Source organism: Pantherophis guttatus, chromosome 1 (assembly GCF_059756535.1).
Source record: "Pantherophis guttatus breed Tessera chromosome 1, ASM5975653v1, whole genome shotgun sequence".
Taxonomy (NCBI): domain Eukaryota; kingdom Metazoa; phylum Chordata; class Lepidosauria; order Squamata; family Colubridae; genus Pantherophis; species Pantherophis guttatus.
The window spans coordinates 241,269,787-241,341,875 of NC_142063.1; the positions used below are offsets into that span (position 1 = coordinate 241,269,787).

Sequence of the window (72,089 nt, forward strand, 5' to 3'; positions counted from 1 at the left end):
TTCTCTTTCGCTAAAAGTAAAATGTTCATTGTCTTTTAATCAAAGCAATTTTGAAACATGGCAGAAAGGTTCTCCAAGAAGCTCCTTCACCATCTTTTAAATGCTTCTTGGTTAACTTGGTTTTTGCTTTATTATTTATATATAACTGTCAGGCGTATTGTGTAAGTGTTCATTCATTGTAACTGCTGATGTGCTTTCCCAAGATATCGCTGAAAATATGTCTTTTCCCTTCAGTTCCTTCTATTATTTTTCATTCCAGAGGAAATCATGAAGGAGAAAAACAGGAACACCATAAGCCCTCCATCTGAGAGCATCAAGCCTCAGCAACTGATCTATGACTGAGGAAGTTCCAAAGAGTTTAAGGGAAGGACTTTTGTGATGGAAATAAAGTGCTGGGAAAACTCTCCCATTCTAAATAACACTTTCTTTGAATGATAGGAATCATAGAATTATATAGGGTATTGAGCTGTCAACTACTCTATACTATACCTGAATAAGTTTGTGTGCAGGGGGGAAATGCTCCCAGTTCGGACTGGATCAGCGATGGTGGTGGGTGGTTCGGAGAACCGGTAGCAAAAATCCCTGCGCCTCCCCCCCCCCACCATGCCCAGCTGAGCTGCACGATCATCAGAGGCTTTTTTTTTTTACTTTTAAAAGCATTTTTTCTACAACCTCTTCCGACGAAAAAATGCTTTTAAAAGTAAAAAAAAAAGCCTCTGATGATCGCACGGCTCAGCATGTTTTCAGAAAAAAGTCTCTTGGCTGAAGATGTGGTAAAAAAAATGCTTTGAAAAGTCTCTGACGATCCCTGCTTAGTTGCCTGATCATCAGAGAGGCATTTTTTAAAAAGCCTCTCTGACGATCCCAGCTGTGTTGCCTGATCAGCAGAGGCTTTTCAAAGCATTAGAAAAAATGCTTTGAAAAGTTAAAAAAAAAAAAGTTGGCCATGCCCACCCAATCACATTACCCCCCCCTCACCAAGCCACGCCCACAGAACCGGTAGTAACAAATTTTACATTTCACCCGTTTGTGTGTATTCTAAACTTTTGCTATTTGATAAAAGAAATAATAAAGAACACTGGTGTTAAATTCCCTTGGAATGAGAAAAATGGTAACAAAACTCTTTGTGTGAAACTTTCCAGGAACGGTTCACTTCCTTTTTATTTTTTTCACTGCATGAAGATCGCATGTAATTTCCCCTTTATGGGAAAACTTCCTCAATAGTGATGCGTTCAAGATGTTTTCATTAAAAAGTCTATTTTTAAAAGCTTCACTTTATGGTTTTTGATGGAAGAAAACTCTTGTAATTCAGTAAGAATTAGTGTTGAAATTTAATGTTGTCAAGCATTAAATGGCAATAAGTTACTTAAGCATATTTTGTTTTTCATTGTCTTCCAAGTTAACCACATTCCAATGTAACCACATTCTCTAGCAGATCAGATACAGTCACTTTTAAAATATCTGCCAAGCATCCTGCTTTCAATATTCTGAAGCATTATCCATAAGATACAACAAATATTTTACCCCTAGAATACCTTCAAAGTAGCCTTTTAAAGAATTTTACAGTGGTTTTATTGTGGTATTGCTGCCTAAACAAACAAAGATGTAAACATGTGTTATGCTTGTTTAACATTTCCTCAAGATAATGGAATAAGATAGCTATGGAAGCTATGTTACAAGATGGCTACATCTATAGTATAGGTGAGAAAATAACTTAAATCATGTTTGATCTGATAAGCGAAATGGCTCAACATTATGGAAAAAATAAACTATATAAGAACGGGGTCCATCTTGGGTTTTTTAATTATACTATAACATATTATCTATGGTGTGGTCTTCTCATATCTAAGAGATTACTAAGAACAGCAAGAAATTTTTCTAAGCTCCACCAATGTTCTCTTCATCGTGACATTATTACCCTTCTCTCACATCTCTTCCACACTATTTTCAGACATGACAAGGATCACATATCTTAAAGAGTTAGAAACTGTCAGTTCTAAATCTTATTTTCACATTACCAGTAAGGTTTTAAAGTTATTTGAGGGGAGCAAAAGTTGACTTAACATTGGCTTCCCTACAGATGTAAGCCATTAAAATCTCTTTTAAAAGTGACATATCAGAGTCTCTACCCTTTCTCTCCCTTGCAATATAGTGGGGAAAATAATCTGTATATTTTTCTTGTACATTCTCTTCCCCATCACTTCAAGGACAGGATACTAAACATCTTTTCATGAATATAGCAAATTTCCCCCTCCTCCAAAGCAACATATTCATAAACAATGTAAATGTTGAATACTTAAAATTCAAGTTCATTTTTTTCAATTGATTTGAGCAAAGCAATATTGTTTAAATTGTTCTTTTATACAAATTGTTTGTAAAGGTTTTCATTGTGAAGAAACAATGATATAAAATAACTACAAAAATGCAACTTTGATGAAGTAGCAATTACTATACATTTTTTTTCTATTACAGGTTTTGAATACAGGGAGAATTATGTGCAGAACGTATTCTTCAGGGTTTTTTGAGAAGTTGCCTCCTTGAGTCCTTCATCAAAACACTTCCTCTCATAAAGTAATGTCTTCTAGACTTTGAACAAGAAATGAAAGTAGCAACAAATCATTTGGATGTTGTGACAAGCAACTTAATTTTAGGCCAATCCTTTTTATTTCTAGTATGATAAGGCTAAGGAAATGGTGTCCAGAGTGGAGGGATGCCAAGAGTCACTAGTGGTGACCACTACTGCATTAATGTTAGGCCCCAAACCAAGAATAACACATGGTAATTTTTCCAATCTGGGTTCTTTTATTGTTTCACATCTAGACATAAAATCTTGCCAAACTGGAGACTTATGCAACCACAATATACTCTGTGAACTATTATTAACTCACTGGCTGAGTTGCCTCTTACTACTCTAGAATGCACGCCTGCCCTACTGGGAATCCACCTCAATACATTCAATCACAATTAGAGCACATAAAAACAAAAAGTTGGATCACATGATTTTCTTTTTGACCATGTGCCAGGCCTAAAACCTAAATCGCTGAATCAGAATAACTTGTCTTGCTTCTGATGAGTCTTTGAGAGCTCTTGTGGCGAAGTGGTTAGAACACGGGCATCAAACTCACAGCATCATGTTGCCGTCACATGACATTTCATGACATTTTCCGCTTTGCGGAGCTGGGCGTGGCCTGCGCGTGATGCATCTGGCCCGTGGACCGCCAGTTTGACACCCCTGGCTTAGAATGCAGTACTGTAGGCTAATTCTGCTGACTGCTGACTGGCAGCAGTTTGATAGTTCAATTCTCATTGGCTCAAGGTTGACTCAGCCTTCCATTCTTCTGAGGTCGGTAAAATGAGGATTCAGATTATTGAGGGCAATATGATGATTCTGTAATCCGCTGAGAGGGCTCTAAATCACTGTGAAGAGATATGTAAGTCTAAGTGCTATTGCTATTGTTTGGAATCAGCAGCTTTTTCTAGGGAAAGTAAATAATCAAATATGTAGAAAGTAAGAAATATGAACTTGGATATATGCAAGATCCATTGCCAGGGGACGACGAGTAAAGCCTAATGTGCATAATAGACAAATACTCAGAAGAAATTCAGACATTTACCTCTGTAACTCACTGCAGAAGAAGGGGAGAGGTATAAAACAATCAATTTGCAACATAAATATATTTCTTTACTTTTTTTCTTGCACTTTTTTTCTTTTATTCCATGAAAAAATATATAAATTAAAAAATAAACTTTGAGGCAAAATTTCCAGAATGTAGAGAAATCTAACCTGTCCATACTCCTGGGTGCAATATCTATAGAGGGCTGTTAACAGTCCATGCAGTAAATGGACATTTTGTTTCCTTCACTTATTACTCTTTTAAAGCCTAACTCTTTCATCGTACCATCTGTAGATATATTTTTTGCTATTCTGGGTTCTTAATAGCCTCCAAATATTATAAACAGATTGTTTTGGTGCCAATTTGTTTATTGGGGAATATCTCTCAGAAGGCCTTGGTCTCTCCAGATTACCAGACACTGATCCCTTAAGGTATTCTTGGGTTTCAATATTAGTAATTTTTTAAAAATTTTGACCTTATCAGATGTGTGGGTTTTTTTTGGCATACATTGCCTGCACATAAAAATGGGCAGAGCTTTGCTTACCTGATTGTGCCTGCCATTTTGGAGCCAATGTTGATCATTTTGGACATCATTAGCCTTGCTCCTCTAAGTCTGGGTGAGAAGGTGGCAGAAAACAATGTTATCTTGAAAGCGCTAATTTGTGCAACACTTGGTTATTCTGGTTAAGTGCAGTACAACTCTTTAGAAATTTGCAGACTTCCTTACTGCAGCCCAGAATCAGTAAGCACTATGTCTACAGGATACAGGTAGTCCTCGACTTACAATCACAATTGAACCCAAAATTTAGGTTGTAAGCGAGTTTTGCCCTATTTTACAACATTTCTTGCTACATCTGTTAAGCGAAACACTGCAATTGATAAGTTAGCAACCCGGTTGTTAAGTGGATCTGGCTTCCCCTTTGACTTTACTTTTCAGGTCACAAAAGGGGATCACATGATCTTGGGACACAGCGACGGTCATAAATATGAACCAGTTGCCAAGCATCTGAATTTTGACCACATGATCATGGGGCTCTATTATAACTGTGAAAAACAGTCATAAGTCACATTTGTCAGTGCCGTTGTAACTTTGAAATGTACTGTTGTAAGTCCAGGACTACCTGTATTTGAAAGGCTACTTTCCACTTTCCAAGGCTTTTCTTCAAAGATTAGGTCCAGCCACTTCAAAATCCAATCACATTCTCACCTCCGTGTCTTTCCATTTCTTTCTAAGAGCTTTGAGTGATATCAGTGCAGAGTATATTAGGATAATGAAAAGCAAATATACAATCTCAACAGAGTTTAATTCATTTCTGGACAAACATTTTGTATCTACCGTTTCCCCAAAAATAAGATCCTTGTATTTTTTTGAAATAGCGCTTGGCCTTATTTTCGGGGAGGTCTTATTCTGGGACGCGTGGAGCAAGATGGGGTTCCTCTTGCCATCTTATCTGATTTCCAGCTCTGTTTCCCTAACCCTAACCAGAGAAAATGGCGGGGACCGGCTGTGCATGTGCATGTGGTTAAATATTTTTGGGGAGGGCTTATTTTCAGGGGGTGCCCTCAAGACCTTTTTATTCCAGCAAGCGGGGCTGGCCTAACCCTTTTTAATTGTTTAATTTTAATTCGAATCTGTTCTTAAAAATAGGGGTGTTTTAATTAGTGGGCCAAATCTATTTAATATGTTTTTTTAACTGTTTTTAAATTTTATATTATATTTGTTTTATTTATGGCTGTTCACCGCCCTGAGTCCTTCGGGAGTAGGGCGGTATATAAATCTAATAAAAGATAAAGAAAGATAAAGATTTAGCACATGCGCTCACAAGCCCAATTAGGCTTATTATCAGGAGATGTCTTATTTTCGGGAAAACACAGTAGTCTAGTTTTTATGAAGCACAGTTAGTCTGGGATGTAAACAAAGGGGCTGTTGTATCCTAAACAAAACCATTTTTTCACAGATATCAGTGACATTTACTTTGCCCTTAAGAATCCTATGTTCTGTTGGTTATAAAAATGGAAGGCACAACTTTTAATCAGTATAGTCTTAATATTATTTTACAGTTACATATATCCATGTGCTTGTTTAAAAATAAAACATGCTCATCATGAGCTACATAGAATACTTCATTTTAAAATATTAATATTTGTAAATATGCATAACCCAAATAAGCAATCTCCTTGTTAATAGATATGTATAAATATAATACGTAATTGTCCTGAATTCATATTTCAAAATATGTTTCAAAATGCAAAACAAAAATAGCACATTTAGTTTTGTCAGCAAAATAGAAAGATTTAAACATTTTAACAATAGTTCAACACATACACACTTTATTTTATCTATGGGAGCACATAGGCTAATAAGCAGATATATGGAAGAATTTTAAATTGAACAGGACAGTGTGAGAATCATTGCCATCATGGAAAATATGTTCCAACAATCTCTTTATATGTTTTAGTGGTCAGTAATACTTGTCCAAACTCAAATAAACACAGTAATGTACCCTTATACCTAATCCTCCAAGGGAAAAAATCCCATTTCACTAACCCCTATTCAATTCACAGAAAAAATAACTAAATGAAACTGGAATGATACTGTGTGGCAGCATCTCTCAAAATAGAATGAAGATCAACACATCTTTTCAGATCTTGAATCTTCTGCAGAATGAGAAAAAAAACTGAAAACAAACACTCAAGTAAAACATGTTTTGTTTTCTGAATGTTTTCTGAGGTTTTTCAAGAAAAACAATCAGGATCAAGTGACAATTTACAGTTCTGTATAAAATATTTTCCCCGTTTTGCATTTTTAAGAAATCTTTACCCCTAAATGCTTTCAGAGTTTTATTTGTGTTCTTCTAATACAGTAAGGGAGCTGAGTGAACAAAAATTAGGAAATTTAAACACTTCTTTATTTGATTAAAACAAAGCATCCAATTTAGGATGGAAAAAGCAATAGTGGGAAAAAGACTAAATTGCTTCACTTGATTTAATTCAAGGGATCAATAACTAAGGCCAGTTGCAAGTATTTTAAATAATCAGAGTTTGCCATGAACCCTAGTTTTACTCTCTTTATAATAGAGTTTTTACCACAAAGATCCTCAATGCACATTATGCCCACATTAAAAAAAAAAAATGAAAACCACTGTAAAGAAATTATTTCTATCAGCCTGCAAAAGGCTATAAAACTATTCCTAAATTTCTCAGGCTACATCAAGCCAGACCCAATTAGAAGTAGGGATGAAGTATTACCATTTTCTAAGAATAGCCATCCTGTCAAAATCATTCCAATAGCAGAATGTAAAACAATGCAAAATGTTACAAAGAACCATAGAAAAATATTCAAAGATATGCAGTCCCTATCACTTTGACCAAAGCTAATAATTCAGCATCAGAAAAATATTGGATAAAAAAATGAGATTCAAATGAGAATAGCAAAAGAGCCATGGCTGATTAACAAGGAAGTACTCTCAAATTTATTAAACAGATTATTTCAAATTTGCTAAAAAGCACCTAAGTAAATTCCAGACGTCTAGAAGAATGTTCCAAGGAAATATTAGTTTAAAATAGACCTATTATATAGAATATATAATAAAATATAACCTTTGGGGTTATATGGGTATTATTATGTGTAAACAATGAGATACCAACATGCCATTAAGCATGGAGATGATAGTGTCATTGTTGGGGAACTAGATATCTTGCTATCACTGAAGAAAGTATAAATTCTGCTTTGTAGCAGAGAATTCTACAATAGTATATCAGATCATCTAACCATCAGCTGAAGCAAAAGTGAATTATATAAATGGTGGTATATAAATTTGATAAATAAACAAAATACAAGAGTAACTTGCCAATGACAGCAAGAGTTTAATTGTTGCAACTAAAGATGGTACATGTAGTTACTCAATCTAAAGTGGAAAAGATTGGATTACTAATCCAATAATTGAAACAAGCACTAAACCTTATTACTATTATTCACTTGGATTCCTTTTCTGTTTGCAGACTCCACCTTATGCTTGGTAAAATTCATTTTAAAGATGTAAAAAAATTCACAAAACCTGAAAAGGGGCAAGTAAAGTAATACTTTGGATTCCCTTTTATTCAGGAAATCCTCCTTATTCAATTTAAAATTTAGTATATTTATAGTACAGAATACTATATTCAGCACAGAAACATCTTTCTTAAGAATTTAGAAGAGAACTCTTTATTCCTTTTTTACTATTGGCTATGAAATAGCATCAGTAGAGAGCAGATACAATGCAAAAAAAAATAGGTATGCTGGTTTAAGCACCAGAGAAATGAAAGGGTACAGCTATCTAGAAATTCTGACACAAAATTTAAAATCAATAGTATCATGATAGTTCATATGAAAACAAATATTTCAAAAATAAGATTGACAATGTAATAGTGATTTTACTTGGCTTGTTTCATGATTAGTTAGAAAAATAGCAGCTTTCTCACTCAAGTTTTTCTATCATCACTGGCCAAAACTTAACTTGAGATAGGAGAGAAAAGAGGTGACAGCAGTGAGGAAGGTTGGCAACACCTAGCAAATGCTTAATTTTCTAGGTCTGATCAGAAACAACCATTGCTGCCAAAAAGCCAGATTCTATTTTTCAAATGTTTCAGCCTGACCTCATTGAGCTGGGGGGAAATGAAAACTACAAGAATGTTTTTGAACTATAGTGGATCCAAAGATGACTGAAATGCTTCTACAAAAGCTGATTTAATAATCTGTATTAGAACAAACAGAAATTACAATTTCCTGCATGTTTTTAAAATAAAAATATTGAATGCATTATAAGAGAGCTCATTTATGCCTCAGTAGTGAAGTATAAAGTTCAGTATTAGCACTACTGATAAAAAGTTAAAACACAACATCTAGTGTTACACAAATGAATAACATGGATCAAGTTGGCTTCCCCTCTTTTCTCCCGAAATCCACAAATAGTCCATGCGAATCTTCCAAACATATGGAGAAATTTGGAGAGCAAGGAAATTCTAGCCCAGCCTGCTAGAAATGTAACTGTCGAGCCCGAACTTGACATATGTGTAGCGATTTTATTTAGCTCTCTATTTCTTTTTGAATGGGTTTCATCACTTGGAAACCTGACAGTAAGTTGTTCAGAAAATGGACACAATTACATATAATTCAAATATCTGTTATTTTAGACAAAGCTCAAATAATTATCATTATATGAATACTGTTAGTATTTGACCGACAGAAATTTTTTAAAAAGATGTGAAGTCTTTTATAATTCGGATATTAAACTGTATGTGTAGAAAGTAGCTCTAAGCAAATTGCTGTATTAGTAAAGTTAATGATTTGAATTTGTTTTCAGACCCCCCTAATCAACTGGATAATCATTTCCACTCCCATAATGATTCGTTTGATTAAAGTTGGTAATTCTTATCACATGGATGCAGTTCTAAATTCTCAATTCTAAACATATTTGCTAAGGTCCCAAAATAATGAGATCCCTTAATGCTACAACTTGTTTTGGAATTCTAACAAGTGAGCAAAGCGAGGCAAATGGAAAACACTCCAAAAGGTAGCATGCTCATCTCCCCCCTTTTTTCATGACTGATAATATGACAGCAGAAAAGAAGGGATCGGAACTCCCCAAATAAAATTGGTGGAGAAATTCTCAGCTCCATCAGAGACTGTCAGGGAACTTTAGTGGGCTGTTCCTTCAGGCTAGTAAAATAGCCCCTTAAAAATAAATATATAAATAAAACATTAAATGGTAAATAAATTCTAAGGTAAACAACTCATTATATTATCCCAAAGGTGCTTTTTTTCAGGGGGCAAAAGTCTACAGAGATTCTCAGTCATCCAGGTTATTTTAGCTATACGATTTGGGATGAACACCCTTTGAATGGTGTGTGAGTAGGAATGGATTTCCAGAGGAAAAATTGCAGACTACAGGAACCAGGAGCACTACTCAAGTGACCCAGAGACACAGATAAACCTCCAAGTGCTTCAATGACCCTCTAAGACCGTGATGGCGAACCTATGGCACAAGTGCCACAGCTGGCACGCAGAGCCCTCTCTGTGGGCACGCAAGCCATCAGCCAGCTCATGTCCACTGTGCATGTGCACGCGCCTCCTGCCTGCCAGCTGATTTTCGGGATATGCAGGGGGGTGCATGTGTGGGGGGCAGGGGAAGCGGCAGGGGGAGTGGCATGCATGTTCCGGGAGAGCAGAAATGGGCCAGTTTCCGGCCTCTGAAAGGGCCTCCGGAGCTCAGGGAGGTTGTTTTTGCCCTCCCAGAGGCTCGAATTAAGCCTCCGAAGCCAGGGGAGGGTGAAAAATGGGCCTCCCGGAAGTTACGGAAGTCCGGAAATGGGCCCATGATGCAGGTTGCTAAAATTTTTGAATCCCACCTCTCACGTGCATGCGTGGGGGGAAGGGAGTCGCATGCGCATGCGCGGGAGGAGTGGGGAGGTCTCTCACATGCATGAGATGTGTGCATTGCATTATGGGTGCCGGCACTCATGCGCACTGTCATGCATATACACGCACGCTTTTGGCACCCAAAGAGAAAAAGGTTAGCCATCACTGCTCTAAGAGATGCAAATGACCAGCTGTCTGCAAAGAATATTAATCCTTCCATTCCCCACTATCCTGTCAGAGCTGAAGAAGCTTCTTGGATGAGAAATGAAACATCTTCAAAAGAAAAAACAAGAAAATGATCTCAGTGACCTCCTGAAAAAGCACCTTTGGGACAACTATGACCTGGATGACTGAGAATCTCTACAAACTCATTATATTGCATTTATTAGAAATGTCAAGGCTCTCAGTCTAAATCGATTGATGAAACTATTTGAATAAAATAGGTTTCATACTTCAAGACATTAAGGTTCTAAGTTCTTCCAATATTTATATCTTAAAAGTGAACATCAGAACTTAAAATGACTTCATTTTCCACTTCTCAAATGTATTATTTTAACAGTAATATCCTAGTAAGATTAAATGCTTAATGAACATTTAAGTGTATATCTTCTAACATTTACAAGATGCTTTCAACAATAATCATTTGACAAGTATTGTATCAGGAATAAATAGTTGGCCATTATTTAAATCTTTCATATTTTACTTTCATATTAAGAATTAACCTTTCCCCCCATGCCTCACAAAAATATATATATTTTCTCTTTGAAAAAAAATCATTACAAATTCCCAGGAAGCAGAATCATCAGATCAGTTCTATATGGCAACATATGAATTGAGTCACTGAGTGAAGCTCTTCTTGATGAGCACATTAGGGAAGCTGGCATTCAGTTCTAGGACAATTCGGTGATCAATTTGTGAACAGAAGGACACATCAAGTAAGGACAATTCTTTACAAGACTCCAGCAATTTCCTTAAAGAAGCCGGGCTTACCATTCTTGTCCCTGGAAAAGAAGAGAACAAGAAGTTAAAGGGGGAAAAAAGGGAGTACTTAAAGAAATAAAAATCATAGAGCTCTTTAAGGAAAGCTTTCATTTTAAAACTTTTCCTACTGCCACCCATAGTCAAAATTGGAGCATTTTTAATCCTTTCAAATATTATTTTTGTTTTATAGTCTGCATTTCTTATAAGTCACTTTGAATGCTTGTATAAATAGAAAGCTGGAATATAAATTAAATAATATTGAGCCAACATGGAATGGAGATGAAAGAATCGGATTTTCATTCAACTCTACAATTTACTGTGGTTTCTTCTACAATGGTTTGGTAAACCATGACATTTAATCCCATGAACTTTTTATTATAAATAAAAGTATCCATTTTATCCTCTTCTCTACTAACTAATCTTTCCCTTTTCCAGGTCAACTAGAGAGTTTGTTCAATGAACCTGTGTAGTATTGGCTCCATCTTATCAATTATGTGGACCAATTAAGATCACAGTCACCCCAGAAAGTGCAACAACAAAAAAAAATCTACTGTCGTAAAATGTGCCTTACTTAGTTAATAATGTAGTATCTGTGCTTGAGGCCAAATGGTGAAAAGCAATGGCCAAGATAGCATAGCTAGATTGCAATCTGTGGCATATTTACAATGCAATTACAAGCCTATCTTACTTAAAATGAGCACAAACTGTAATCTTAGCTAATATACAGTTCAAAATGATGTATTTGACACTGATTTCATTTAAGAATAAACTATATATCACAAACATACTACTGGAGTGCGCAGTCCTTATTAATTTAAGAGTTTTTGAATAAAAACAAATTATATTTGTTGTATAATATGAACACTGATAGACTTTATTGTCTCCCCTGCCTACTGGGGATGATACCCTTGCTAAATAAATAATAAAATAGCAACAGCACTAATAAGATACCAGTTTGGTCTAGGGGTGAAGATACCAGGCTAAAAACCAGGAGACCCTGAGTTCTAGTTCTGCCTTAGGCATGAACGTTGTTTGGGTGACTTTGAGCCAATCCCCCTCTCTCAACCCAACCCATCTCACAGGGTTGTTGTTCCATGGAAAATAGGAGAAGGAAAGAATATTGGGCATGTTTGCCACCTTGACCTATTTATAGAAGTAATAAAGGAAAGATAAAAATAAATAAATAATACTTCGGACTAATGGTGGAAAGAACCTAAACCAGCACAATGAGGAAGGCACAGTCAAAAATGCAAATAGGCTGCCTCCTTCCCAACAACCTGAAAATGATGGCTGCGTACAGAAGGCATTTGAAAACAGGCCAAGCTTCTTGTGTCCCAGTTTTTAACTTAGATGGGTTGAAGAAATCCTCATAATGGAAGCTCTGGAAAACGCAGGTAGGTATGTTATTGCCTCTCTCTAGTGGGGGATGATGTTTTTAATGTGCTTATTTCTGTACAGAAACTGAGTAACTGCATTCTGAAACTGTCAAGTAAACTGATGGTTTTGACAGGCACAAGGGGACAGTTGGAACTGTTGGCATTCTAGGAAAATGTGGGAGGCATTTTTTTTTAATTTTTTTTTTTTAGTTTATAGCATCTAAGAAGCCGTCAAAAGAAGAATGCATTGTTATTCCTCCTTCCGTGCCTGAACGGTTTTACATATTAGGCCTTTTAAATATGTGTGAACTTTGCTAGAATTACTGTTTTTCATTCAATGAATCAAGATAGCAATTTAGGTAGGGTGCATACAGATGGTTAAACCCACCATATTCTCCTAAACTGTACTTTATGCTGCCTGGCTGCAGTCAAAATATCAAGTGGAAGTTTATTTTTCTGGAGCATGTTTTATGCCCTTATTTAAGCATAATCCAAACATATGTTGCAATTTATGTGATCACATAATGGCTCTGCATATGTTGCTCTGCAAGCAAAGAACAGAACTATACCCTTTTCACATATTGCCCATTTTCAAACTTCAGTATTAACAAGCATCTTAGTATTAGCAGCCACAAAGAAAGAGAAGGAGAAGAGCAGAGATGAAAGTAAACTATATCTGATATTTCCAAAATACGTCAAAATACACATAAAAAAGGTAAAGGTTTCCCTTGCCAGTCGTGTCCAACTCTAGGGGGTATTAATCATCTCTGATTCACAGCCGAAGAACCAGTGTTGTCCATGATCATGTGACCAGCATGATTATATGCCAAAGGTGCATGGAACACTGTTACTTTCCCACCGAAGTGGTACCTATTTCTCTTTACATGCTTTCAACTGTTAGGTTGGCAGGAGCTGGGGCAAGTAAAGGAAGCTCACTCCATCACATGGTACTTAGGTCTCAAACTGCCAACCTCCAGTTGGCAAGCCCAGCATCTACTCCTTTATTTGTACCTACTGGCTGAATGGCAGGTATAGCAATAGCACTTAGATTTATATACCGCTTCGGTGCTTTACAGCTTTAAGTGGTTTTACAGAATTAGCATATTGCCTCCAACAATCTGGGTCCTCATTTTACTGAACTCGGAAGGCTGGAAGGCGGAGTCAACTTTGAGCCACTCAGGATTGAATTCCTGGAGTGAGCAGTGAGTTAGCCTGCAGTATAGGTAGTCCTCAACTTACAATCACAATTGAGCCCAAAATTTGTGTTGTTAAGTGACAAATTTGTTAAGTGAGTTTTGCCCCATTTTACGACTTTTTTCACATTTGTTAAGTGAATCACTGCAAGCTCTTAAATTAGTCACCTGGTTGTTAAGTGAATCTAGTTTCCCCATTGACTTTGCTTATGAGAAAATTGCAAAATGGGTGACATAACTCTGGGACAATGCAACTGTCATAAATGTGAACCCATTTGTCAAGCATTCGAATGTAAATCACGTGACCATGGGATGCTGCAATTATCATAAGTGTGATAAATGATCATAAGTCACTTTTTTCAGTGCCATGGTAATTTCGGATGGTCACTGAATGAACTGTTGTAAGTCGAGGACTACATGTACTGCATTCTAACCACTGTGCCACCATAAGTCATGGTATGAGAGCAGGATGAGGAAATCCAGGTTCAAGCCCACTCTCAGCCTCAGAAACTCATTTGGGTCACTTATTCACTCAGACCCAAACTACTGCATGGGAGTGGAGAAGGAAGTCCTACCTATTACTCTGCTTTGAACTCCTGAATGAAAGACATGGTATAAATGTAACAAAGAAATAAATATCTCTAAGTTATTTTTAAACAGACATCTATTGTCATGAGAATTAAACACTTTACTTCAGAACCTTTAACTGGCTATTAAATCCTCACTATTTTGACAACAGGAAAGGGAGACCTAAAAAAGGATAAAACTAGCTTGTTGTCTAAAGAGATGTTTAAAAGGTATTTATTTTTCTCTATGGAAGAGATTTCAATGTTTCACATGGCAGAAATTTAACTTAGCAAGGTAGCATATTTTTGTGCTGGGTGGAGAGAGGATGTGTACTGATCCATTTAACAGCAGCAGATGTACATTTTTCTTGTCTTTGTGTTGTCTATTTATTGTTGTAATAAAACCTTGAGCATTGGAGAACTCTGATATAAATATTTAGAAAGAAACAATAACATATTTTATGTTTAGCTACGGTCATTCCGCGAACACTCTGCAGCAGTAACTTGCAAGATATTTTGTACAATGAATTAACACAAAGCACACAAAGAAATCTATCACTTAAAAAAACTACAACAATAAGTCCAACTAACCACTTCCCCTCCAAAAATGAAGGCCTTGATAAGCATCCTGAAATAGGAAAAAAAAAAGCTGGCTAAAAACTGTCACCTGTACCTCACACTAAGCTTCGTACCCCACCTGTTTTTATTTTTATTTTATTTTTAAAATGAAGCTGAAGATTTCTCATGTTTCAAAGTAAAGTTCTGACTTCTAGCCCCACCCTGCCTGTCAGGACGTCCCAAGCATCCTTAAAAAATCAAATGGGTAGAGAACAGCATCCTAGCACTTTCTTTTGAAATATACGACTCTTTCAGGCAACACCAAGTATAAACTGGGAGATGTTGGAGAGGTTCTGGAAATTTCAGAGAAACACAAGGACAATGCTTTGCCTGTGAAGTGTCTTTTACATATTTTACCTCTTTTTGATAGTGTATGGTGGGTACATGTGTTTTTACAAGGTATGTGTCTTTTACCTGAAGGGTATGGCTCCATTATTTGTGAATACTTGCTTATGATAAAGATTGCATGCAAAATAATATGGAGGTATATTCTCAGCAGATGGATCAAACATAATAAAAGAAAATAGCATTAAACTTCCATTTTTGGTAGATAATGCAGCTTGTATACAGTACAATTAAGCAATTAAATTAAATGTTATTGCATAGACTGTTTTTTTTCTTATACAGGGGTACCTTGGTACTCATCCTTAATTAGTTCCGGGTGGCACAATGAGTACCAAAAACAATGAGTACCAATCAAATTTTTCCCATAAGGAATAATGTAGTGAGTCACAAGGCAGCCAACATAGACAAGTTCTAGTTTGTGTGTGTTGCGTGCCAACAAATGATGAGTACCAGGACAAAATTTTCACATCAAAGGGCTCAGAGGTTAAGTGAGATTAGTACTTGATTGGAAATACTATCAGGGAATTTCAGGACTGTTAAAATAGATTGGAAAAATCTAAACATATCCAGATTAGTGGCAAAATATATAAATAAATACAAAATACGTTAAAATACATAAATACAATTTGAAGTATGTTGAGAAAGTTTTGGGGTCTACTGCAACACAATTGAAAACTTAAATTTATTTATTAATTTTTAAATTAGCATTTAAATATATTTTTTAAAGAAGTAGGTTTGTTTTTGCTCTTCAAAAAACTCTTTTATGATAAGGTCCCCACTTTATAAATATATCCTGTCATGCACTATTACAATTCCAAGAACTTCTCAAAGCTGGCAATAGTACTTGAATGAATTTCAGGAATTCATTAAAAAAATTAATTTTTTTAAAAAGAAAAAGTAGCAGCAAAGAATAAGTAATGAGGCAAATGTTCCCAATTTTGTTAATCAAAGAATTTGGAATTAGACTGATTTATCTCAGTACCAATGATTCGTTAAAGCCATGAATGTATCTAGTATTAATTGTTTTTACACAGCAATCTGCCATCAGGAAATAGGAGATGTCTGAACATAGTATTTCCAACAGAAGAGAATATTTGTAGCTTAGGGTTGGACTCTGGGGTCCCTGGTGCTATCTGAGCTTGGTTGTTGTCTTGCAAGAAAACAACCAAACTCACGAGAACATCAATGGCCCTACATATAGTATTTCAAAATCACACCTTTATCTAACCTATAATTTTCTGATTCGGATAACAATTAATTAATTTACAGAAGAATTAAGTATTCTTGTGGTACTTACCTAAAATATCAAGCTGCCGAAGATTTGTACAATTTGCAGCAAGTTCTTCAATGTCCGAATCACACACAGATCGGTTAGCTGTCAGAAAAAGCTTTTGCAAATTTGGTAGTTTTCGGGCAAGTTTTGCAAAACATCCCGTACTGCTCTGAAGAGTCGGGCACCAGCCAAGATCAAGCTCCTCCAACAGTGAACAGCCAGCAGCCAGCTCTGCTAATCCATTTTCAGAAATGTTTTTACATCGCCATAAATCCAATGTTCGAAGTTTTTTACATTTGGCTCCCATCATACTAGCTATTGTGTCATAGTCCTCAATCTGTCAAATTAAAAATATTTTTAAAACCAAATGGTGTTATCTACTCTCACTGTAGATATCTAATGTTTATACTTTGTCTAGCCTATAGACCCATAAGGAACCTAAGTATCAATTATTTAATTGGCCTTCAAGACCCTGTGGTCAAGAAACCATTTCTGATCAATGCACCAGCTAAATAACAATTTTTGGAACACAATTCCATCTAACATCTAACATACCATGGTATTTTTAAGCCTCTGTGCCTTCAGAAATGGAAAATAAAATAAAATAAACAATTGCTCTATAGTTCGTCTGCTGAAAAAGTTCTGCTTCAAGTCTTGATCCTCATATTTTTAGTGATCACTGGACTTGAAGAACAATTCCAAAATAGGAACATTATCTGTAAAAAAGTTGTTTCTTATATCATCATCAAAAAGCATTTTAAATGAAGTCACAAGCTGGCTAGAGTTAAATTTGCACAGTATAAATGTAATATGATGCAGACTGACTTTACTCTTACTTTGAAACTAAGTAGTCTCATTTTGAACTATGGAAGTTTATAAACTGTCTGATAACAGAACCAGTCTGATTTAAAGTAAAAAAAAAATAAACTAAAATGCAGGATGATTATAGAACAAATTATTGAACACAATCCTTTGCCCCCCAAGGGGGGAAAAATAACATAATTTATTAATTAAATTTATTTGCCACCCATCTCTCAACAAGGCAACTCAGGAAATAGCAGGAAGACATCAATAGAAAATATTAAAAAGTAGTATTTGTAGAAACAAGTTCTATTTCATATCTATATCAAGTTTTGAGACATGCTAGTATTTATGCAATGGAATACTGAAGCGATATGTAGACTACCATATTTATATGCAGAATTCCTGCATGAGAATGGAGCCTTAAAACTGAAAACTCTTCATTTTTCTTACCAGAAGGTTTCACAAACAGACAGTAACTGTACATGATTTAGGGGGATAATGGGGGATGGGGCTGAATTCCTAATTTCAATAATTCATGCGATACAAGTAAAATGATCAGCCCAAGATAACAGATGAAAATAAGAGTAATTTTCAAGCATGTATTTACACCGTTAATCAGGTGTGTTTGTATTTGAGTTGAAGTAATTTTTAAAAAGTGGTTTATTTTTAATTTAATTTTTTTAAATTTATTTGTTTAATATTGGGGGGGGGAAGGGGGAGGAACCAAGCTAGTAAACTTGGGCAGCATCTCCACAAGTCAAAACTTTTAAGAACTTACCCTTACACAGCTTCCCAGGCTGAGGTGCTGAAGTTCTGAACAGAAGTTCAGAATGCTGAGCAGTGCCGTTTGCTGTCATTAGGGAACACATCAGAAGCAAATATAGAAAGCAAACATAAAGAGGAAGGGTCAATTAGACATTAAAGGCTGTCACCACTTTCCCTGAAATCCAGCTCAAAACCTAGGAAACAGACACCACAAATACCATTTAATGAGTCCCCAGATGCTCTAACCATTGATTGACTTATAGTCAAGGTAATCACTACAACCCTTTATATAATAAGTCACTGTGGATGTGGTTTTGCATGCCCTGAAGACACCTTTATTCCCATGACTTATCAGCTCTTTTCCCTCAGGAAAACTCTTAGAAGTCTGGTAAGTTCAAACAACAAGCAAGGCCAAACCAAAAACGCAGAGGGCTGGTGACATCCTGAAAAAGGAAAGCACCTCTTGACATTCAGCGATCAGCTACAGCCTGATGGAACTGCCAATAGACTCACACAGCATCAGGATCGAGTTGGTGACTTTAATGTCACAGGATGGTCTTGCTGACAAGGATGCTGACAATCATTGAGCACCTGTCACAAGCAACATGCAGATGGAAACAAATATAACGTGCACTTTACACTCATGTTGTTGCCATTTTAAGCATGTTCACAGTGAAGTGCCACCTCATTAAAAAAAAATTGAAAAGGACTCTAACAGAATATCAGATGTACTTTGAAAAATGGTTATTCTTTCGAATTTATGGATAACTTTTACACACAGGCACGCATACTGCTCAAACTCAAATTAGTAATTTATTTTTTCCCAAACACTTTTCTTTGTTTCCAATTATTTTTCAGATTTTACAATTCTTAACTGACAAAAACTGACAGGAAAAGAGTAACAGAAAGACAATTATGAATTTCTTATAGTGCAGTAAAAAATTCAAACCTGTAATCTTTCAATGTAATTTCACAAGTTGTATGTATTCATTTAAGTCTTTTCAAAACTCAACCATGCCTTTTCAGAATTTTTACTGAATAAAATATTACATGAAAGACTTCTGTTATAAAAACTGATTTAAGTTTTATAGTGTTCCAGTTTTAAACACTTGAGTCAGTCTACCTGCTGCAATGTAAATACAATATTTAACACGCACAAATATAAATAGGCATCTTTCTCATTAAGTAGACATCTTGTTAAAAGTTTTTAGCCATTTGCTATTTCTAAAGCACATACTATATTTTTGTAGGCAAGTATAATTTTCATAGTCTTTTTAATATTGAGGTCTTTATAAATTATTATTATGTAATTGGATTTACTGTAATACTAAATAAGATGAGTAAATAGATTTAATCTCTAGCAAAGATTTCGACAAAATTATAATGGGAAAAGAAAAAAGAGTACCAAAGGTAAAATCCAACGATTAAAAGGATGAACAATAATGCAGCTTTAATAATGGAAAGTTATCCAGTCTTGCTCTATAGCAGGGGTGTCAAACTCGTGTTGTCATGGCGTCATCACGTGACGTATCGTGACTTTTTTCCCTTCCACTAAACCGGGTGTGGGTATGGCCAGTGCGTGACGCATCCAGACTACAGGCTGGAAGTTTGATACCCCTGCTCTATAATGTTGGGTTATCAGACATTTGCTTTGTATTTATTAAAGAAAAAAATACTAGATTCTGCTAAAGGGTAAATAACATTAGAAAAACTATAAATGTTATACATGTTAATTCTATAATACTATAATCATAAATAAAATGGATGGTAATAGAAGTTTCAGATCCTAATATTAAAATATTTGTAATAAGTACAGAAATGATCAAATGGGATTAAATGTATTTATATACAGTGAATGAATTTCACTGTCAATGAATTTATATACAGTGAAAAGATGGGCCTCTAATCATTCATATTTCTGCTAGTATGAATTAAAGTCCAGGTAAATTATAAAAAGAAAGGACACATTTCATTCAATATCTACAATGTCACCATTCGACTAAACATATACATAAAATACAATTATGAAATTATTGGTTTGTACCTAGTTATAAAACAATCTAATGTTGGATATACGAAACTTTTTTTAAAAAACTACTACCATGGGGAAAAAACAAAAGGATTTTGTACAGCCCCCAAATCCTTTGTGCTGTCCAACCTTCAACAATAGCACAAAGCAGAACTTTTCGGTAGCAGCACCTGCCCTCTGGAATAAGTATTAAGATTAGATTAACCACAACCCTGCTGGCCTTTTGAAGGCTTTTAAAACCTGAGTTTTTTTTTTCCTCAAGTGTGAAGGCCAGGAAAGGGTTGAACCCACAAATTGAATGAATTTGTTGCTGACTGATTTGTCTTCAGAACTTTTTCTTTTACTGTCAAGTGTGTTCTATTTATTATTTTGTTATTACATTGATGTACAGGTAGTCCTTGATTTACAACCAGAATAGATCCCAAAATTTCTGTTGCTAAGTGAGACAGTTGTTAAGTGAATTTTGCCCTATTTTACAACCTTTCTTTCCATAGTTGTTAAGTGAATCCCTGCAGTGGTTATATTTGTAACATGGTTGTTAAGCAAAGTCAACGATAAGATTCACTTATCAGAAGGTCGCAAAATGTGATCATATGACCTTAGGACACTGCAACCATCATAAATATGAGTCAGTTGTCAAGTGTCTGAATTTTGATCCAGAGGTGAAATCCAGCAGGTTCTGACAGGTTCTGGAGAACCGGTAGCGGAAATTTTGAGTAGTTTGGAGAACCAGCAAATACCACCTCTGGCTGGTCTCAGATTGGGGTGGGAATGGAGATTTTGCAATATCCTTCCCCCAGGAATGAGAAGGGAATGGGGATTTTGCAGTATCCTTCCCCTGGAGTGGGGTGGGAATGGAGATTTTGCAGTATCCTTCCCCTTGAGTGGGGTGGAAATGGAGATTTTGCCGTATCCTTCCCCTGCCACGCCCACCAAACCACATCATGCCCACCAAGCCCCGCCCACAGAACCGGTAGTAAAAAAAATTGAATTTCACCACTGTTTTGATCACATGACCATGGGAATGCTGCAATGGTCATAAGTGTGAAAAATGATTATAAGTCACTTTTTCTAGTGCCGTTGTAACTTCAAACGGTCACTAAATGAACTGTTGTAAATCAAGGACTACCTATATTTATAGTCTCAGCTATCCAAAGTGACTTGATGTGAGATGGCAGACTTTATACATATACCATACACATATAATAAATAAAGACTGATAACATCAGCTGTCATCATTCTGAGTCACAAAACATGTAACCCGATTCTAAGCCATGAAACACATGACAACACATTCTGAACCACAAATCATATGGCTTAATGTAGTTTAAAAGTTAAAATGTTCTCCAAAGACCCTCCCTCAAATCCATTTTCCACTCAACTGACATCTCTATCACCTATAGTGGTGCTAGGGCTCCCAAAAATAAGTTTAGCTCTCAAAAATCGAAAACTCACCCCCCCCCCACCCCGACATGTCATTACTAGACAGATGGTTTCTTTTTAAGCCTTTTACTTATCAATGATGGAATGAAATCTTGTATATGTATCCAACATTGATTGGATATTTATCCTAACAGTCCTGGGTAGAACCTGAAACCTTTGCTACACTTAATAGGTCTTCTATTCAATATAAACAATCCCATTTCATTCTATCCACAATTCAATGCTTATCCCAAATGCTAGAGGTATATAATTGATATTTTTCAAAGAGAAACTCTGGCTTCAAAATATATGTGCAAACAAAAATTAAGATATACATCCAATCAAGTATACACACCTACACAGAATTATTACATAGTTCATAAGAAATTGACAGTATGTTGTTATTGTCCATTGTGTACCTTAACTACATTCAAGACAATAAATTCTGAATGCATGTTATGAATGCATATTTAATGAATAAATTAAATGAATAAAGATTAAAGTCATGTATTAGCAAATGGTGAGACCATTAGCACAAAAATATTCTGTGTACAATAATTGCAAGCAAGATTGTAATTGAATAGACTTAAGCCAATAGGCTGATTGAAACAAAATTATAAATTATGTTAAGTACTCTCCAAAGTTAAGAAGCTTTTAACAATTATTTACAATTAGGAGATGAATTGCATATTGTGTTCTGGTTCTGGAAACAGTTCACTACATTTTATAAAAGGATTGTGTAAAAAGAGGACTTTCTATCTTTTAAAAAGTACTCCTAAAGTTGAAAATTGGAACATTTTGGCCATACACATTCAAAAGTGAGAGACAAAGGGCAAAATGAAATATGTGGCAATTAAGCTGCAGTCAGAGGAAGTAATTGAAAATTGAAAATCATGCATGCTATTACATATGTATTTTCTTCTTATATTTCCTTGTATTAAAAAGGAGCATTTTTCCACCGGCAGCAATTAAAAATTCATTCTTGCAGAATGCTGACTGCATATGTATGTATAAATAACTAGCTGTGAAAATTGGTCTACAAACTTTTTGTTCAACAAGTGGTTTCTACCTGTATTACTAGCAGGTTCTATAAGTGATGAAAATGAAGAAATAAGAAAAAACATGTTTTCATGATCTTGGAAATAACAAATTTCTTAAGGTACTGTAATAACTGGTAGAATACTGGCATTTTAGTATGGATATTGGCATACTAAATTACTATGAATTTCTGAAACAGGGCTGATTATTCCTTAAATGAATTTCAGGGCAACACTCAACCTAGCAATCAACATGACAAGCACCAGAAAGCACATCAAATCACACATGCAATAAAAATGTAGAAAATAAATCTTACCCAGTCATATACACTCACGTAAAGATGTTAAGTATACCCCATTGAAATTTATTTTTTCAAAATACCGATATTTGATTTTCATTTCAACAATACTGATAAAGGGGATATAGTACAATGACTATCACACACTACTTACAATTTGCAAGCCATTCTGTAAAATAAATAAATACCAATGCAAATTTCTCATGTGGAAAAATTAAGTATACCCCTATATTTATCACTGCTACATAAAATTAGTGCCTGGTGCCCAGTTTATCTGCAGTTCTGCAGGTTGTCTAAGAACATCTAACCATCATACAAGTTTAGATAGGATGGGCATACTCTTTTTATATATATATATATATAATATATAATTTTGATTTATATGCCGCCCTTCTCCGGAGACTCAGGGCGGCTTACAATGCATTAAGCAATAGCCTTCATACTTTTATATATTTATACAAAGTCAGCTTATTGCCCCCACAAACTGGGTCCTCATTTAACCTACCTTAGAAAGGATGGAAGGCTGAGTCAACCTTGAGCCTGGTAAGATTCGAACCTGCAGTAATTGCAGGTAGCTGTGTTAATAACAGGGTGCTTTAGACCACTGTACTACCAAGGCTCTAAAGTCTCTTAAGTCTCTTTCCTTAAACATTGCCACCATATTGGAGTATGCTTTTTCTGTGGCAGTCCCTGTCTTGTGGAACATTCTTCTCCCTAAAGTTCGGCAGGCCTCTAGCCTCCTAGCCTTCTGTAAAGCACTGAAGACCTTTTCCCCCCAAGCACTGTGACAAATGAGGTGACTATATATCGGAAGCTTGACTTGTGCCAGGTTTTTGTTTTTAATGTTTAATAGTTTTAATATGGTTTTTATGTTATTAAAATCTGATGACTGCTCAGAATTCATTATAAGATGGGTGGCTGTACAAATGTTTTAAATAGTAAATAAACAAACAAACCATTATTAATCATTACTGAGTCTTTCAAACACCACATTCTGAAGTTTCTCTTCCTCTGATATTTACTATATGTTTAAAATAGTTTACTATGTTTTCTCTATAACTTTACAAAGAGTGCTTTAACACGTAAGGGTGAAAGAAAAATGATTTTCATACCTCTATTTTTGTTCGATAAAGAATTAAACGTGTAAGGTTGCACAATTTGGCAATGTGGTTGAAAGCCTGAGGTGGAATTTTATCACAGGAGGAGAGATTTAATTCCTGCAAATTTAAACATGTGTCAGCAATAACTTCCAAACAAGCCTCATTGAGGAAATGGCCACAAGACAATTCCAGGCGTACTAGTTCTGAACCACAAACTTTCAGGAACCTGTAAGAAGCATAGATGAATCAATTCACCAAGAAAAGTAATGCATTTGCTTTTAATTCATTGTAAAAACTGGGTAAATTCCCAGAATTTCCAATGCCATGTCTTAATAGATCAGGAACAAAATGATCCACGCCTAACAAGGAACTATTTTAGCATAGAAACAACTTCATCTGAGATAATTGGAAGGTAATAATAATCAATTCCAGTATCCAAGACAATCCAGTTAGCCAAGGATTCTTTGTGACATTGCAATAGGTCACATTCCAACATGTAAGCTTTTAAATATATTTAAATCCATTTACAAGTGTTACAATTTAGTATCCAAAAATAATGTGATGCACTGGAATGTATTGGGGATAAAAATTCAGTATCCCATTATATCTGCACAAACAAAAACAATATCCCCTCCAAACTCTCCTGTAATTATGAACTACAGCTGTCAGCTGGGTTTCATAATAATTAATATAAGCATTATTTGTATTCATTTACTGCATCTCTGTTCAGTGTTTCCCATGAGAGCTTGAATTCACATACATAAAGGCACCCTGCAATTTTATCCTTATAACATAAATCCTAAGAGACAGATTAGGCTGGGACATAACGATTTAGTTCAAAGTCACTCAGATATTTTGTAATGGAGACTTGAACATGGATCTCGATATATCTGGATCATGATGCTATCTGGCTTCCACACCTTCTCTGTTTTGGAACCTGTATCATATTTCTTGATGTTGCATAGAGGTACAGTTCAACTTCATATTAGAGTTTTTGTATGTCCTACACAACTCATCCCCTGAATTGGAATGCTCAGATATGTTTGTCAGTGTCAAGTGCAAATCAGATGGAAAAAGCCCAAGGAAACAAAAGGAGGTTGATCCTGAGACAAAATTATTTTTTGAGAACAAAAACTACGATCCATGCAAACTAACCTGTTTATATTCAACTGAAACAGTTCAAGCAAAACAAGAAAACAGCAGAGCAAAAAAATAAAATCACTTCACACAGCAGTCAAATTACATAGCTAAGTAGTTAGATTTTTTTAAAAATCAGAATAAATTAATTTGTATTGATTCATTCATTGTTTAAAATGTCACCAGCCGTAAAGAAGTTTTTTTTTTATTTTTAAAGGAGGAATATTGCTTTAATGTAGACATTTCATGTTGCCAAAGCATTTAAACAGAATTAAATGTTCTTCTGTTACAGAAGAAACAACAGCCTCTCACTACTGATATTTCAAGCAGTATCAAAGACATTTACTAGTCTGCTGTTGTCAAAAAGAGAATTATCTCAATTTAATTTATTATATAAAGAACTTGTACGTGATAATATATCTCATCTATTAAAGTGCCTAAAGATTACTGATAGAGCACTATAAAATTATTCAGCTATATCACATTAACATCATTTGATTATACATGATTTATAGTCCCATTTAATATTTCTCAAACTCTCTGTCTAGCTCAAGCAAAGAAGGTTAGTACGTTTAGCAATTTTTATAAGTGAAACATTACAATATTCTTACATAGCCCTACGGAGGTGGACACTATCAATAAGTTAAATTACCTTCAGCCTTGCCTCAGGAAATTGAAATGCCTCAAGCATTCTGTCCTCTCATGGTAATATTTTGTAGCTTGTCAGCTATCCTAGATTACTATTCTAATTTGTTCTATTTCTTATTATTAATACATACTCTACTAATATTTACATTTTCAGAAACAAAAACAACATGACTGCTGTATATATTAGCAGTACATATTAACGCTAAAAGTGTATATTAACACTAAATGATGCTCACAGAAGGATAATTTACTCATTGTCTATAAACTTCAACATATCTTCAACAAGATATATCATAGATTTATGTGCAGTGTAAAAATATTATAACATATAGATTATTATTCTTTGAAAAAATTGTCAATTATTCAGCCTATGAATTATTAATTTTAGGTACAAATTGATTATAGCCATACCATTTACAGAATTTCCATTATCAACAATAGATGAAGTAACTAAAATGGATTGGATTGTTTTTGATTAGTATTTTCTTAAATGTTTGAATGTATAAAGTAGATTGTAATGGAACATGCCAACATGTCAACTGTCATTTATAGTCATGGCCCTTAAAAATTTATATATATTTTACTATATGAATTTTGTGACAGAGCCAACCATTAAAATGGACCCTGGTGGCATAGTGGTTAGAATGCAGTATTGCGGCTAACTCTGCCCACTGCCAGGAGTTCGATCCTGACTGGTTCAAGGTTGATTCCGCCTTCCATCTTTTTTAGGTCAGTAAAATGAGGACCCAGATTGTTGGGCAATATGCTGACTCTGTAAACCTCTTGTAAAGAGGCTGTAAAGAACTGTGAAGTCTAAGTATGTAAGTCTAAGTGCTATTGCTATTAAATGTAAATCTAAAAGATTATTTTGCGGGCAGAAAAATACAGACTAAAAGATATACACTCTCTAATATAGAGAAAGTTTGGAGTTTAAAATCTGCCATTTCAGCAGATTTTTAGCAAGATGTCCTAGAAAACAATAATGTTGAGATACTGGTTTTCATAAAAGACAGCAATGTTGTTAAAGCAAATTTTCTTTGGCCAGTGTTTTGTATTATAGGTGAAACTTAAAAAATTAGAATATCATGCAAAAATTAATTTATTTCAGTAATGCAACTTAAAAGGTGAAGCTAATATATGAGATAGACTCATTACATGCAAAGCGAGATAGTTCAAGCCTTGATTTGTCATAATTTTGATGATTATGGCTTACAGCTCATGAAAACCCCAAATTCACAATCTCAGAAAATTAGAATATTACATGAAATCAATAAAACAAGGATTGTACATAGAACAATATCGGACCTCTGAAAAGTATAAGCATGCATATGTATTCAGTACTTGGTTTGGGCCCCTTTTGCATCAATTACTGCCTCCATGCGGTGTGGCATGGATGCTATCAGCCTGTGGCACTGCTAAGGTGTTATGGAAGACCAGGATGCTTCAATAGCAGCCTTCAGCTCTTCTGCATTGTTTGGTCTCATGTCTCTCATCTTTCTCTTAGAAATGCCCCATAGATTCTCTATGGGGTTCAGGTCAGGCGAGTTTCTGGCCAATCAAGCACAGTAATCCCATGGTCATTGAACCAGGTTTTGGTACTTTTGGCAGTGTGGGCAGGTGCCAAGTCCTGCTGGAAAATGAAGTCAGCATCCCCTTAAAGCTGGTCTGTGGAAGGAAGCATGAATTGCTCCAAAATCTCCTGGTAGATGGCTGCATTGACCCTGGACTTAATGAAGCACAGTGGACCAACACCAGCAGATGACATGGCTCCCCAAATCAACACAGACTGTGGAAACTTCACACTGCACTTCAAGCATCTTGCAGTGTGTGCCTCTCCATTCTTCCTCCAGAGTCTGGGTCCTTGGTTTCCAAATGAGATGCAAAAGTTGCTCTCATCAGAAAAGAGGACTTTGGACCACTGAGCAACAGACCAGTTCTTTTTGTCTTTAGCCCAGGTAAGACGCTTTTGATGTTTTTTGTTGTTCAGGAGTGGCTTGACAAGAGGAATACGACATTTGAAGCCCATGTCCAGGTTCCGTCTGTGTGTGGTGGCTCTTGATGCACTGACTCCAGTCTCAGTCCACTCCTTGTGAAAGTCCCCAACACTTTTGAATGGCCTTTTCCTGACAATCCTCTCCAGGCTGCGGTCATCCCTGCTGCTTGTGCACCTTTTTCTTCCACACTTTTCCCTTCCACATAACTTTCTATTAATGTACTTTGATACAGCACTTTGAGAACATCCAACTTCTTTTGCAATTTTCCTTTTGAGGCTTTCCCTCCTTGCGGAGGGTGTCATGACGGTTTTCTGCACAACTGTCAGGTCAGCAATCTTTCCCATGATTGTGATTCCTACTGAACCAGACTGAGAGACCATTTAAAGGCTCAGGAACCCTTTGCAGGTGTTATGGCTTAATTAGCTGATTAGAGTGGGACACTTTGAGCCTAGAATATTGAACCTTTTCACAATATTCTAATTTTCTGAGATTATGAATTTGGGGTTTTCATGAGCTGTAAGCCATAATCATCAAAATTATGACAAATCAAGGCTTGAACTATCTCACTTTGCATGTAACGAGTCTATCTCATATATTAGTTTCACCTTTTAAATTGCATTACTGAAATAAATGAACTTTTGCATGATATTCTAATTTTTTGAGTTTCACCTGTAGTTTGCACAAGACACACAATACACAAAGAATTTACAAAGGCTGCAATTTTCTACCCCTTATCAAGTTTAGCTCTTTTAAAAATCCAAATAAATAGTTCTCTGACAGAAAAACCTATTTTTGCTGAAAACCTCATCTGTATCCCTACTTTTCCCCTACAGGAGGAGGAATTCACAAATGCCGTTCCAGGAAGCATTTTCTTTCTTGCCATGTTTACATACATCTTTAAATTTCAAAACCAGCCAAATGTTTGGTAGGTGGGGGAAAAAAATGAGTAGGAATACAAAAGACAACAAAAAGAAAATTTGAACTTTTCAACTCCTACTCTTGAAAAAGTGTCAGAACAAAATCAAGTACATGAAAAGAAGTTGCTAAACTTGCCTGCCAGGTTATCTCTCTGCCACTGGATTTTATGTCTTTGATGCTGCCGATGCATGACTAAACATATGCCTCTGACCTTGAAGTATTATGGATTGACTACAGTCATGTTAGTAACTTTTATTCTAACTGCTAGGTGATTGGGATAAAGGGATGTGTCTATTATTCTATTTTATAGAATATGTTATATACCTCTTCAGAATACTGACCTGCTAAAGGCAGAAAATGAAATGGTTCCTCTGTTCCCAGTCCAAGATAAATTAAGCCACTGGACCAGGATACAACGAGACTGCAGATATTCTAAAGCTGTGTCATTAATCCTTGCCCAATATGGTTGCAAACTGAGATGAATATATTGTAGTGGATCACAACAATGTTGATATAGTAGCTTACATGTCTGTGAGAGTCTACATAGATCCGGAACTGTAAGGTGACTCAAAATCAACTGGATGAGCTGAATGGAAAAACAACAATAAAAGTAAATTACTCTATCAAAATCGTATTTTCATGCTAGGTAAATAAATTTTTATTCTAATTAAATTAAATCTCCCCAATTTCATTTCCATTATTTTACTATTTTTTATATGGTGGTATATATATTTCTATTTTGTGCTTGCTTTCAACCTCACCTTTCGATGTAACCTGCATTTAGCCTTAAATTGCATACGGATAGCTACACCCTAAAGAGTTGAACAAGAGTTGAAATCTGATATGATTTCAATCAAATGTACTTAAAATTCTATATGTTTACACTCCAGTCATATACAAGTAGTTCCTGCTTAACAACTGCCCTATTTAGGGGCCGTTCAAAGTTACAACAGCACTGAAAAAGTAATTTTATAACTGATCTTTGAATTTACAACCATCATAGCCTCTCCATATCACATGATTGAAATGTTGGTGTTTCTCAACTGGTGGGGCATTTACAATTGTCACAGCCCCGCAATTTCCATTTGTATGCTTTACAGCTGGTTTCTGGCAAGCAAAGTCAATGGAGAAGCCAGTAGTAAAAACACAAGTCACCCACATGTCTTGCTTAACAACCTGCAGTGACCCACTTAAAAACTGAATGGGAAGTGCCATAAATCCATGCCAATCATGTGTTGTTTTACTTAGCAATCATGTCATTTAATGATAGAGTTGCTGGTCCCAATTCTGGTCACTAAGAGTTATTAAAAATCACAATCTGATAATGCAAATGGGCATAGAATAGATGAAGAGTTTTTTTGGGAAGTGCAGTCGCCTTTGACTTGTTCTTGATTCTTGGTGAGTCCCTGCAGTTTTCTTGGTAAAGTTTTTCAGTAGTGGCTCGCCAGCTGTCTTTATGCCTTCAGGCAGGAATAGAACTCACAATCTCTTGTTTTCTGGTTCGATTCCTTAACCATTGCACAATACTGGCTCTTTTTACATGAAATACTTTTTTAACATATTTTAATATTTAAAATTTCACTTCTAGTTCTGAGTAGAGTTCTTCTGCACATATACTAAAATCAGGATTTTTTTAATGTCATGTTTATTATGACCATTATTGTGCATGGCTCAGCTGAAATACCTTTAAGTCCTTTTACTTTCAATGGGACAGTAACCCTTAGGTTTTCTTCACTCTTTCTGAATTAAATGGGATTTTATTATATCTATTAAAAATAAAATGCATATCATTACCTCATGTATTATATAGGATTTGAATATATAAAATACAAAGATTCATGTTATCAATATGAAGTCCACCCCTACCTGCTATTTTTTTTGTTGCCATATAGCCTAATCAGTAATCTAAGTTGGGTCTGTATTTTAGAGAAAAGCTCATGAGCGCTGTGCTTTTTGGATTCAAATGTATAAATATGCTTCAGATTATACATTAGTGCAAACAATCACAATCGGGACTGGAATTTCTATTGCTAAGCAATGCAATTTTGAAGTGTGATACCGCAGGACACGTTGCTTAACAACAGTAATCCATACAGTCCCCATTGTTGCTGTTAAATAAGGATCACGAATCATTAAGCAAGGACCTCCTCTTCGCAACTTCCTGATGGCTTCCAACAGGCAAAGTCAATGGGGAAGCTGGCAGGAAGTCACTAGTCCTGGGCAGTTTGTAAGCAAGTCAGTAGGTGGTCAAGTAGATGATGCAGCACAACATGAGCACACCTAGGTAGGAGTGGTTGCTGCTGTGTATGGGAGGCCGTGCAAGTGATTGCTGTGGCGCAAATGTGGTCAAGGAAGGGATGGCCACTGCAAGGTGTCGGAGGCTGTGCAGGCAGCTTACACAGCACCAAACAAGCACAACTGGATGGGTACTATGGAGTGGGGGGGGGGGTACACTGAGGATAGACATGTGCTACAGAATAGGAGATACCTAGAAGAAAAAGTAGTGGAAGTGGGATCAACTTAAAGAAGCCACTTGCAACTTTCCTGCTGGCTTCCTTATTGATTTTGCTTCTGGGAAACCATCAGGGAAAGTGGCAAATGGTGATTATATGACTAAGGAACACTGCAACCATTATAATCTGAATCTGAAGAAAACAGAACTATGATGTTTATCATTTGATTAATCAAATTTGGCATTTAAGATATAGCAGAGAAAAAGTTCACAAAGTAACATTATAGCCAAGATAAACATCAAGAGTCTACAAACCAGGGTGGATAAAAATCAATGATTTTTTTTTAAAAATAAAAAAAATCAGATTTTTTTGATTTAAATCAGATTTTTTTGATTTAAATCGGATTTTTTTGATTTAAATCGGATTTATTTTAATAAAAAAATTTTGGGGTAAAAATCTATCATAAGAAAGTTTTCTAAATAATTTTACATAAAGTTTACATAAATAATTTAGTTTATTCAGCATGAAATGGATCTTAGTTATGTAGCATGAGGCTGTATATTCTGCAACACTGGGACTATCGGTGAGTCAACAGTGGGTCAAAGGAGTAGCAGAGATGACAGTTGCTCTTTAAAAATTATGATTTAAATCGAGTTGATTTAAATCAAACCTTTTTACTAGTGATTTAAATCATGATTTAAATTGTGATTTAAATCAACTCGATTTAAATCAAATCCAACCTGCTACAAACTGTCTCGGCAATGGGATAAACAAATATTAGCCCAAGAAGTACAGGTTACAGAGTGGCTTATTTTATATATAATGGTGACAAGACTGCATCAAGTAAAAGTTGTAAGAAGGACAAGTTATCTTATTTTCATTGTACCAGGACGATCAGCCTAATTAATAGAACAATAAAATAACAGAGTTGGAAGGGACCTGGGAGGTCTTTTAGTCCAACCCCCTGCTTAAGCAGGAAACCCTATATCATTTCAGACAAATAGTTGTCCAATCTCTTCTTAAAAACCTCCAATATTGGAGCGCCCACAATTTTTAGAGGCAAGTCATTCCACTGATTAATTATTTAACTGTCAGGAAATGTCTCCTTATTTCTCGGTTGATGCTCTCCTTTATTAGTTTCGATCAATTACTCTAAGTTGACTGACTTTTAAGATCATATTTAGCATTTCTAATTTTAATTTTAAAGATGTGATAAAACAAACATATTTACACCCTAAACCATTAACCTCTAAACCATCAATGAGTCAAAGCACAAAGTGTGATTTCTGATTAATAATAATGACCAAATACAGCAAAAAGTGTAAAGGGGAAAACTATTTAAGATCCTTTTTAACTAATTTCATTATCTAATAATAATTATATGCTATATAGATAATAACACAACATTAGCATCAGAGATAAACAACTCCTAACATGTCAGTATCTATCAAAACCAGAAAAGGTAATCCCATTTTACACTAAAATTACATCTTAATACCTGAAATGAAAAGGATATAAACAAATGTCACCATGATGATGACACTAAAATGTAACTGCAGTATAAAATATATTTTGCTTCTGATCAAACAAAGAAAACAAATTTCAAGCCTATCTAGTAATCATTACTCTTAGTTAGTTTAAAATTTAGTATCTTGCTAAAAATGTCATTCCATATCTGGCCCAGCATAAAGCACAATTTGATATTATAATATGTGAGGACTTCAGAAAATTCCAAGAATGCAGCTTATGGCCTAAAAATATGGCATCTGAAACTCAGCTGGCTTTATGAAATCTTAGAACTTACATTTAAAAAGGAGTAGGAATATAACATTTATGTAATGAATATATTTTACAGACTTAACAGTTAAGTTATTTATAATATATTTTCTGTTCAAAAGAAAAAAACAAAACATGCCTATTTTAAATAATTTGATTAACAGATGCTTAAAATAGCTGAATCAAAAAAACTAAAGTATTATCCTCTTGTAATCAAGAAACTTCAATGAGGAAGACATTCATTTTTATAAGCACTTGACACAAAAATAAAAATGAATTTGCATGGGGAGATCAGCTAGGGCCGGTAACAGATTCTTCTATTTTTAAGAATCTACTTGAATCAGTTTCAACCATTTTAAGAAAGAAAACAAAAAAGCTACACTAACTAAAATCCAGGAAGCTAACAGAACTTAAAAAACAGGCAAAGTTCATAAATATGTATATGACACTATAACTACTTACGTATCTCAAGATATAATGAATCTCTACAGCCTAGTAATTATGACATTTTTTTTCTTAACCCTGTAAAATTCCCAGGCTTTTACCTCATAAGGCAATTTATCAAAGTATCCATTAGTTGTCCAGTCTTTGAAGGCAGCAGTGCTAAACTGCTTGTTGAGACTGTCCACGCTGCTGTAACTTTCTCTCTCCCCTTCTTCATCGTCATCTAGATCATTCATATCAATAATTGGAGTACTGAGTAAATGCAAAGGTCTTTCTCTTAAACCATGTAGTACTACAGCATCCAACTCGGTATAATAATCCAGAAGGGAACTGTTTATTTCCAAACGGATTAAATTTGTAGGAAAATTTATTTGTTTGATACTAGGTGTAAATTGACGTGCCTGAGACAAAATCACCTTGGAAGGTAGCTCTGACCAAAGGATTTCCCACCTACCAAAAGAAAAGTAGATTAGTGTCACAGGGCAATTAATGCAAATATTACTGCCTTAATTTCTTTAATAAATTTCAATTTGGGGAGAAAATACCACAACTAATATAAAGAACATCAAACCATGGGCAGTATAAATACTATTTTAATTATGCTCTTAATACCTCTACAATGTATGATAAATATCTTAACTCCCAAACATTAAATAACGTTAACATTATTCAACAACATTTTAGTGTTAATTCTTTTTTAACCTGTCACTGCATTGGGAAGAAAACAAAGAGAGTAAGCTAAAGTGAAGATGCACTTCAGTAACAAATAGTTAAAGAGACCCTTTGGTTAAACCTGAAATTAAACCACAATTCATTCAGTAGAACAAGAACTTAGAAATTTGATCCCAAACCTATATTCAGGCTAATTAGCACTTGGAAACCAATGAAGTTTAATGTACAGGTAGTCCTCCACTTGTTTCAATTCATTTAGTGACCATTCAAAGTTACAATGGCACTGACAAAAGTGGCTATGACCATTTTTCATACTTACGACCTTTGTAGCAGCCCCATGATCATGTGATCAAAATTCAGATGCTTGGTAACTAGTTCATACTTATGATCATTGGTGTGCCTCAAGGACATGTGATCACTTTTTGTGGCCCTTTGACATACAAAATCAATGGGGAAGCCAGATTCACTTCACAAACTTGTTACTAACTTATCAACTGCAGTGATTCACTTAAAAACTGTGGCAAGAATGGTCGTAAAATGGAGCAAAACTCACTTAACAAATGTCTCACTTAGCAAATTTCTCACTTAGCAACAGAAATTTTGGGTTCAATTGTGGTTGTAAGTCGAGGACTACCGGTACTATTAAGATGGATCTACAGGACAGGTTTCTGAAGCATTTTCAAGAGCTCTGTTGCCCAAATATCTTACAGCAGGCTTTCTTAAACTGAAGCACTGCAAAACATTGAATACTGTGAATATAAAAAGCAAACAAATGGGGGGCAGGCAGCTTTCACTTGCAAAGACTAGACCACGGAAAACAAGAATTCCTTTTCTTGCTACCTGTGAAGCCCAAACAGTTTGTAGATAGCAAAAACAATTTTGTGGGCACAAGGGGAGTACATATGTAGAATTTTCTAAGAAAAAAATGTTACTTTAAATATTTGAACATATCACATCAAAGAAAAACAGAGAAAATTAACGAAATGAATTACCTTACTTCACTGGGCTGATTTTGTGAATAAGGACTTGCAGAACACGCCAAAATCCTAACCACAGCACCAGGATGATACGTTTCCAAAATATGTATGGCTGTCGGATACACTTGTTCCTCAAACGCAAGTTCTACATATTCCTGACTTTGGAAACTGGGTGGGATCCTCGTAAATGGTATTCGTGCGCTAGGGCACATATCCCACCATTTTCCATAGGTCCTAAACACAGCGGTTTGTGTAAAGTCACCTGAGCTAGGATAGACATTAGGAGTTCCAGCCAAATTCCACATGGTGTACGACATGCTGTTTTCACTGCCATAATGGGAGCTGAAGTCCAACACTTCTTTGGCATACTGGACCAATTCAACATTGATAGGTAGGGATCTATTTGACTCAATGGCTCTCCGATTGTTCATCAATTCTCCCCTTGTAGCTGTCCTGGCTCGGCGCCGAAGGCAAATATAGTAAAACATACTCAGAACTGTTAACATAGGAAATGCTGGTGACATCCGGACAGGTAGTAAAATCCTCCTGAGTCAGTATCTTCAAGATTTCTTTGTGAGAAGTTTAAAATAAAAGAGATCCTGAATGAAAGCCCAAACAATTAATTGTCAATTTAAAAGAGGCTCAAGAATTCAAGGAACCTTTAATTTATTTGAAGCAGATAAAGATGTAATATAGGTTGTCCTCGACTTACAACAGTTCATTCAATGACCAAGTTTTATTTATTTATTTAATTTATTTATTTATTTGTCAAGTACGTATTAGATAATATATATAAGTATAATCACGGATTGAATACATAAAATGAATACAAATAAAGGGAACATTAAGACAGGGATGGTAGGCACGCTGGTGCTATTATGCACGCCCCTTACAGACCTCTTGGGAATGGGGTCAGGTCAACAGTAGACAGTCTAAGGTTAAAATTTGGGGGGTTTTGGGATGAAACCACAGAGTCAGGAAGTGCATTCCAGGCATTGACGACTCTGTTGCTGAAGTCGTATTTTCATAGTATTCATATATTTTATATGAAATAAAAATATCATATATTTTTATGAAAACATATTTTTATAAATTACGACAGCACTGAAAAAGTGACTTATTGCTGTTTTTAACACTTATGACTGTTGCAGAATCCGCATGGTCACATGATTTAAATTCAGATGCTTGGCAATTAGTTCATATTTATGACTGTTGCGGTGTCCTGGGCAGGGGTGAAATCTAAAATTTTTCCCTACCGGTTCTGTGGGCGTGGCTTGGTGGGGGGGTGTTCTGTGACTGAGTGGGCATGGCCAACTCAATGTCACTCACAGCCACGCTCACACAGTCCCAAGACCCCCTTCCACCAAGCCACGCCCACAGAACCCAGTAGGAAAACTTTTTAAATTTCTTTCTCCCGCGGCTCCGCCCACCCGCCCCATTCCCCGGACTCCTACTGCTCACCTTTCTCCCGCAACTGGCTGTCAGGGAAGGCAAGCGCCCGAAAGGTACCGGAGTCGCTCACTCTCCTTCTTAAATGAGCCGCTCTGGTCCACGCGCCCGCTGCGCAAGCGCAGCTTATTTAATTCAGCGGCAGGTTGGATGTGCGCTTGCGCAGCCTGCGCATGGACCAGAGCGGCTCATTCAAGAAGGAGAGTGAGCGACTCTGGTACCTTTCGGGCGCTTGCCTTCCCTGACAGCCAGCCGCGGAAGAAAGGTGAGCAGTAGGAGTCGGAGAATGCACCATTTCTCAACTCCGGCCTTGCCGCAGAGCCACTGCCTGGTCGCCCTTCACCACGCGGCTCCGCCCACCTGCCCCATTCCCGGACTCCTACTGCTCACCTTTCTCCCACGGCTGGCTGTCAGGGAAGGCAAGCGCCCGAAAGGTACCGGAGTCGCTCACTCTCCTTCTTGAATGAGCCGCTCCGGTCCAAGCGCCGGCTGCGCAAGCGCACATCCAACCTGCCGCTGAATTAAATAAATGATGTGCGCTTGCGCAGTTGGCGCGTGGACCAGAGCGGCTCATTCAAGAAGGAGAGTGAGTGACTCCGGTACCTTTCGGGCGCTTGCCTTCCCTGACAGTCAGCCGCGGGAGAAAGGTAAGCAGTAGGAGACTGGGAATGGTGCATACCCCGAGTCCGGGGAATGGGGCGGGTGGGCGGAGCCTCCAGCTGCCATTGCTACCGGTTCTCCGAATCACCGGCCATCATTGCTACCTACTCGCCCGAGCCGGTCCGAACCGGGAGCATTTCACCCCTGATCCTGGGGTCATGTAATCACCTTTTGCAACAATCTGATGGACAACGTTAATGGGGAAGCCGGGTTCACTTAATTATTTTACTAATTTAACAATTGCAGTGATTCATTGTGGCAGGAAAGGTCATAAAATGGAGCAAAACTCAACAGCTTTCTCATTTAGCAGCAGACGTTTTGGGCTCAATTGTCGCTTTAAGTTGAGGGCTACCTGTATAACATAAAAACAGTTACTAAAATATCCAATCCAGGATGTCAGCATCTAATAAAAATGTTATATTAAAAATAAACATTGCTAATAAGTTTTGATAATCAATTAGTTAATTATTAATTATATTTGATTCTGAGCCACTTTGGCTCAGTGGTTAAGGCACTGGGCTAGAAAACTGCGAGATCATGAGTTTTAGTCCTGCACAGTTCTAATTAGGCACAACGGCAGCTGGGTGACCTTGGGCCAGTTACCGTATTCTCTCTCATCCTTAAGAAGGAGGTAATGGCAAACAACTTCCAACATATTTCCAAAAAAACAAAACAAAACAAGAAAACCCACAGGAACTAGTTCAGGCAATTAGCAAAGTCAAAGGCACTCCTCCCACCAAAAAGTAATAATTGATTACAATATTTATGGTATCTTGTAACAACAACAAAACAAAACTTAATCTCAAAAGAACTGAAGAATTGAAATGGAAATTAGGAAACAGGTCCTACAACTGGGCATAGCACAAAACGACTGCTGCTGAGCTACAACATACATCGCACACTTTGTATGAACTAACAATTACTTTGGTCAAAAGACTTGACAACAAATAGTACAAGAGCATGTGTGCTGAAATCACAAACACTTTTAGTTAAGTAGGGTTGTGCAAAGAGTATTAAAGAAGCAACATCCTTTAGAAGATCATACGGCTGCTTCAAAGACAGTCCTTGTTTGACTACTTGTATTGAGGATAGCCTTTGTTAAGAACAGCTAAGCCTTTTAGAGCAGATAGTTTCTTTAATACTTCAAACACGGTTGCTTCACTTCCACTTGCTTTTTAAGAAATATAATTGTAGCGCTTTGCACAGCTCTAATAATAAAAATCTGTTTGAGCCTTTTGGGTTCAAATCCAGTAATACCTATTTCAAAGAAATTCTTGATGGAAACAAACAAGTTCATTGCTCACAAATATGAAGGATACAATAAATAAGTGAACCAAAATCTGAATACAGAAAATATGAAAATATCCAGAAATAAGCTGAGAAAATTTACCTACCTAGAGGAAAAAACTATATTTTCCCCAAATCCCTACTATTAACTACAAGAAGACTTGTAAACAATCAATTACTCATATGGCAAATTTGGCCTAGTCCCTAAAAGACAAGTCGTGTTCTATATACTATCCATATATATATTATCTCCCTTATTATAACATATAATGTTGGCAATAATTGTATGAAATGGAATGTAGTAACATAGAACAGTTGTCAAACTATAAATCTGGGAATAAACCAAAATGACCCATTGTTACCACCTGGCACTTTCTGAGTTCAGATCTGCTCAATCAAAATGTAAGTCATGGAATGGAATCAATCTTATTATTTATCAAAAAATGCATTGAGCTACTTTTTTTTCTTTTCCTAAGAGGTAGTCTTTATGCATTTTTTTGCCTTGCAGTTTTACTATATATATATATATATATATATATATATATATATATATATATATATATATATATATATATATATATATATATATAGTATTTCCCCAAAAATAAGACCTCTCCCCAAAAATAAACACTACCCTGAAAATAAGCCCTCCCCCAAAATATTTAAGGATATGTGCATTTCCCGCCAGTTCCTCTGGTTAGGGTTAGGAAGACAGAACTGGAAATCAAGTAAGATGGCAAGAGGACCCTCATCTTGCTCCATGCGCCCCAAAATAATAAGACTTACCCAAAAATAAGGCCAAGCGCTTATTTGAGGGTTCAAAGAAATATAAAACAGGGTCTTATTTTAGGGAAAACATGGTGTGTGTGTGTAATTTTTTTTGTAAAACTGCAAGAAAAAAATGCATTGAATTGAATTAAAAATGTTTTCATATAAGTATAGAAATAATGCATGGAGCAATGAAATATGTTTACCAACTAATAACATGTAGGCACCATTTTTTTATATTATGCATTATTTTATGGCCTATAAAAATTGGTTAAGAGTAAAAACTTATTACACTATAGCAGTGATGGCAAATCTACAGCATGCGTGCCACAGGTGGCATGCAGCATTCTCTCTGTGGGCATGTGAGCCATTGCCCCAGTTCCGCTCCACTGCGCATGCACACACGCCTCCCACCAGCTAGCTGGTTGTCGGGTCTCTGCTGCGCATGCCTGGAACGCACGCATGCCCGGAGGCTGCATAGCATTTTGGGGGTTCGGGCACGCATTCACATGCATGCACTTTGGGCACTCAGTCTGGAAAAGGTTAGCCTTCACTGCACTATAGTTTCATATATGACACATCTAAAGCTACACAGTTATAGAGTGGGTATACATATATTCCATATATTCCTTATTTGCCTTGTTCTTTTTTATATGTATGATTAATATATTATATTCATTACACCAGGGGTCCCCAACCCACTACTGGGCCGTGAGCCATTCAGAACCAGGCCACAAAAGTGGTGGGCAAAAGCACACATGTATCTCCTTGTGGGCATGTGCTCCATTCGTACGAGCAGTGGGCGCCCATGCCTGCCACTTACACAAATCAAGTTGCACACACACACTTGCCAGCCATTCACACAGAACCATCCCCTCCCCCCCACCCCCCGCTAGTCCACAAAGCCAGAAAGATTGGGGAAATCTGGATTACAATTATACACAGTAAGGTAAAAGAAAAACTTTCAGATATGATCAGTAAAGACTAATGATGAAGATGATAGATGAAAGATGAGGGGGAGGAGATTTTTTATCCCACCTTTATTATTTTAGAAGTAATTCAAGGTGGCAAACATATATAATATTCCTTTCATCTCCTTTTTCCCCACAACAATAATCCCATGGAGAAGGTTTGGCTGAGACAATGACTGACCCACAATCTACTTGATTTTCATGCCTAAAATGGGGATTAGTCATTCTTTGCGAGTCTAACTCGCCTTCACAGTTGTTATTATGGGAAAATAGAAGGAGGAAGGAATATTGGATGTATTTGCTACCTTGTATTATTTATAAAAATAATAATGGCAAGGTATAAATAAACAACAATTTAAAAACATTGTGATAATATACTGCCCAATCTATTAACACATTATGTAATTTTTACATAATGTCAGTTTTAAGAAATTATTAACCTTATAACAAAATTCTCATGAACATCTTTACATGTATGTACATGCACAGGCATGGTTTAAAAAGTCATTTTCACAAAATGAGAAAAATGCAAGGTGCGTGTTCAAAAAGGCTTACAAATGTGAGAATTAAATTAACCTTGGAAAAGATATTTTTGTATAGATTCATGAACTCCCTCAGTTAACCTTTTTGGCTTTGCTCATAGCTTTTTATGTTCAATGGCAAAGAGAAGTAATGCTCATAACCTATTGGGAATTTGCAAAGAGGATGACAGAATACATCTTAAAACAGATGCAGGATTTTTGTAAGAGGCATTTACCAGAACATGAGCTATATTTTACTAAACATTGTCTGCATCTCAAAGTCATTTTATTTTTTCTAAAAATAAAGTCAAGAAATGTTAATAATTCTCATCATTTTCATATTAAAACATCTAAAGAACAGACAGAGCAATTCCATGCATGTCTGTGCAAAGAAATGTACAGGCAGAATTTTAGCCCTGTTCAAAGCAGTAAAAGCAGAATTATTTTGTTTTGGCAAGCCCAATTTTCTCTTTCTCCATTTTTTTTAAACTAGGAGTTATTTGAAAAGACAAATAGCCTCACATTGTTCTGATGTATCATTTCTTACCAACATCCACTCAAAACCAGGATTGAGATTCATCTTTGCTTCAACAGTATAATTTTCAGAATAATTTTAGAACTATTTTAAAATAAACTGTATGATGATTTGATGTTTGCATATCGCACTTAATAATGTTCGAAAGATATTTCTTCAAGGAAATTTCAAAGAATCTTCCCAAATAACTGTTTCCATTGTAATGTATGCTGTTGATTCATTCGCATACATTTTTCCTTTAAAATTTATTATGGAGAAAAATTGCAGTTACTAGTTTTGTCTTAATGCTACTTACATAAATTCAGTCCATTAATGTAAGCTGAAATAACAATATACTTCCGATCATGCATTTCTTTATGTAATTATAATATGTATTTATTCATTATTATTTCTTTAACTAATATCTCACATTTCAGGAGCTCCAGGCAGCATATAAATTAAATAAATAAATAGACAAACAAACCTCCTTCCATTTCTTCCATTACAAACTTGTGCACGAAGTATGTATACATTTGTAGTACAAGTTTGAGGGGGCTCTGCTGAGCTTTTATATTAATTACTAGCTGAATATACATGCTCTGCTGTGAAACTATGTGATTGGGCTTGATAAATCAAAACTTACAGCTTGAAAATTAATGAGTAGTTACGATCGGCCTCTCCTCTCCCCTTCTCTCCCTCAGGCTTGCCCCACAGAAGCCTCCCCTATCCTCTTCAACTCCTGCTCTCACCTATCTCCCCCAACTCATTTCTAAGCTTTTGGCAACTCTGCACAGTAGTACTCTTTGGTTGTGGCAGCGCTGGGACTGAAGTAGAGTTTAAGAGCCTTTAGCAGTTTCAGCTGATCACACCCCCACCAGACTCTACTTCAGCCACAGCCCTGCTGTCACCAAGAACTGCTAGCCCCAAGCCATTGCCAGCCACCCCAGCACCACGAAACTCCTACTTTTGGAAAGCTTCTGAGGCCTTCTGAAACCTCACAAGAAGGCTACACTCACCATTCTCAAAGTTATACACACTATTCTTGTGATGCTTTAGAACGGTGTTTCTCAATCTTGGCAAATTTAAGATGTATGGACTTCCATTCCCAGAATTTCCCAGCCAGTCAGTCATGCTGGGGTGAAACGTAAAATTTGTTACTACCAGTTCTGTGGGCGTGGCTTAGTGGGGGGGGGTAATGTGACTGGGTTGGCGTGGCCAACTTTTTTTTAAAAAAAATCTTTTCAAAGCATTTTTTCCTACAACCTCTTCAGCTGAAGAGGTTGCAAAAAAATGCTTTGAAAAGCCTCTGCCGATCAGGCAACACAGCTGGGATCGTCAGAGGCTTTTCAAAGCATTTTTTTTACCACCTCTTTGGCTGAAGAAAAAATGCTTTGAAAAGCCTCTCTGACGATCAGGCAACTCAGCTGAGACCGTCAGAGAGGCTTTTAAAGGCTTTTCTTTTTCTACAACTGCTTTCGCCGAAGAGGTTGCAGAAAAAATGCTTTGAAAAGCCTCTGACGATCTCTGATGAGCCGCGCGATCATCAGAGGCTTTTTTTTTTACTTTTAAAATCATTTTTTGGGCGGAAGAGGTTGTAGAAAAATGCTTTTAAAAATTAAAAAAAAAGCCTCTGATGATCGTGCAGCTCAGATGGGCATGGTGGGGGGGGGGCGTAGGGATTTTTGCTACCGGTTCTCCAAACCACCCGCTGCCATCGCTACCGGATCAGGCGATCCGGTCCGAACCAGGAACATTTTACCCCCGATGCTGGCTAAGGAAATCTGGGAGTTGAAGTCCACACACCTTAAAGTTGCTAAGGTTGAGAAACACTGCTTTAGAAAGTCTTCACAAGCTTCTGAAGCATCACAAGAACAACTTGCATAATTTGGAGAATGGTAGGCATGGCTTTCTTTCAAGGTTATAGAAGGCCCCAGAAGCTTTCAGAAGGCTTTCTGTGCTGATTAGAGAACACTGCACACTCCTTGGAGAACGATGCAAGCGGATGTGGGAAGAAGGCCTGGTGTAGAACAGCAGCTGCCTCCCATGAGCCAGGCTAGAGGAAGACAGTAAAAGTCCAGTGGGCACACAGGGCCTGAAGAATGCAGGACAAGGGAGGCAGCTGGAGATTTGCACTGTTGTTGCTGGCTGCAGCACAGGGCTTGAAGCAGCAGTGCTGGGACAGCATGGGGGGAATTGAAGTGCACCTGTGGCCATAAGTGCAGAAGGGCTGCCAAGCACCTGAATGTTGATCATGTGATTGCAGGGACACTGCAACAGCCATAACTTCAGAGATTGGGTGTAATTATCATTCATTCAACACCACCATAACTATAAAAGGTCACTAAATGAATGACTGTTAAGTGAAGACTATTCAAATTAGTACAATGCAGAAATAAAACTTCAACAGGGAACAAAACTATTTTTTAAAAAAACTATTTTGAAATTATGAATCTCCAAGTTTAGGCTGTATTTACATATAATGGCAAGGTAATTAGAAGGAAGTGTTAGCAGCATTTGTCCCTGTGGAAATAAATAGCTACTCTTTAATACTTGACACAATGGAATATGGACCCTATAATTAATTTTAGACTGCTATGGATAAGTACTAAATAATTTAGAGAAAAGCTACTACCCACAAATTTTCCTAGTTATACCTATTGTGCTAGTAATGTTTGACACTTTCAAAAAATAAAACATTAAGCTTGTTTTTAACCCGTCTCTAGAATGAATATACTAATAGATTTTCATAACAATCACTTTTTCTCCAAACTAATTATTTGTGAACTACAAAGTCGCAAATTTAAAAGCTGTTCTATTTCTGGTTTGAAGTTAAAAATCCTAAAATTTAAGTCATTTCCCATTTCATTTCTTTCCCATCTACTCAAATCTGCCTATATAGCTGGAAAGTGGAAACGTTCTTTAAAGAAAGCTATTTTGGCTAATTTTTGTTGCTTAAGAATCTAAATTTAAATTCTAGGACTTCTTAAATAAATTTCCTCTGCCACTGGTATTCACAACTGTTGAGTTTAGTACAGGGCTATTTATTAGACTTTTGATAACGTATGGTATTATAGTATTCATATTGGGCACAAGCTCCTTTTATAACTATATAATTTTTATAAAGTTTTATCTTGTAATATTGTTAGCTACCCAGAGTTACCATATAGTAAGATGGGCAGATAATAACTTTTACAAACAGACACCACCTAGTAGAACCCTGTGTATCAGAAGCTCCCTGAAAATGTGTATTCAGCACAAGATAATGGTTTTTATTTCCCAAGGAAAGGGAGACAACACAGATCTGTTTCCACAGTACCTTACGGGAATGAGATAAGTGGAGAAAACATTTCTTTCCCCTACAGTTTTCCAACTATAATTTAAAAGCAATATCTAAGGAAAAGTAGGAAAGGTAGGAAAATTAAAATATACACAGGAGTTTTTTTGTTCCGTTTTAAGTTTTTAATGGTTTAAATTTAATTGTTTTTTTTTTATTTTGGACTATATTTTGTAAACATGTCCACAGGAGTAAGCAGCTGTATTAAATCTAACAAATGTTGTTAATATACTATTATTAACATGTTATATAATTATAATTAAATACTATTTCTTCTTTTTCAAACATTTCTATAATTTTAAGAAAATTACCATAAGCTAATTATATGTAAAATAATATGGTTTATTATTTAAATTAATGTTGTTAATATTAATATGCTATCTTTCTTTGAATATTCAATTGAAAAATAAAAACAACCACTTTCAGTTGGAATTTAAGCACCATGTCAGCCTAGTATTAAAAGGCCAAACACAGTAGAAGACAACAGTATGCTAAAAGTAAAGCAGCATATTAAAAAAGCAAACAAACCAGGGATATATGAAACTAATTCAGTAAAGCCAATCTAAAAAGAAATGTATAATGCTCTAAAAAGCATTAAGGAGGTATAACTAGTTCCAAAACATTTGCTATATTTATGTATGATGCCAAGTAATTTACGAAGATTCCTAACCAATGTACTAATCTATAGGGGTGCTACTCACAAAATGAGTATGGAAAAATTAAATAATAATAATAATAAATTGCAAAAGGCAGCTCTACTTGGAGGAGCTTACAACCTGCGATGATACCTTTAACTCCATCAAAAAACAAAATCTGCCTACACCAGGTCATTGGGAAGGATTCAACAAGCGGATAAAAATGCCAAATCCAGTCTGAACATCTGGTTGACTATACAACCAACCATAAACAATAAACCATCTTGTCTTGCTAGATCAGGCCCGCCTCACTCATGCTAGAAGAAAGGGCCTGTGGTGGATGCCATCAGTCAAAGAACTCCAGCTGTCAGGATCCAGAAGAAGAGGCTTCTCTGTTTTAGCACCAGCCCTCTGGAACATCCTAACCCACCCACCCCCAATATGAGATCTGCTTCCACCCACCTATCCTTCCACAAGAGCCTGAAGACTTGACTCTGGCAATTGGCCCGGGGATCCAATGGGGGAACAGCATACTGGAGACGGCTACTAGATTGACAGCAATCCTCACCTCTCCCCTACATTCCCTGCTTCTCCTTGCCCATCTTTTAATCTCATATTAGCAGCAGCAATAGCAATAGCACTTAGATTTATATGCTGCTTCATAGTGCTTTACAGCACTCTCTAAGTAGTTTACAGTCAGCATATTGCCCCCAACAATCAGAGTCCTCATTTTACTGACCTCAGAAGGATGAACTTAAGTCAACCTTGAGCCGGTGAGGATCAAACTCCTGGCACTGATCTGAATTAACTTGCAATACTGCATTCTAATCAATATCAATACATATTACTGTATTTTCGTTGTTTATTGTATTGTTTCAGCAAAACAGTATTTTGCTACTGTTACGTTTACACTTCTTTTCATTTCTTTGTTTTTTGATTCTGCAACCCAACAAGACAGACACAGACTTCAGAGGATAATTAGAACTGCAGAAAAAACAATTGCTACCAACCTGTATACTGCACGAGTCAAAAAGAGGGCTGTAAAAATATTTACAGACCCCTCACATCCTGGACATAAACTGTTTCAACTCCTACCCTCAAAACGACGCATAGAGCACTGCACACCAGAACAACTAGACACAAGAACATTTTTTTCCCAAATGCCATTAAACAAATAATCCCCTCAACATTGTCAAACTATTTACTAAATCTGCACTACTATTAATCTTCTCATCGTTCCTATCACCCATCTCCTCCTACTTATGACTGTATGACTGCAGCTTTGTTGCTTGTATCCTTACGATTTATATTGACTGTTTCCTAATATGATTTGATTGCTTATTTGTACCCCATGACTATCATTAAGTGTTGTACCTTATGATTCTTGATGAACATATCTTTTCTTTTGTGTACACTGAGAGCATATGCACCAAGACAAATTCCTTGTGTGTCCAATCACACTTAATAAAATTCTATTCTATTCTATTCTATTCTATTCTATTCTATTCTATTCTATTCTATTCTATTCTATTCTATTCTATTCTATTGTTATAAGTCAACTAGAGTTATCCCACAATTAGCTAGTTGGCAAATAAATTTAATAAACAAATAAACAAACAAACAAATAATTTCCCTCCAGGGATGCTCCCTTGTCCTTCCATGGATAATTGGATATACCCTTTGTTGTCGGGAAGCGGCTTGTGATGCTCTAATGAAATTGAAAGTTATGCTGGCAGTAGTGCAGCCTAGCAGATGAATCAGCCATGCTAGACAGAGTTTAGCAAAAGAGCTAGACTAAGTATATTCACCAAACCATTTAATATGGAAAGAAAAGAGAAAAAGAATCTTCTACCAGATTGGTCATCACTCAGGTCAACAAGGACCGTGTCAGTTATTAGAGTTCCTGTCAACAAGTGGTTTTGAACTATTAACTTCTTCTCATATCAACATATACAATGGCTCCCCACAGAACTGGGGACAGCTGGGACAGTAAGAAACCCCGTGCCTGGCTCTGAGAGAGAAGTTTCTTTTGCTTCACAAGCCCTGAAGAGACCTTGCCATGGCAGCAAAAATAGATAGCCCCACCATTAAAGCATGCGGGAGAAAAAGATATGGCCTTTTTGCCTGCCTAACATAGAATAGGAAGATAAGGCTTTTCTACAGATGTGGCCACTGCTGCCTCTAATCACCATTTTGTGCAGGAAGGAAAAAAGCAGGGAAGAACTGACAAAAGGAGAGAGAAAGATGGTAGCAGCAATTTCCTCATTGAGTAAGAAAAAATAATGTTGTAAAATGCAAAATAATGAGATATCTAATACCCCTTTGATCCCCAAGATACAGAGATCATTTAAAACACAAAAAATGAGAGTTGGCTGACAATATACCTATTTTTATGGCAGAAGAGGAGCCCATACAGGAGAAAGAGCAGAGACCTAGGATTCTAATACCATATCCATTAATTGGAGAGCAGTGTTTGCTCTGTCTATCCTTCCCTAACACTACAATAACAAACCACAGGCATTCATTATGAATTTGGATATTGTCCAGAAAATTCTATGATTTAGTCTGAAATGTCCTTATATTTATTCTATCTCAAATGTTATATATTCTAGAAATTCACTGGATTTTTTAAGACTTTGTTTCTTAATAATATGTGTTTTTAATTTAGATCTATATTTTCCATTTCTAGATAACACCTCAAGTATATGGAACCACTTATTTTTATGACACTGCTTTGCTACTCAGCAGACTGATAGCTGCTAAATCGAATTCTTATTTAGTGGGATCTTCAATGAAATCTTAAAACAAAGCATTTTTTTTTCTCCCTGATGCTATTCTATGTTTGTTTTCATTTGAATTTCTGTGGCTACCGAGAATATTTCATTTTCACAGAACTGTTTGCAATTTTTTTCTGGCATCTCACTACAATGGTTATGTTCTCATTTTCCTGGAGTATAATTTTGAAAAATAAATACTGTACTTCCCCAAGTGTATATTCTTCTGTATATAGCAAAAGAATACAAAAAATAAAAATCCACCTGAATTGTCTCTTATAAGATATAACAGTAATAGTAGTAACTGTGAGTGAAACAGAGGGTAGAAAAATAAATGGTAACTGTTCAATGTTGCATGGGTTACATATGTCAAACTGGAATATAATTTACTTTAATAGAAGTTATGTTGGGTTAGATTATCCAGAAATCAAATGGGAAAAGGTCTGCAACTCAAAGGAAATATGTTTAGCCATACTTTCCAGGATAGGCAGTAAAGGGATTTAGTGTACCAACAGAAACATGATTTAGGTCAAACAAGTCTACAGCATCAGAACCACTAACCTCTCAAACATATACTGAACAGTTGTAAGGCACTAAAAACAGTAGTTCTATAATCAGACTAATTACTGACAAGACAAGGCACATTTGAAAGAAGCTGTCAGAGAGGAGGTATTAGATCCTATAATCAACCAAACTATGAGCCCCACTTTACAAAGATCTAGGATTAACTGAACAGGCCACATATTTATCCCAACTGGCCAATAAACACCCATGTTTAAATAATTTAGCTTTTTTTTTCTTTTTTAAGTTTGTAAATCTGAAAGGAGGACAATAGTATGGTATATTAAGATGATACACTAAGATAGAGAACATCTAGGTTCACGTACCCTTGATTACAGAAGCTCACTGAATGAGGTCTCACAGTCTAAGTCAGGGGTGTCATATTCGCGGCATCACGTTGTCGTCATGTTACATATCGTGACTTTTTTCCCCTTCGCTAAACCGGGGGTGCACGTGGCCAGCGCGTGACACATCTAGTCTAAGTCAACTAAGGTTGACTCAGCCTTCCATCCTTTCTAAGGTAGGTGAAATGAGGACCCAGTTTGTGGGGGCAATAAGCTGACTTTGTATAAATATACAAAAGTATGAAGGCTATTGCTTAACGCATTGTAAGCCGTCCTGAGTCTCCGGAGAAGGGCGGCATATAAATCAAATTAAAAAAAAAAAGATGGTTGTTGGGAAGGGGATTTAAATATTAAATTATATACACTATGTTGAAGAAAGGGAAACTATAACTCTTACTTCCAAGAGTAAGAAAGTGGAGTAGAAATGTAAGAAAGAAAGTAAGAAAAAAGTGTAAACATTTTCTGTGAAGAATAAACATAATTTTAAATAAACAGAACTTAGCAGGCAAAGATAAATGAATACCTCTTCATTTTTATTTAATGAGTAAACTTGTGGTTAGATCATGGCTGTCAAACTGCCAGCCCACGGGCCGGATGCGTCATGCGCTGCCCACGCCCAGTTTAGCGAAGGGGGAAAAAAAGCCCCAATACATCAAGTGATGCTGCCGTGAGTTTTACACCGCTGGGTTAGATGTTAATAGAATAATTGGGCATAAAAAAGGAGTTTCAATTAAATGTTGGTGGCAATTAGCTAAACCTTACAGCAGGCCAGAAGAATCTGAGATTGACACTGTTAGTCAATCAACATCTTTCAAGGACCAAGTTGCCCTGACATTCTGGCTTCAAGTGACATATGCCAGGCTTCCCTACTTTGTACAATAACTATCTCCCCTGCCATTCAGGTGGTCCAATGTAAAACCAATCAATTTGCAATTGCATATAATAGTTGTCTCAGAAATAAATTCATTAATTCTGTGAGCTGCTGCTTTAAGATTTGACCTGCCCTACAGTCATTCTCTTTCAGCCCAAGAGAGCAGGCAATGACTTATCACTTTCCAAATCTTACCAAGAAAACTATAGAAACTTGTCCTGTTGGTCACCCAAAAGACCAACCTGAAAACACACACACACACACACACAACCAAACTCCAACCAAGAAGCTTTTTAAGTTGTTCTCAGTTTCACTTTGAAGCTACAATTGATTCCCACTTGCTTTTCAAAGCGGTCATAATAAAATCTTGCTTCCATTTAGCATTTTGGAGTATTTTTAGTAGGTCTGCTTTTAGGCTAGGGTTTGTATTACTTTGCTGTGATTTTATGTTGTAATTACTGTATCGTTTTATTGTTTCCCCACTTGACTTCTTAAAACAGCATTCAAATATCTTCAATAATTATTCTTGTAAGATGAGCAGGGAGCGCGCACTCATAAGGAAGTGTCAGAGCTCAAATGTCCTTAAGTAATATAGACCTACAGCACTTGCCCCGTCCTTTAAAAAAAACAAACATATATGCAGGATGATCTAACTAAAGGAAGTACGGGATCTTTTTGAAAGTGATGTCACCATGACGGACCTATTTTATTTAGAAACGACGGTGACCCAAAGGTTGTTAACTGATGCGGGTGGGGGGGAGAGAAACTGTCAAGGTGCAACACCCTGCTTCACACACCTGACAAGCACATTGCTCGACTTCAACTACAGGCAATGCGAGCCAGGCAGGTGCTCAAAATAATAAAGCGGTCCTCGAGCAAGAGCTTGCAGGAAACTGCCCTGCCCGGGCGGCGTTGTTTACAAGGGGAGACGAGTTGAGAGCGCGCGCGCACGCATACATACACGGAGAAGTGCTCACAAGCTGCAGCCACCGACCAGCGCGCGGCGGGCGATCACTCCCGCATACTAGCTACACCATTTCCTCCTTGCCTTTCTCGCCCCCCCATCTCCCCGCCAATTTGGAGGACGCGCCATGGAACCGAGGCGTGGGAGGGGAGCGAGAGCCAGAGCCCGGGCCCGTCTCAAGCACCGCGCGGCCCAGCCGAGACTTTGTGCACCGCTTCTCTCGCGCGCGGAGGTTTCCCCTCTCCCCGCGCTTGTCGAAGGCGGAGCTTCGAACAGGAAGAAGCCGCCGACTGCGCGGCGTAGTTAATAAGGAAGAGCTGGGCATGGAGACAGGGAGGGAGGGAGGAAGGGTTGTCCTAAATGTGCTTTGTCAGGAGGCAACTGGACTTTCTTGTTTTTTTCGTTTGAAGACGTTTCTCTTCTCATGCAAGAAGCTTCTTCAGCTCTGACAGGACATTGAGGAAGGGTTTATATCCCTTGCAGACAGTGGTAATTTGCATCCTCTTAGACGGTCCTTGAAGCACTTGGAGGTTTATCTGTGTCCTCCAGGTTACCTGAGTAGTGCTCCTGGTTCCTGTAGTCTGCAGGTGACCCTGAGGACACAGTTAAACCTTCAAGTGCTTTAACGACCCTCTAAAGGGAAGCACATTACAAGCTGTCTGCAAGGAATATAAATTCTTCCATCCCCCCCCCCCAAAAAAATCCTGTCAGAGCTGAAGAAGCTTCTTGGATGAGGAGTGAAACTTCTTCAAAAGAAACAAGAAGAAAGTCCAGTTGCCTCCTGAAAAAGCACCTTTGGGACAACCATGACCTGGATGACTGAGAAGCTCTACAGAAGGATGGGTTGCTTGCTGCGAGTCAATTAGCGGGGTAGATGGCAAGCCGCGTCCCTTGATGGCAAAAGGCGGTAACCCTTACAAAAGAGTTCTGGGCAAGTTACCGAGCGGCTACAATGAAAGCATGAATGGAGGTTTAGCACGTTTTACCAAAAAATAAAGCAAAAGGGGTGAAAAAGATAATAAATTAAAAAATAATAATAAAGAGCAGGGGTGAATAGCAATAGCAGTTAGACTTATATACTGCTTCCCAGTGCTTTATAGCCCTCTAAGGGGTTTACAAGAATTGGCATATTGCTCCCAACAATCTGGGTCCTCGATGGGTTTTTTTGCTTTTCCATATTTGACAATACAGGTACACTTTGACTTAACAGTTCATTTAATGACCGTTCCAAGTTACAACGTCACTGAAAAAAAGTGACATGACCGTTTTTCACACTCACAACCTTGCAGCAGCCCCATGATCATGTGATCAAAATTCAGATGCTTGGCAACTAGTTCAAGGGTGTCAAACATGGCCTGGGCAGGTCACACCCACCCCGGCTCCACAAGGGCAAAAATCCAATACATCGCGATATGGCCCGTGATGTGATGGGGTTTGACACCCCTGAACTAGTTCATACTTATGACCGTTGCTGTGTTTCAAAGTCATATGATCACCTTTTGTGACCTTTTGACAAATAAAGTCAATGGCAAAGCCAGATTCACTTAACTGTGGCAAGAAAGGTCATAAAATGGGGCAAAGCTCACTTACAAATGTCTCACTTAATAACAGAAATTTTAGGCTTCATTATGGTCATAAATTGAGGACTACCTATATTTTCTTTTTGACATTATTTCAGAGCAGGGATACGGAAATAAAAAATAGTAAGCCAAGGAAATTAAAGAGCTCAGAACAAAAAAATGAAACAGGGTGAATCTAGCTAACACCAGCACGACTTTAGGGTTTCTTTTCGACCATGTCCATAGAAAAGCAAAGTCCACAGTTGTCTTTTGAAAAAATACCTTTGGGACAACCATGACCTGGATGACTGAGAATCTCCATAGATTTGTCCATATATCTACACTGTTTCTGTATTTCTGTCCTTTGAAGATAACAGCTCTTTTTGAAGATTTCCTCAACTCCATCTAACCAATGTTATTGGGCTTTTTCTTCCTCTTGACCCATTATGCTTCTTTCACAAAGCATAATTTTGTTTTATTCAGTTCTCATTCATTTTCTCTGTAACCAAATCACCTCCATGTACTTGCATATTGGCCACTCTTTTGTATTCATTCTGCATACGTTCAGTACCAATTCATTCTTAATTCCGAATTTCGACCATTTGTTACAGTTCTTCCCTTAATATATCATCTTTCCAATACATATTTCTAAAATATTGCTTCCATATTTTCTTCATTTCAGTTTCACCACAAATCATTTCATAACTTTTAATGCCATTCACTGTGTTAGAGTCCTCGTGTTTAGCTCTCTTTCCTGACTTTCAAAACAATCTATTCCAATCAAGATCATTTTGCATTTTCTTTGCCTTTTAATCTGAACTGTTCCTTCTCTTTCACTATGTTTTTTTGCAATTATGTTTCTCCTTATATACATTATACAATATCATTTCTCATTTTTGCAGCAATCTTTCTCTTATATGCAATTTTCTCATCCACAGACTTTCACTTTATCATTCCAAGCATCAATTTTCACACTTTCTAACAGCATATCCTGCACAGTTTTCTGGCACCTGCAACATAATTCTTTTTACTCTGTTCCAAGCAGTGTACATATCTTCTTTCTTATCCAGTTTCCATTTACCCCAGATCATTCCTGATGCTGCCAAAGAAATGCTCTGTCCCACACAGATAATTCCTCAACATTGTTATATTCTTCTCTTATTCTCCAATCATAAATAATTATAAACATTTATATATATATATCCCTGTCATTTAAATATGTATGAATGATTATGCTTGAAACCATATATTCAAAGCAATTAAAATTTTTATTTATAACTAGTCAATCACCATCAACATTAAAAAATAATAGTTAAAATCATGCAAAAGCAATAAAACCAGCAAACAGCATAATTGATTTAAATTTACAGTAGGAACAACTCACAATTATGAAATCCTTAATCTATAATCTGATAGCTCTGTTGTCTATCTTTGCTACTAAGTGTAACAACAAAACTATTCTAAACCCACAGCCATTCCCAATATCTGCTCACAATCACTTCCACCAATTCTCATTAAGTACCTTTTCAAGTCTTTCTTAAATACATCCTAGGATCTGTGAAGAATAAGGAGAGAAGATAGCTCGATAACCAGGGATGCACATAAATGAAACAGCCTGCAAAAGGAGGAAATGGAGCAAAGCTACTGTCCTATTGATTATGTTGGATAAATAGACTCATGCCAACATATTTGCTGAGGCAGGTAGTACAGTACAGCGAACTACAAGGCCTTAAGCATTAACACCAAGAGTTTAAATTGGGCTCTGACTTTAATAGGAGCTGTTTTAAGGTACAGCAATAGGGGAAAAAATGTCAGAAATAAAGGAGGTTCAAAACAATGCTTACTGCATATTTCTGGACAAAGGTCAGTGAACAAAGACTGAGGAACCAAATACAAGTAGTCCTTGATTTACAACAATTCATTTACGACTGAAGTTACAATGGCACTGAAAAAAGTGACTGATGACCATTTTTCACACTTATGACCCTTGCAGCATCTCCATGATCACATGAACAAAATTCAGACACTTGGCAACTGAATCATATTTATGAGGATTGCAGTGTCGCAAGGACATGTGATCACCTTTTGTAACCTTCTGACAAGCAGTCAACAGGGAAGCCAGATTCACTTAACAGCCATCTTAGTAACTTAACAACTGCTGTGATTCACTTAACAACTGTAGCAAGAACAAATGTTTCACTTAGCAACAGAAATTTTGGGCTCAATTGTGGTCATAAGTCAAGGGCTACCTGTAGAACTTTTCTGAGTAGAATTTCAACAAACATTCACTATATTAATTCATTCAGTTTCAATGCAATCTAATCACTTACTCACTATTTTTACCAGTACCACCATATTTTTCAATCTGTTCAAAATGTTTTATATTTTTCCTCAAGATGCATCTCTGATTCTTCAACTATTGCTATTCACTGATTATGTAATAATATATATAAAAATATGTAATTATCACCAATCTATGGATTCTGACTTTTATACAGATACAGTGGAACTTCTGGTCACGACCATAATTTGTTCGCAACCCGATTTGGTCATGACCCAAACCAAATTTTCCCATTGGATTGTACGTAAATATGATCAATCCATTCCAGACCCATACGAACTGTATATAAATATTGTTTTTTAAAGATTTTAAAGCACAAAAATAGTTAACTATGCCATAGAACTCACAGTGTAATATTAAAATGTAAAATCCTTTAATAAAATCCTTTAATAACACTGAGAAAACCTTGAACAACAGAGAAATCTGTCCAGTCGGTTGATTCTGAGAGAGAGAGATTACTGTTTTGAGGGAGAGTCTGCTTCCACGATGGAAGAACGTTCTCCTTCAGGTGGTTTCTCTCTTGCGATTTCTTCGTCTTCTAATGTTTTACTTCAGGAATTTCTGGGTCAGGTTTTTTTTGTTTTTTATCCTTTTAGCTGGTGGACCAACAGTCACCAAAAACCAATTTAATGTGACTTGTCTTTTCCTGCGCATCAAAACTTTACGGGAATGAGAGATGACATGATCGTTCATCATGTTCAATACTCTATTCGTAAGAGTTTTGTAAGGGTGGTGCTTTTCAAAGAAATTCTGGCACCCATTCCATTTTCCTATGATATCTTTCAACACATCACTTTTAATCATCTCCCTTTCATCTTCTTCCTCTGATGACTGCTCCTCAGTGAGCACCTTATGCTGCCCATTCTGGAGTGTAACAAGTTCATCTGTTGTCGGTTCCTCATCGTGATCTTTGACCAGTTCCTCGATGTCATCACTGTCGACTTCAAGACCGATGTTCTTACCCATAGATATGATCTCCTCCACAACAGGAGGCTCAAATCCTTCAAAATCTCATTCAGCAACGCATTCAGGCCAAAGTTTCTTCCACGCTGAGTTCAAGGTCCAGTACGTCATGTCTTCCCAGGCTTTGTCGATGAGGTTGATGCAAGAGTATGGATGATATCAATTTATACTTTCTGACATACACTTGAATGTTTCCACTTGTAATTAAAATTACACACTCACCTTTCTGCATGTATTCATCAGCTGGACTTTACAAGCTCAGACCAAGATCATTTGGATCCATTACAACTTTCTCCTTTCTTTAGTTTCACAGTCACACATTATATCTATTTTTCTTTTGTTAGTTCATTAACTATTTATTCCAACTCATAATTTTTTACATCCCATGATCATATGGATAAATACTGATCTTTCCCACCCATCAAGACTTTGATCAATCTAGGCATTTGCATGTCATTTTAATATGCTAATGAAGTTTATTCCAGTTTACTAACCTTAGCTGTAACTTTCCCCTATGCACATTTTCTTCTATTAATTATTTTGGCTACTTTTTGACACAACCCCAAGCAAAATCCAGTTTTACCACAAGCATACTTATGCTAGTCTATGAAAAATAGCATCTCTAATTTAGAGATTATCTGCAAGCCATTATACTGTTTCTCGTAATAGTACATGGGAATGATCTAGAAAAACAGGAGAGAGTGCCACAGATTAGACAACCGGCATTTAAAGATGTGTCAGTCCAAAAGAAGGAAGTGTGTAGGAAACATCTCAGAAGGGACCCTCCCTGGTTTTCTGGAAAATAAAAGGACAGTGTGCTAATTTTGACATTTCCTTCAACACTGTATTCTGTACTAGAATGAAGAATAATAAATATTATACTGTATGACAAATCTTAAGATACTAGACGATATCTATGAAGGCATTACATTTTTCAGAATTGTATAATGAAACCATATAATCTGATTACACATTGATATATAATTTTCAAGGTGAAATTCAACTACGTCATTAGTGGTGATAAAGCAGCCCTAAAACAAGAACTAGATTGCCCACATTCCCAATGAAAATATTTGTCCACATTGTATTTAAATTCATTCTCAGAACTGATGGTTTCGTAGGGGATTTTTTTCTCTCATCTAGTGATTAACTAGATTTTTGTAGTTCAGAAATGGTACACCTAGATGATAATAAATACTTGACACAAATGAAGTTGCGTTGTTTTCTACATATATTGGGGTTTTGATGGTAGAAAGAAACATGATGCCTCTTTTCAGCTATAATAATCTACAATCTTTCAGCAAGAAGTTGTCTTTGTTTGAATGTACACATATTGAGCATTTGATGAACTAAGAATGCCCAATGAGAAAGTAATACATTTAATTTTTATTTATTTGGTTAGTTAGTTTGTCAAACAAACTGTATAAGATAACAGATATAAGAATAAACATGATTATGAATACAGGAAATGGATACAAATAAATGGGGACAGTAGGACAGAGACGGTAGGCACGTTGGTGCACTTATGCACACCCTTTACAGACCTCTTAGGAATTGGGTGAGGTCAACAATATGTTGTAATCCTTGTTAGCTGAGCATTCTCTTCTCTGCAAATTCCCTTATATGTTTCTATAATAGCCTAATTCATTTTTCATCAAATGTGGTCTCAATGCAGCCATACACAACCATGTGTAGTAAGGAACCAAAGCTTTAACACATAATGTCAACAAAAGGTACACCAGAGGTAACCATGTTCTTTTTCTCAGTAGTGTTGGGTGTGTGATTTGCATTACCAGGAGGAAAAGGATGCATTCCAGAAAAATAAAAGGTAGCTCAGCCCAAAAATTTTATGAGAGAAAGAGGATGAAGACAGCTTGTCCCTATGAGTATATGGTAAATGTAAATAAAAGAATCCTCAGTCTGGTAAGATTTTGTCTTTAGGTGTTAAACAATAAAGAACTCAGCTGGGAAGAATCACCAGATTCAAAGGAATCTGGATCTTCAAAGATTCCTTGGGTGCAAATCCTAAAAGGGAAAACAACTCAAGAAGCTTGGGAAACTCTGAAAAATATGATCATAAAAGCCCAGTTCAGCACAATACTAGTTTTCTATTTCCTATTTTTTCCTAATCTCATAAATTTAAATATTATTTTAAATTGCATTAAGACATACGCTGTGGTTTTTTCATTGTGGCATGGAAATACATTAATTAATCATAACAAATAACAGTGTACAGTTTTATGTTCATATTCCAAAACAAGAGGAAATAGTATTTCTGATTTTCAACAGTCATGCCAACCAATTTTACCAGTGCAATCTGAAGGAGCTCAGGAGGTGTATACATCCATTTAGAAATCATCCTTGTTTCAGTTATATTGTTCTCTGAAGGTTTGTTTGTTTGTTTGTGGTCTTGGTTTTAATGTAACACTTTCACTGTGTAATCAATTTCCACAAAGTATAAGGTAGTTTGAATTGGCTAAAATGATACAGGTTTTTTTTAAGCCACATTTTAGCCATCATTTCTAACGTTTTTGCCACTTGAACATATTCAGTGGTTATATGTCCAATTAATCAGGTCTCGATGCTGGCTTATTCATAGGATAGCTTGCCTCTTCCATTATTGCTGGGCATAATTGTATCTCCTGTTTACAATCATAATTAGATAACAAGTGTTGTTTTAACATTTCATGCCTCCAATTCTTGTTAGTGAATTAGCTAACAAAATATGTAACAGGGTTGTCTCTTTGTGTCTATCATTCTGAAAATGGTTTAAAAAGAACATAAATTTAAACTGGGTTTTCAGTTTCAGAGTCGTCCACCCCCCGAAATCCATATAGTATTTTATCCATCAACAGTTGACTGCTACTTCTATGGTATGTTTGGTAGCTAATATATTTTGGTGTGAAATATATTCAAAGCCAATACTTTCAGAGCTGTGAAACCTTCCTGAAGGTAAGTGTGCAGTCAAACAACATGTAAGTAAAAATGACCCTGAACCTTTGGAGGTGGCATCCACCCACATGTTCTCTGTGGCCTTATGTTCAATTGATCTGGCATGGCTCTGTTCTCTTAAAAGGCCACAGGGATAGGCATTACAAGCAAGAATCAGATTATAGCAGATCTATTATAATCTGTCAGATAGAAAAGCAACATGCTTTTTCTTTCTAATAGAAATGATTTTTCATCTTAATAACAGTCCTGTTTATTCATCTTTTTAAACTATTGATACCCAATCTTTCATATATAAACATATGCAAAACAGGTTGACTATAATAAAAATGAATGCAAATGTGTTTTAAACAAATAATTTGATTAAATTCATTTTTTAATGATTTTATTAATAATACTAAATACTAATACTAAAAAAGAAAGAAGAAAAAGAAGAAAGACATCAAAGAGAAAGCAAAAAATGCAAGGAAGAGGGAAGAGTAAAAGAAAAGGTACAAAGAAGCTCCTTCCAATGTATACATTATGAATTACTGCTGAAGATTTTACTCATAAACTTAGACATCTCAAGTAATGTTCATAAAATTATTTTCGATTGTATAGCAAGGTTTGCACCAGGTGGGAGCTCTCAAGAAATGATAGATGCCATGCCTGAGAATCTTGTATTTATTTATTGAAAGATTGGGACCTATGCCTTTTATCAGCAAGGCATCAGCGTGGTTTGCCCACTTTGTTACTTTCATAATAGAAGTATTGGACCAATCTTGGAGCATGGTCTAAGGCAACGTTCCACAACCTTTCCAATTTTGCAGACCAGTGGGAGTGGGGAGATGGGATGGTTTGTCACATATAAATGCCTGACCTCAAGCCCAGGCCTGGAGGCAGGGGGGCTGGACAGATCGACTCCCAGGGTCCACCCTAACCCATTGACCCTTCCTTACCTTAGCTCCGCCTCAGGGGTACTTAAGGTCCAACCATGCGGCCCAGAGCCAGTTCCAGTTCCAGAACAGCACCTGTAAAGATGAGACGTATTGTGAATAAAGATTACTGATTAAGTGAATACCTGTGTGTTGGAGTTATTGGGCTCGATCCTTGAACACCTTTAACATGGTTCCGCGCAAGAACTCTGTGTGAGTGATTGCGTGCCACTTCCACTGCCTGGTTCCGAACAGGCCGCGGCCTAATACTGGGCCGCAATCCTGGTCTAAGGCTTGATACAAGAGATTAATTGAAATTAAGCACCTAACTGGCCTCACTAACTTAAAAGAATTAAGCAGGGGCAAAAGGTTTAGGATGAATCATAATCAGGATACCCTGCAACTATATGGTAGCCTGGGAAGTCAGAAAATATTCTGGATGGGGGTAATGACAAAGCAGTTCAGTGACGCTGCTGAGAAAGTTATATAGACATCACGAGACGTCAAAATCAATTCAAAGGAGAAGTTACCATTTTAGTAGAATTGATTAGTATCTGGATGGGACGCCATCCTGTAAGCTTATCTTTAAAATCTCAATTTCTATGAGAAAGTCCAGTTATTAATAAAATTAAATAAAATACAACTTTTTATATAAAATATAAAAAAAGAACAATTTGATCTGTAAAAGAGAAATAAAAGGAAGCCTGTTGTAACAAGAAAAATATATATATGAGATCCTTCAGTATTTGTAAAGTTATAAAATAGAGTGTAAATCATGCAATGATTAAAGTTCTTGAGCACTAGTAAAGTTCTGTGGTTATAACAATAGCCAAATAATTGCCAGTTTATTACTAACAAAGTAATTGTTAGTAATGACTTTCCTTTTTCCTGTGCTTATAGCAAGATGTCAAGTTTCAGGTTATAAAACAATTTTTAAAAAATTATCTCCTTGGTTGTTGCAGTATTTTATACTGCAATATTTATATTGCTATTCTGCCTTTTGTAAGGAAAGTTTGAGATTGATTTTTCTTTTTAAGTTTTTTTTTTACACTTAACTTTATTTCCTAATTTTCCTAAAAAATGTTTGCCCATCACTGAAAAGAAAATCTTCCCAATTTTCTTCTCTGTGTAACTGGACTTCGTCATACTCTGGCAAAATGTTGATTCAATATCCTTTCCACATTTTTCTCATCCAAACATATCTTATAAATATTAAGAAAAATTAAACAAATTTCAAAAAATAGTACTGAATGTTTTCTTCGAGGTTGTTGATTGTGTTAATTTATCTATAAAATTATAATTTCCATAAATTAAGAAAGATACTGGTGTGCTTAAAATGTTTTAAGCATGACTGAATTAAGCAGTATTAAGACTGCATGTTTAGTGATTTTATCATTTGTGGATTGATTCCTGGTATGCTAATGAAGACCTATGTATAGATTCCTTGATTAACTCATGACTTAGAACTTGTTACTTTCAGTTCTAAATAAGACTTAAGGTGATATGGCTTTTTTTTTGTTTTTATTTTTGAAATGTTGAGTCTGATACCTCAATTATTCATCCTAGGAATTAATGTACAATCAGCATCAAGAAGAAATAAATGACTATGGAAATTTGGATGTTGTTTCTGGAATAGTTTAGAAAAATATCCTTAGATTAGCCAAACCATAGATATTTTCAATGGTAAAATGAAGATGGAAGTGGTTATTTTTTAATTAGTTAATCCTTTGTAACTCTTTAATTAGTTACTCTTTGGGTAAGGAGAGGATTTGAGATTCCCCACAAGTGCTCCACACAGTTGCTCCTTGCAAGAAGACTACAAGTGTCCAACAGAGTTGGAGTTCAGGGAGATAAGAGAATAACGATTTTGCTCAAACTATGCTTGATATTTTCAAAAGGACACTGGGTTCACGTTTCCTTTTTTAATCACTTTTGGAAATTGCTTATTGATAGTTTTTCGGCTATTAGGAACTTTTGGATTGAAAGTCTGAAAACATCAGATTATGTTTCCTTAAATGCGGAGTGAAGGAAATTTTAAATACAAGTTTAAGGATTTAAAAAAACATTATAAAAAAAAGCAAAAGGCTGATTAGAACTTTGATTTTGGAAAGTTACAAACAAACTTGGTATCTAGTTGGATTTCAAATAGGATTTTGGAATTAATTATAAGAATCCTTCCCATCTCTGTTGTAAGCCGCCCAGAGTCCCTTGGGAGTTGGGCGGCATAGAAATGTGACTAAATAAATAAATAAATAAATAAATAAATAAATAAATAAATAGGAAATTGCTTTTGCTTTTACTGATAGGATGGGACTTTGAGGGTTGGGCATTGAATGGAACTAGAATGAACATTGTATTTTTGAATAATGGACCTAGACATTCATTTTAAAACTGTCTTCCTCTATAGTAGATTGTGTTTAAAAGATGCTATGGAAGAGGAACAAGTTTTAATGAACAAGATTGAACTGATCTGAAAGTTGACTTAAAAATGACAGGCTACAGAAAAGATTGGGGGGGGGAGAAATACTACACCGGACATACAAAAGAAACTGTCTAAATAAATAAAAGATATATACCAAGGGAATCAGCTGCCTAATTTTCCTTTCTTTGATTTGTAAGAGAGGCTTGTTAAACTTTGAAGAAATTATGTGAAGGGACAAATTAAAAATGAAAATTAATCAAGTTCTACAACGTTATTTGAAGGGACTGAAGATCAAGATTGTTAAAAGTAAAAGGAAAGAATATATATTTGGTTTATTTGATGAAAGTTAAAATAGATATATTATTATCTCTGTTTTATATAGTATAGTACTAATATGTTAATACAGTATTCTTTATTAAATTCCTATTTTTCTTTCTTTTCTGCACTTTCTAATATTTTATTTTTATATTTTAATTTGTTTCAGTTTTTTATTGTTGTAAGTGTTGTATTTAATTTTATTAAACAATAAAAAACCTGCACCATCTAAACAGGCGGAAAGAATTTCTTTTTTGAAAAAACATATTTTATTAAAATACTATGTTTTTTTAAAAAAAAAAAAATTCCGCCTGTTTAGATGGTGCAGTTTCTCATATACTAATCACTGGCCTCCATTTGGGTAAAACAAGCTTGGTTCTTGCCTTGGTAACTCCAAACTGATGTGAATTGGCAACCATGCAGCAAATGAATGGAAAAGAGTTACAACATTAAATTATAGCCACAAAATAACAACTGCTTAAATAGTCCTCTATTTTACTGGGAAAAATAATGTAGAGTAAACTAATGGGGTAGCAGTTATTAAATAATATTCCAATAAAGCTAATTTGCCATTCACTAGGGTAAATAAATTCTTACACAAATTTATTCAAAATACTGTAAAGGATACATAGGATCCCATAGGATATAAGATTAACTGAAAAAGAAGGAAAAGGCACTCTCTCTGCTCTTTTCTAAAGAGCTTCAGTGTAAGAAGTCGGCTTTCTTTAGCTGATTATTTTTATTTTGTAATTGGGTGAATTGAAAATGATCTCCTTGGTAATACTCTTTCTATTCATTTGTGTACATGTCCATCTAACAACTTTTATAATCACACATCAGGTCAAAAGTATATTAATGTAAACTCTATGCGCCCACCATGCCTAGCCTAACCTAATTCTCTTCAAATGCGTTTTCACATGAGACTATGAATCTGAAGTTTAGCAATCCAAAAATATTAATATACATTAATATTGATATACATATTAATATACATATATTGTCACCCTACCACATTCTTAACTGAATTTCTCTACACCTTCCTTCCTTCCTTCCTTCCTTCCTTCCTTCTTTTACTTTCTTTCTTTCTCATACTTGTTTTTTTCTAGTATCTTTTCCTCCTTTCTCATTTTTTTCATCTTTTAAATCAACTTGTAGTTTCTATGAAGTAACTCCAATAAATCTCTTATATTTCAGTTTGACAGGGTAATCCAGTTTTTTCCCGTTTTTAAATTATCGTCCAGTTACATATGTAAATTCAGTGAATTCATCTCAGAAGGGATCCACTATCTGTCTCCAGAGAGATATGTTCATTTCCAGTAATAATTCTGGTACCAATAAAGAGTTAAAAAGTTCAAACATTTCACAGGCCCATAAGTCAAATATTTCCTTTAAAGTAGCCATCTTGTGCTCTAATTTCCTTCAAGGATTTGTTTTGATATGTAAAAAAGACAGCTTTCACACAGAAGAGGACCTTTCTTTTTGCTCTTTCAAAAAGGAAAGTTATTTCTATCCATTTAAATAATTTAATCTCTTTGGTTCTCCATTTTTTGTGAGGCAAAAATCAGTAAAGCTGTCAGGTGTTTCTAAATTTTATAATATCAGAAATAATGAAAATCACCAAACACTTGTCTGTATCAGAAGAAAATGTTTCTTTAATTGAAAAAGAATTTATAATCCAAAAGTTGCATTATAGAAATCAGGAAGGGTCTATAAATTTAGGCTGCATCACAGCTGCCAACTTGATGTAAGACCCTACCTCCTCACCAGCCAATTGGGGAAACCTCCATTTCTGTGACTTGCCCTAAGGAACAATAAGACAAATCCAGAGTGAAAAAAAAGGCTCATCCCCAAATAACTGGGGGGGCAAAAGAAGCTGCAAAATTGTCTCCCTTCAGAGATGGTTAAATTGCCATGTTTCCCACCTAAAGCAAGAACTTCTTATACATTTATACAATGTACCATTGTACAAAAATATCATATAGAAGGTGGCATGAAGGGAGTGTTCCTAAGATGAACAAAGATACAAAATGGGGGGGATTGGGATAAAATAGGTTTTTATGCTGGAAGATCCATAAAGTATGCAGATCTCAAGAGTACAATCTATGACCCATTGTTAACTCGCAGTTTATGGTATCTTCTGGGATACATTTATTGTAATATGAAAAAAAAACAGTATGTAGATGTGTCCAAGGAGTTGTGTAGGAAGGATTGTCCATGGCTTCTTTGCTATGTAATGAGGTCACATCATCAGTTTCATAGCATTTCATCCCAGTTAAATGCAGTGGTGAAATCCAATTTTTTTTCTACCGATTCTGTGGGCATCGCTTGGTGGGTCTGGCAGGGGAAGGATACTGCAAAATCCCCATTTCCTCCGCACTCCAGGGGAAGGATATTGCAAAATCTCCATTCCCACCCCACTCTGGGGTCAGCCAGAGGTGGCATTTGCCAGTTCTCTGAACTACTCAAAATTTCTGCTACCGGTTCTCCAGAACCTGTCAGAACCTGCTGGATTTCACCCCTGGTTAAATGGCTTTGATAAAAAGAAATATTGACTTTGGGGCTATTAACCATTGAATGAAATATTTTTGATGTAAGAGTTAATGCAACTTCATTGGCTTGGAGGTGATTCCAATGTCTGGCTTCTGCAGTTGAAGAAATGAAAGGATAGATTTGTGTTAGCCATTTTGTATCTGCTAAAGTATTTCAGAATCTTATCTTAGAAAATAAGCATGGTTGGGGAAAAAAAAATTTCTCTCCCGATAAGAGGCCCAAGAGCTACAATGGCACCAGCAGCAGTATATTACACTAAATGAATGCATTAGTGGAAGAGATGAGACAGATTGGCTATCTTCTCTTTCTTCCAAGTATTCTAGAACAGAACTCACATTATCACCAATCACCAAGGAGGCCTTGAAGCAAAGTGGCATCTTTCAACCATTTAAAGTTTAGTCAGACAGGTTTGTAGTCGAAGCAAGAGTTCCATTGATAGAGGAGGTAGGTTGTGCTTTTTAGAAGCACAACCACACAGACTCAGGTGCCTGCATGTTTCCTCAGGAAATCACCATCCTATTTTATTTTTTTTAACTTTTCAGAAATGGCTCTTACTAATGTTGAGGAAATCAGCCCTTACAGGATGAACCAGAACTTGGTATTAGTGACTCCTGTCTTGCTGGTATTTGTGTCATTTCAAAAGGGTCTTTTCAGTCAAGCCTAAAAGACTCAACTCCAGAGTACAGGTAGTCCTCAACTTACGACCACAGCGGGGCTCCAACATTTCTGTTGCTAAGCGAGACATTTATTAAGTGAGTTTTGTCCCATTTTAAGATTTTTCTCGCCACAGTTGTTAAGTGAAGCACTGCGGTTGTTAAATTAGTAACACGGTTGTTAAGTGAATCTGGCTTCCCTGCTGACTTTGCTTGTCAGAAGGTTACAAAATATGAACCAGTTGCTAAGCCTCTAAAATTTTGATCATGTGACCATGGAGATGCTGCAATGGTCATAAGTATGAAAAATGGTCATAAGTCATTTTTTTAGTGCTGTTATAACTTTGAACAGTCACTAAATGAACTGTGCTATGTCAAGGACTACCTGTATTGATAAGACCTATGATAGCACCCATATGTAAGAGTCCTCTCCTTGCCCAAAAAAGCCAGTTTATCTTGGGATAATCTGGTCTTTATGAGAATGGAATGACGATCCCAAATTGACAAGGTTGTTTTGATTAGTACTTTTGACTAATTCTTTGCTAGGCCTTTCTCTCACCATTAAAACAGCTACAGAATGCAAGTAGGTCAGTTGAAGCCAGTGGTAAGAACGTCTTTTTACACTGTACTTTGTGCGATTGTGTCCGTGTTTGTGCTGTGATAAAACATTTTGCCATTCTTGTTACCTGCTGCAGAATGTATTTTTAGTTCCTCAGGAGCCAAATTGCTTATCTCCATTTTGAGCTGTGACTTCTTCCTTGAGCCTGCTTTAGTTTTACACTAGTCTTCCAAGGGTTAATTTTTGCTTCACAAATGTGGGCTATTTGATATGAAAACCATCATTGTTCGATATGTCAAATAAAACATTTGTCAATCAAGAGCCTTTAAGCACTGGGCTGTGTGACATTTACTCTTTTATACACCAACGAAGTCCCCAGTGGCAATGCCTTTTTCCCTCTCATTTAAATAGTAGTAGGAGAGCAAATCATACTTCAGGGCAAGTTGATAACTGCCAGTCACGATTCCTCCCTTGTTTACTATAATGAGGAGGGTAATAAATGCATCTGACCATTTTAGCTGGCATTTGCATAGATGAATGATTTGTCCAGTCAGTTCCTCTCTTGTGATTTGGGCCTTTTTGTCAGCACAAAGAGCATTCAGTCTCTCTGGAATTTGCGGCCGCCAATCCCTCATTAGTAAACATCCTTTGCCATGAATGATTCAAATAATTACCACTGAAATAATAAACTGTTTCACAAAAAACATTTTATTTGATGGCTCCAAAACATCAACTTTTCTGAATTGTTGACATTCAAATAAGCCAGAAAGCTTTATTGTTCAGCAACAATGATCCACTTGTAAAAGGATGGTCATTGTTTTACCGCCAGGAGACCTTTCAACTTGGCCTACTATCAAATGGTGTCCTTCAGTCTGGCAGCCAATCACTCTGGGTAATCCAGAGGGCATGCAGCAGATGGAGCTGCAGGAAGTGGTGGTGCTTGGGCTCCAAATAAATTTTCATTTTCAATTTGCTTCTGATGTTGCGAGTACAGAAATGCCAAGCTAATTAGCAGCAATAACTCCTTGTCTCTTTACACCTACCGTGGTAATAGATGATGGCTCTTTGTTTATACCGAGTTACCACTGGGTATGCATCTCTCCTCTGAATGGGATTCAATTAGCTACTGTTGGTATAGTTTGCTTGAATCCAAACAAATGAATAAGCAACAATTAGATCTTCCTATAATCTTTGGTCGAGGAGGAATGAAAGCTGTGTGTTAGCGGTTCTGTCTTTTTAACATCACATGTAATTTCTGAAAGTGTTGTTGAGTTGGGACTCCTTTGGGTAGAATGAGTGTTCATCGACTCTGATAACCCTATATCCCTGCGTGCAAATGTAAGTGTGAAAATACCTGAAAGAAACCAGGAGGATTGCTTAATTGGGACAAACAAAGTGGTGGTGATAATTTCTTTCACAGCTGTGAGAAAAAGCATTAAGCAAAGAACAGGCAACAATTTATCTCTTCTATTTTTTGCCTTGTTTTAATTTTGCTTTTAATTAGAGCAAAGTTCAATGTATACTGATAGGATGGGTATAGTCAACTTACATTTCCATAACTTCTAGTAAGAAAATAAGCTTGACAATACCTGGCCTAAATCTTTTCCCCTTTTAAATGTAAATTTTAATTTGTTTTTAAATTATTGGGTATTTTAAATTTGTCTCAGCCAAATTATTTAATTCGTTTTTATTCTATTTTAAATTTTTGTATTTATGTGTTTTATTCTGTGGCTGTTCACCGCCCTGAGTCCTTAGGGAGTAGGGTGGTATATAAATCCAATAAAAAAACAAACAAACAAACAAAACTTCCAGGGAAAAAAGTATTCAATAGCAATAGCAATGACACTTAAACTTATATTTATTGCTTCATAGTGCTTTACAGCCCTTTCTAAGTAATTTACAGAGTCAGTATATTTCCCCCAATAATCTGGGTCCTTATTTTACTGACCTCGGAAGGATGGAAGGCTTCCATCAACCTTGAGTCAGTGAGGATTGAACTGCTGGCAGTCGGCAGAGTTAGCCTGCAATACTGCATTGTAACCACTGCGCCACCACAGCTCTTTATGGGTAGAATCTTTTATGGGTAGGATTCAAGCATTCTACTCATAAAGTACAAAACAGGATGCTTCTCTTCATCACAGACTTTGAGGCTACATTGATTGAGACAAGGGAGAACCTTCATTTATTTGCCATTCTGTGCCCCAAAGTACAAATGTAGGACTCAGATTGAATCCAGATTTGATTAGAAAAGCAGCAGCTAACCTTATTTTGACTGCTATTTGTATCATATCATACAGTTCTCCAGTAGCAATAATTAGCTGATCTTGAAAAAGTATAAGTGTCCATCAGGAAATTCCTGGCCTCTAGTACAAACTTGGAAGTCAAGGAAAATAGCAAGCCTCTACTCTTCTGAAAAAAGATAGTCACCAGGATTTGAACTGAACTCAAGGGAGTCTTTTGTTTACAATTACCTATTTGTCCTTTTCCTAATCAAATTGTAAAAGCCATATAAATAACCCATGCACTATTTTTCTGATCAAATGATCATACCTCAACTGCACCGGGGAAGAAAACTGTCAGTTTACAGAACTCTAGCCAAAAGTCATAGGAAAATTTGAAGGATTTATAGAAAGCAACCACAGGGGAAGTAAAAATCAATGCCAATAAAGGATGGGATAATGTGTTATCATTACTCGTTTTCTTACAGTTAACCAGTGTCAAAGGAATCGACTTAATCTTATATTTCTCCCTTAAGCCTCTTTCTGGTGCTCTCCATTTTTTATTATTATTTTTACTTGTCTTTTCTAACTCTTCATCAATGCCAAGTCTATTTTTCATTTAAATCTTTGGCTTGTCAAACCCAACATCAGGAGAAGATGGTGAAAAAAAAACATTAATAGTTCAGATTTGACAGATATATATTTTAAATGTCTCATCCAATTTGGCGTTTATGAAATTATGCGACAAACAGAACTGGCTGTGCCTCTCGCTTCTCAAACTATAGAAGTAAGGATAAAGAGCCTCAAAGTAAGCAAGGTTTTCATACGAAGCCATCTGAAAGAGCTCAGGATCATTTTGTCAGTGAACAAGTAAGCCAATACTGTACAATAAGGTACTGCAGAAAATACTTTAGCAGATTAGCCGTAGTACCTGAAAGAATGATGTGATTGCTTTATATCAGCCTGTTTGAAGAGGCTGTAATAATAATTCTGTCTTGTTTTCTGTCTTTTACAAGGAGTAAATGAAACTTATCATCATCTTGAGCTATTTGTATAGGATAGCATGACTGTGCTTGTGGCAAAGCTAAGCTTTGGTTGAAATTATGATATAATGGCCAAAATATGCCCAAACTGACCTGTGCCCTTCTTACCACTAGTAGGAAATGTAGTTTAATGCTGATAACCCAGTTTACTTACTAAATGGTATTATGTGAAAAGCTCAATTAATCACAGCCATGATGGGAGGCAAAAGTCATATCTATTGACCCATCTACTAATTCTGCTAATTATGACATCGTGAAGACTTGGAGTGTTAGAAGAATAAAGAGTATCAATTAGCAATGTAAATGACAGAAGGGAAAATAGATATGATGTGTGTCTGTGGAACTAAGAGAAAGTGAAAAGATAAGATACTGCAGAAAATACTTCAGCAGATTAGCCATGGTACCTGAAACAATGATGTGATTGCTTTATATTAGCCAGTTTGAAGAGGCTGTAATAATAATTCTGTTTTGTTCTCTGTCTTTTACAAGGAAATTTATCATCATCTTGAGCTATTTGGGAATGCAGAAATCTTCATGCATTCAAAGATATGCAGGACCAATATTCAAAGTCTTTAGTCGTGGTAATATGAAGATGTTTCATAATACAGCATATGCAATTAAACACTAGCACCCAATGTATATACTGCATGGTTATAGTTGTAACATGGAAAAAATCTATTCTCAGAAAAGTGAGGGCTCTTTAGAATTATCAAGTGGATGTTCTGGTGGAGAACTACTTCCAAATGGCATTTTCAGGTTTATACATTCATATACTTTAATATCTTCAGGGCCTGAATTTGCAGAATAATAATTAGACCTATAGTCTAATTATTATTCTGCAAATAATAAAAGAGGAAATAAAAAAAAATCCCAGGAAAAAAACCCAGTTCTAATCCATGTTGTAGTTAAGAATAAAAATTTATTTTTATTTATAAATATAATAAATATATATATGTTTGTCTTTTAATGACCCCGTAATCCCTTGCATCGGGGCAACTGAATGGCGCTGAGTGTTTACTGGCCTGTTGCCCTTCCTGTCACCAATGTGAGTTCACAGCAGATATTTCCTCATTGTGCCTAGAGAGAGAAATGTTTTGTGTGAATTTCTTTTGACAAGGGGGTAAGAGGCATGTTGATTTTCAAGTAATGTCAAGGTTTTGGAGGTATTCTGTTTATAACTTAATTATTTTTCATTTTTAACCCACCCTTTGTACTCTCAGCTTCTTTTCCTTACTACTGCAAAGTAAGGAATTCCTTACTCTCCCAATTGACAGAAGGTTTGCTTGGTGTTGTTTCACTGTGTTAGGGATGGAATAGCGAAAATCAGGTTATCTTCCCCATGTGGGTAAAATTACATTCTGCTTATTCAAATTCACCAACAGTTGCAAACAGTGTCTTTCATTATTTTTTAGAGCTGATTTTAAATTTTAAGCACTTTTAAAAAAACAAACCTATAGATATCATGCAAGAGCCTTGGTAGTACAGTGGTCTAGGGCACCCTGTTATTAAGCTGGTTATTAAGACCAGCTGCCTGCAATTACTGCAGGTTCGAATCCCGCCAAGGCTCAAGGTTGACTCAGCCTTCCATCCTTTCTAAGGTAGGTAAATTGAGGTCCCAGTTGTGGGGGCAATAAGCTGACTTTGTATAAATATACAAAAGAATGAAGGCTATTGTTAGCGCATTGTAAGCCGCCCTGAGGCATTTTAGTGCAAGGGTCCCCAACCCCCCGGTTCAACATGCCAGCAACTGGGCCATGCAAACTAGCGAAGCCCCATCCATGGGATGCAGGCAGCATGAAAAACCATGCCCTCTCAAGTCTGTGGAAAAACCTTTCTCCTTGGAACCAGTCCCTGGTGCCCAAAAGGTTGGGGGGCACTGTTTTAGTGCATGTACCTAACAATGAGTGAGATGTGAGAAATAGTATGTTGACTTGCAAGATAGTCACTACTTTGGAGATCTATCTTGTATAGGATTGCACGAGTGTGTTTGTGACAAAGCTGAGCTTTGGTTGAGGTTATGATATAATGGCCAAAATGTGCCCAAACTGACTTGTGCCATCCTTAGGTCCTTATTAGTAGGAAATTGTAGTTTAATGCTGATAATCCAGTTTACTTACTAAATGGTATTATGTGGTATTAGTTTTTTGGCCAATTTATTTAATTGTTTTAAATTGCTTTTAATTTTTATATTGTCATGGTTTTATTTTTGGCTGTACACCACCCTGAGTCCTTCAGGAGAAGGGCGGTATAGAAATGCAATAAAATAAAATAAAAATAAATAAATGTGAAAACCTCAATTAATCACAGCCATGATGGGAGACAAAAGTCATATCTATTGACCCATCTACTAATTCTGCTAATTATGTCATCGTGAAGACTTGGAGTATTAGAAGAATAAAGAGTATCAATTAGCAAAGTAAATGACAGAAGGGAAAATAGATATGTTGTGTGTCTGTGGAACTAAGAGAAAGTGAAAAGATGCAATAGAGCTGAATTAACTTCATCTAATTAATACGTGCAGGAAAGTGAAGGTGTATTTTTAATTATGAATGAAAGGGTTCATATATTTGTCATAAAGTATAAATTAGTATCATCCAGATTGTTGTGAATTTATATGAAAGTAGACACGTGATAATAGCATATTATGCTGTATTGAATAGTGATAACAAAAAATCAAACGTGAGGTTTTTTTTTTTTTTTTTTTTTTAATTTGATTTATATGCCGCCCTTCTCCGGAGACTCAGGGCGGCTTACAATGCGTTAAGCAATAGCCTTCATACTTTTGTATGTTTTATACAAAGTCAGCTTATTGCCCCCACAAACTGGGTCCTCAGGGTTTAAGGTTAACTCAGCCTTCCATCCTTCCGAGGTTGGTAAAATGAAGACCCAGATTGTTGGGGGCACTGTAAACCAGTTAGAGAGGACTGTAAAGCACTATGAAGTGGTATATAAATCTAATTGCTATTGCTATTGCTATTAAGAAAACTTGTGAAAGGTTTTGAATAAATGTGATCCAGGAAAGCATCATTTGTTAGACAATAAGGCAGAATGGATAGAAATTAAATGGAAAATTACTATATAAGTAATTGGAGCATGTGATCACATAAGACT

General features: G+C 36.3%; 1 protein-coding gene across 2 annotated transcripts; it reads right to left on the minus strand.

Moving 5' to 3' along the window:
* Positions 1-7,602: 7,602 nt before the first annotated feature.
* Positions 7,603-50,765, minus strand: FBXL4 (F-box and leucine rich repeat protein 4). 2 transcript variants are annotated; one of them, XM_034409050.3, is made up of 8 exons: positions 50,489-50,765; positions 34,854-35,437; positions 33,291-33,639; positions 28,858-29,102; positions 23,832-24,045; positions 17,946-18,017; positions 16,388-16,700; positions 7,603-11,012 (listed from the first exon to the last, which is right to left on the minus strand). In XM_034409050.3, the coding sequence occupies exons 2-8, from the start codon at positions 35,360-35,362 to the stop codon at positions 10,849-10,851; spliced, it is 1,866 nt and encodes a 621-aa protein (XP_034264941.1). In that variant the 5' UTR covers positions 35,363-35,437; positions 50,489-50,765; the 3' UTR covers positions 7,603-10,848. The 2 variants fall into 2 exon arrangements, with proteins under 2 accessions (XP_034264941.1, XP_034264943.1); XM_034409052.3 differs by having other exon boundaries at positions 50,325-50,542.
* Positions 50,766-72,089: the final 21,324 nt, after the last annotated feature.

Bases quoted from the DNA above. Each gene is read 5' to 3' on its own strand.
- FBXL4 (XM_034409050.3), bottom strand. From the start codon at position 35,362: ATGTCACCAGCATTTCCTATGTTAACAGTTCTGAGTATGTTTTACTAT. The intron at 33,640-34,853 runs GTAATTCATTTC...TTCTTTTGGTAG, and splicing joins AATCAGCCCAGTGAAGTAAG to GTGGGAAATCCTTTGGTCAG. The intron at 16,701-17,945 runs GTAAGTTCTTAA...TTAATTTGACAG, and splicing joins GCCTGGGAAGCTGTGTAAGG to ATTGAGGACTATGACACAAT.